The sequence below is a fragment of the Delphinapterus leucas genome, chromosome 5, assembly GCF_059928025.1.
Source record: "Delphinapterus leucas isolate spDelLeu-1000000601 "Yukka" chromosome 5, BTC_Dleu_Yukka2, whole genome shotgun sequence".
NCBI lineage: Eukaryota > Metazoa > Chordata > Mammalia > Artiodactyla > Monodontidae > Delphinapterus > Delphinapterus leucas.
Window position 1 is genome coordinate 136,773,898 of NC_143133.1, and position 60,948 is coordinate 136,834,845.

General features: G+C 42.4%; 1 protein-coding gene across 2 annotated transcripts; it reads right to left on the reverse strand.

Moving 5' to 3' along the window:
• Nucleotides 1–12,106: 12,106 nt before the first annotated feature.
• GUCY1B1 (guanylate cyclase 1 soluble subunit beta 1) lies at nt 12,107–60,263 on the reverse strand. Of its 2 annotated transcripts, XM_022582200.2 has the most exons (14): nt 60,143–60,263; nt 59,444–59,517; nt 46,251–46,351; nt 44,588–44,706; nt 30,988–31,185; nt 27,773–28,003; nt 26,411–26,527; nt 25,315–25,448; nt 20,758–20,955; nt 17,507–17,744; nt 16,395–16,535; nt 14,841–14,995; nt 14,416–14,542; nt 12,107–13,300 (listed from the first exon to the last, which is right to left on the reverse strand). In XM_022582200.2, the coding sequence occupies exons 1-14, from the start codon at nt 60,143–60,145 to the stop codon at nt 13,277–13,279; spliced, it is 1,860 nt and encodes a 619-aa protein (XP_022437908.1). In that variant the 5' UTR covers nt 60,146–60,263; the 3' UTR covers nt 12,107–13,276. The 2 variants fall into 2 exon arrangements, with proteins under 2 accessions (XP_022437908.1, XP_022437910.1); XM_022582202.1 differs by lacking the exons at nt 44,588–44,706; nt 60,143–60,263 and having other exon boundaries at nt 59,444–59,515.
• Between the last annotated feature and the right edge of the window lie 685 nt (nt 60,264–60,948).

Below are 60,948 nucleotides of genomic sequence, written 5' to 3' on the forward strand. Positions count from 1 at the left end.
TATAAACCTAAATGTAAATGAAACTTGAGTCAACTATAATCTCAGGATAAAGGTATGTTTTCAGGGGCTAACCTAAAACTCCCCAGTGGCGTCATAACTCATGAGATTGATTGGCCAGAGGAAAAAGTAAATTTAAGTTTGGAAAAGTAACATATGGAGTTGAAGTCCTCCATCAAACTCTACTAAAAGGTGCGAAAAAGAATGGATTAAGGAGGGAATTGAGTCATCCCAGTGGTTAAGGACTATCAGAAAACCTGTGAGACTTGTCATCGTCAGCATGTTTCGGAGAGGAAATTCCCGCCCTTCACTGGAAGCTACAAGTCCTGATTGCCGTCGGTGTTTCGGTGGGTCTGTCTCTACGGGTCAAATATTGTAGAAATTGCTGCAGTGAGAATTAGAGGCGGTACCTGGGGAGACGGGGCTGAGGATGAACTCTTGCTTCTGTGGCCTCTCCTCCAGCCGCAAGGAGGAATTACCTTGAAACTCAGGGAGTTTATGGAAGTAAACCTGGCTCAGATCCAAGATAACTGAGCATTCGGCCAAGGACTGTGGGTCATGGGAAGCACCTGCGGCTGCATTTGGGGTTCATTGAGCTGTGCGGGACCCAAGCGCTGCCACACACCCTGAGAAACCCTCACGACCGGTGACGAGTAGAAGCTGGAGGAGCCGCAGGGCTGAGGGCGCAGCGCCGGCTTGCACGACGGTGCACGTCCCGAGTGCACAGTGTCTGGGGCACACTGCAAACTCTTCCTGCCGTCACGAGACCTCTTCAATGCTGTGAGCATGAACTCGGTTAAAATTCAATACACCAGGGCTTCCCTGGTGGTGCAGTGGTTGAGAGTCCGCCTGCCGATGCAGGGGACACGGGTTCGTGCCCCGGTCTGGGAAGATCCCACATGCTGCGGAGTGGCTGGGCCCGTGAGCCATGGCCGCTGAGCCTGTGCGTCCGGAGCCTGTGCTCCGCAACGGGAGAGGCCACAACAGTGAGAGGCCTGCGCACCGCGATGAAGAGTGGCCCCCGCTCACCGCAACTAGAGAAAGCCCGCGCACAGAAACGAAGACCCAACACAGCCAAAAAGGAAAGAAAGAAAGAAACCTCTAAGTTTAAAAAAAAAGAAAAAAAATTCAATACATCTTGAGCCTCCCTCCCACCCTCCCTATCCCACCCCTCCAGGAGGTCACAAAGCACCGAGCTGATCTCCCTGTGCTATGTGGCTGCTTCCCACTAGCTGTTTTACATTTAGTGGTGCATATATGAGGAGATATGGGGATATATGTATATGTAGAGCTGATTCACTTTCTTATACAGCAGAAACTAACACACCATTGTAAAGCAATTATACTCCAATAAAGATGTTTAAAAAAAAAAATCAATACAAAATGGAAACCAAGCTTGAGGATTCCCAGAGCAGACAAAACCACTGAAGCCACTGAGAAGCTCCCGGTTCTCGAGCTGTTTTGTGCCCACTAAACTTTTACTAAGTACTGTTTATTGAGTTGGTGGTTTTAATTTCGCTATTTCTGGATTGTTGACAATGCTCGGTTCCTGCAGAGCGTGTGTTCCACCTCTAATCACAAAATCCTGTCCTTTCTCCTTGGACACGTTCTCTCCTTTCTCATTTTCTCTCATGCTCCACGCCTTAAGGCAGGCTTTCATTCCTGGAACTGGACAATAAATAGTCTCCCAGAATTCAATACCTCCTGTCAACAATATAGTACATGAGAACATGTCTTAGGTATTATGTTTCTCTTATCGTGGCATTCTCTCATCCCAAATGATTTTACAGTTTCCAATTTCCCATCGCCCCTTGCAAGCTGTCCATCTTACGTAGTCAGCATCGTTTTTGACTTCCTTCTGGTCACACTAATCCAGGGCAGCTCTTTCTCTGTCCCACAAAGTCACCAGGATGATTTGTTCCTCAGTAACTCTCCTCATCTTCTCCTCTTTTTCAGCAATATCCTTCCTTTTCATGGAAGTTCTGAAATCTTCCGCACTCTTCAAGGTTTTGCCTTCTCTGTTTACGTTCTCCCAGATTCTTCAATCTCTACTTAGTTCCTTTTTGTCTAAATACTGTATGACATTTAATCAGCACTCATTTTAAATTACTTAAAGGTTATAATAAATCGGTAGTTAAATAAGATAATTGAACACTTTATATAGAAATTAACATAGAAAATGAGATATATGCAATTGACACTTTTATGATTATTAAATATAATGAAAAATTTAAGAAAATAATAAAATAAACAGCCACATGCCTACCCTTCATATTTAACTAACATTATAGTTTGCCCTATGTCCCTCAGATTTTACATGGATTGAGTCAGTGCTATATATGTCAGTCTAAAACCTAGTTTTTTTATTTTACATGTTTACTGTGTATTCATGTTAACACATGAAGATCTAGTTTATTTGTTGCACAAAATCACATCAATAAATATACCATGATTTATTTACTGACTTTTCCCCAACTAATTCATATTTACATAATTTCAGTATTTTACTATAGCAAAGATCTTGCAATGGAGCTGTACATTTCCTTTTGGTTATGTTATTAGAAGCGAAATTGCTGGGATTTTCTGGAACGTGCTTTTCCACCTTGACTGTCTACTGCCATGTCAGTCTCTGACTTTGCTGTCTTAATTCACACAGACTGTGTTTCCCATCAGATTATAATGTGAGCCTTTGAAGTGTCTTTTTTGTCCAATCTGATGTGTATGCATCTTATTTTTGCTGTAAATATTCAGTAGACATTAAGAGGCAGGATGGAAGTTGAGATTCTCTAGAGAACAAGAAATTACCGAAAAGTAAGGAGCTACTGCAGCAGAACCATGACCAGGATACCTATGGAATAGGTTACCTCCAGGTACCTATTAATTAATTTGATTTCATTTTAGATCTGTTACTCAGACTCTCCAGATTTTTCCCTTTTATCCCCAAGTAGCTGATTCATTTGTAATTATCTCTATTGGAATTACTCCATAAGGAAGAGTTGTCCTATCTCTCTCTTTTATTTATTTTTTTTCAGTCACTTATTTAAATCAGCACGGATTCAGAAAGTTTTTTTTTAAATACTTTGGTTACAATCCAATATTATCATTAGTCATTTTATTGCTCAAATAAGATTGATAATAAGAAACATTGAAGAAGTCAGGTCCCTCCTTTTCTTGGAAACTGATATAACACCAGAAAAATGAATAAAGATTTTATATTTCACTGTCACAGAGATATCTGTTTTTAGTCATCAACATTAGAACAAATAGAAGAATGGAAATGGATTACATCCAGGTACAACAGAAGATGGGAAATAAAGGAAATGTCTTGTATATTTCTGAGAGACCTTGTTTGAAGCCTTAGAAAGGAAAGTCAAAAACGTTCCCTTGGTCACAGCAGCCCTCACAGATAAATAGAAAATGCTAGTGATGGGGCAGGTGCAGGACAGTGAGGTTGCCACCCTCTGGAGGACTTCCTCTACATCCAAGGAGCCAGCAGTCTGCACTCTGAGCAGGTGCCTTCATGGAAGGACTCAGCCAATGATGTTCTTTTTCTACTCCCCCTCCAGCCCAGCAGAGCCCCCTCTTGAATTAGTCGGTCTCACAGCCTGAAAACTCTAAGGCCAATCTGGTCTTCAGGCACAATGGGGCCAGTTACTAACAGGACATCTCTCCTAGTGCACACCATATGGGTTCTCTTGTTGTATCCTGTGACTGCTGCCTTGTGTCCCTCTCTAGACCTGCATTGGTCCCTTGCCTGTGCCTCAGGCCTCCAGATCCTGTTCTTAGTGTTAGTCATCAGATGCGGGACCAAAACCACCTGTCATACCTCCTTCACGCTCTTTGTCCACCTGTCCAACTAGAACTTTATTGCCTGACCGACAATCTTCTGATGTTTAGACACACACTGGAAGTTCATCACTTGCCACTGCTCTGCTCAGCTGTACCCTGAGAGACCTCAGAGGACACTGGTTGGAAGCACGGGCTCTGGATCTGGTTACCGTGTATAATTACTGGTTCTTCGCTCACTCTTGTCTGACCTTAGGTGAGGAACCCAAACTTTCTGTGCCCCAGTTTCCTTCTAAGTAAAATGGAGGTGATAATAAGGATATTTACTCAATGGCTTGCTACAAGGATTCACCACACACAAAATGTTCCAAACAATGTTGGGGACAAGGGCATTCTGTAGTGACTGTAGTGTTGCCCCCTGATTGCCACCTGGTGATGTAGGCTTTGTCCTAAGCTTCAGGGACAGCAGGGGATCTGATCACCCCTTAGCTTGTTGTCTTCAAAGTTCAATTAGTAGTTTCAATACAGACAACACTTAAAGAAATGCACATTTTAAAAAGGAGTTTGTAACTTTTATTATAGTGTTAACACTAATTTTACAAGAACTCTTTTTAAAAGGGATTTGCCTGTTAAGGAATGCAAAGAGCTGCATTTAAAGAGTTATGAATCTCAAAGATACATACATCAGGAGCAACTTTTTGGTAAAATCACATAGAAGAGCTTGTGGTCAGTGTGGTAGGGACATTTGCTCCCACTAAAGTCTGAAGAGTCCCTAAAGTTCTGGGACATTTTGTTGAGCACAAGCAAAGTAAAAACTGTTCATGTATATACATGCGCAAAACTTCTAGCAGCTGCCTTTTGCATGATTAATTTTTAGTTAATACCTGGGTAATATTCCTGTCAAATGCAAAAATAGCAGGTTGGGTCGACAAGGAAAGAACAATCTTTAACAGGAATACAAATGAACAAGAGAATGGAGTGTGGGTGGTACCTGAGTGATGAACTAAATCTTTATAAAGAGTCTTAGCTTTGTGAAAAGATAATAGTGCTTCATAATTGCTTCTTATGCAAAAACATTGCAAAAGAATCGTCACGTGAAAATGGAAGGTCCTTTATCATCTGAAAACGCTAAGTTGCTAAATGTCAGCAACTTATAAAAAGGTCCAATTTCTTTTTCCTTAAATATTTTTCTAAAAATCTCTCCGATAGAACTCATTTTTCTTTATTACACTTCTTATCACCGTTTCTACTGTGTCATAGTATATAGAGTGTTTACGTTCAAAAGAAATGCTCTATTCAAAACTGCATATTATAAATGAAAAAGTATGAGCATGCAAATACTTTTTTCTTTACTTAATGACCACTTTCAACTATTCATCTACTTTTCTTGTTTTGTTTTTATAAATAACAAGGTATGACTCAGTGTACTGACAAGGAGCAAACAATCAAGTATCTAAAAGGACTATTTGCTTTTCATAGAAGATCTGAGCACATGCATCAACATCCTGTGGATCTGAGCTGAGCTGTTCAGTGATGACCACCAGCTTCACATGATCTGTGAGCACTTGAATAGTGGCTGGGTTAAATTAATTAACAGGAGGCTGTTAGACAGATGTGGCTCTAATGCCCTGGCGGCGGACATAAACAATCCAAAACCCGAGCCTGTAAGTGTAACAAGGTTATAAAATTGAAACCTAAGAGCAACTAGTCAGTCAGTCAACAAAGCTTTAAACTATAGCAAATCAGGAATTCCATTACTCTGCTCCTGCCTTTTCTCCATGAAAGTGAAACCAAGAAGGACCCTGTGAGGCCCTCCCAGGTATAGGCCCTTTCCATATTCCCTGTTTCCTGTTTGTTGGAAATAGGGTTTCTAAGCCTCCTGGACCTTCCCTGAGTACCAAACAGTTGCTAATCAGGGAAGTGAGGGAATGCAGAAACAAGGGAGGAGCAGTTAAGAAACAATGGTGCATTCATAGCAGCACTATTTACAATGGCCAAGACATGGAAACAACCTAACTGTCCATTGACAGATGAATGGGTAAAGAAGATGTGGTACATATATACAATGGAATACTACTCAGCCATAAAAAAGAATGAAATAATGCCATTTGCAGCAACACAGATGGACCTAGAGATTATCATACTAAGTGAAGTAAGTCAGACAGAGAAAGACAAATGCTGTATGATATCATTTATATGTGGAATCTAAAAAAATGTTACAAATGAACCTATCTATGAAGCAAAATCAAGGACATAGAGAATAGACTGGTGGTTGCCAAGGGGGAGGAAGATGGGGGAGGGAAGGACTGGGAGTTTGGGATTAGCAGATGCAGACTAGTATGTATATAGGATGGATAAACAACAAGGCCCTCCTACATAGCACAGGGAACTATATTCAATATCCTGTGATAAACCATCATGGACAGAAATTTGAAAAAGAATGTGTATATATATATATATATATATATATATATAATGTATAACTGAGTCACTTTGCTGTACAGCAGAGATTAACACAACATGCTAATTTAACTATACTTCAATAAAAAATAAATTTAAAAAAAGAAACAATGGTGCAGCCTTGGGGCAGGGTCCTGGTTCCTCCTGAAGAGATACACATAACAGTAACTTTGAGCTCTTCTGCAAGAACTGAGGCCCCCACCCAGGTGGAGGGTGGTGATTTCAGGCTGAGCACAGATTCCTGGAGCCCCGCCCTGTTACCTGACTACCAACCACTCAGAAGAAATTCACACACCCTGCAGCCCTCACCCCAGAAGTTGCCTTTAAAAATTCTTCCCTGAAAACCATCAGGGAGTTTGGGTGTTTTGAGCATGAGCCACCTGTTCTCCTTGCTGGGTCCTGCAATAAACCTTTCTCTGCTCCAAACTCCAACATTTCGGTTTGTTTGGCCTCACCGTGCATCAGGCACACGAACGTGCATTCAGTAACAAGTCTCTCCCAGCATCTCTAGTGGAGCTCTCCTAGCCAATTCCACTATAGTGCTGCCTGACTGGAATGGGGTTTTGCTCAAATAAACCTTAACATTTCCAATATGCCTTGGTTTATCTTTCAACACTGGTCTGCACTGAGATGTGCTGTGCATGTAAAATTCACCCAGGGTTACAAAGTCTTAGGAGGAAACAAGGAATGTAAAATGTTTCAGTAATAATTTCTGGTATGGACTACATGCTGAAATGATAATATTTTGGATATATTGGGTTAAATAAAACATATTATTAAGATCAATTTCACCTGTTTCTATTTTTTAAAGTGTGGCTACTAGACATTTCTAAATTTAAAACTTCACATCGTATGTGACTCGCATTATGACTGACATTATATTCCTATCCGACCCTGCTGAGAGAGAGCGCCCTTGTAGTTTCCTAATCTGACGTAAAAAATATTGTGCTTTGGAGGAAAAACATAGCTATATTAATACACAAGGAACAACCACCCCATTATTTAAATCTTCTTCTACACTTCAAATTGAGGATATAAAATCATTTAAACAGATGTGTTCCAAAAACATCATTGCACAGGAACTGGGCACCTGCAAAGGCCTCAGGCTCAGACACCTTTCACTCCCAGATCTGTCCTGCCTCTAACCCTCCAAGCTGCTGGCTTCTTCAAACAGGCTGCTAGACTTTCTTGGCAGATCCTAAATTTGAGTTCTGCATACTTCAGGACAGTGATGTTTTCCTCAGGCCCTGCCTCCACCGTGTCTCTGATTCCAGGATACAAACCCCTCACTCCTACGGGCCAGCCTGCCCACCCCCATCAGAGTGCCAATTGCCCAGGAGCAGGGGACTCAGCTGGCTCAGCCTGTGGCTTCACCATGATGATTTTTACACAAAAATAACTGAAATCCCTTTGGGGATGTTATTTGTACTAATACATTAAAAGCCATGTGTAATCACTAAGTCAGGTTTCGGTGCTGTGGTTGCCCAGAGCTTTACGATTTTATTGTAATCATGGGTATATAAAAATTATGCGGAAGTGTATTCATGTCATGCAGAAAACCACAAAATGGAAAGTATTTATGGATTTTTATTTATTTATTTTTTGCAGTACGCGGGACTCTCACTGGTGTGGCCTCTCTCGTTGCGGAGCACAGGCTCCGGACGCGCAGGCCCAGCGGCCATGGCTCACGGGCCCAGCCGCTCCGCGGCATGTGGGATCTTCCCGGACCGGGGCACGAACCCGCGTCCCCTGCATCGGCAGGCGGACTCTCAACCACTGCACCACCAGGGAAGCCCCTAAATTTATTTTTTAAGTTGGTAAAACCATTTTTTCTCAGCTTTACTGAGGTATCAATGACATAAAAACTGCATATGTTTAAGGTGTACCTTGTGATGTTTTGATATTTGTATACATTGTGAAATGATCACCACGATCAAGCTAATTAACATATACATAGTCACCGTGTGTGTGTGTGTGTGTGTGTGTGTGTGTGTGGAGAACACTTCAGATCTACCGTCTTAGCAAATTTCTCGTGTACAAATGATAGGAATCAAATAGGAGAATTACACAGGGAGTTTTAGAAATCCCACCAGGGGATTATAGAGAGGGAAATTTGGGAGACCACTGTGAGTCCATGACCACTCAAGAAAGCTATCAGAACATTGTGGAAGGAAGCAGGTTTGCTTAACTATAAATTCATAAATAAAAGCACAAGATATGCCCCAGGCCATTGAGCGAAAAAATGAGGCCTGCATCCTGCTGGTCAAGTCCAGCAAGATAATGATCCTTAGGACCAAGGATAGGAATATAAGGGAAAGGTGACATTCCGAAGTAGGAGACCCTCATTATACGAAACCTGAGATGACTTGACATGTTTTAGTCTCTGTCACCACCCTTCTGCTGGTTTGAATGAGCACTATGTCTGTCCTAGTTTGACCTCATAGGGTCAACCAGTCTCCCGCCCAATACGAAGGAGGATCTAGTGATGGCAACTCCAGGAACAAGAAAGAAGACGGTCTTTTCCCCTCCCCACTTCCCTTTGGTTATAAGAATGTAGCCCGCTTGATTCTCAGGGCAGAGCCCCCTCGCCTGCCCGCTTGTATCCCTCACAAGCATCCTAGATTAATAAATCAACCTCTTGCCTATCTCTTTGCCTCTCGCTGAATTCCTCCTGCACTGAGACACAAAGAACACGAGGCTCAGGAAGTCCTGACACCAGGAGAGTGATTCTAATTAAAAGCCCGTGGGTTCGAGTCCCAACCTGGGGCGCACGGTGTCACAATGCATCATGAGCCAGAGGCACCCTGCTGTCTACTAGGTCTCCAGAACTTAGTCATCTCGAAACTGAAAGTTTGTGCACATGGACCAACAATCCCCACTTCTTCCAACTCCCATCCCCTGGTAACCACCCTTCTAGTCTGCTTCTATGAGTTCGCCCTTCTTAGATTCCACACATAAGCGAGATCATGCAGTATTTCTCTTTCTGTGTCTGGCTTGATCTCACTTAACATAATGTCCTCAAGGTTCATCCATGTTGTTGCAAACGGCAGGATTTCCTTCTTTTTAAAAACTGGACAATATTCTACTGTATATATGGACCACATTTTCTTTATCCATGTACCCACTGATGGATATTTAAGTGGTTTCCATCTCTGGGCTACAGATTTCTTTTTTCAACAGGAAATATTTTGCAAGTTAATACAAAATGGGCAATACATTTTATTGGTAATAATTTTTTTAAAAAACTATATGTACCACTCACGGACACTTCCTGTCTTTAATTTTTAAGAGGTTATCTTCTACTCAAAAAGATTACTGCTTGAAATAGAGGTACATTTTCTCCCCTTATTTTTAGAGAATCAAAAGCCCAGCTCTTTACTAAAGAATTTGAACTTAACATAATTAGGGAAATATTATAGGGCCAGTTTTTAATGCTTTATTTAATACTTGTATACACTAATATGACCTAGTCATTCTGATTTTAGCTTGGAGTCAAAAGTCTTCAGCAGGTGTTTGCCGGAGAGTTGTTTATTTCTTAGAAATTAGCTTTAAAATCACCCAGTTGATCTGCTCATCATTACTTGACTTAAAAAGAGTTAAGACTGGATTGTCTTTCTAAGAATTCCCCAGAGGGCCAGGCCAAAGTCACAGCATCCCTGCCCTGAAATTTTCACCACAGAAATGTTGGAATTTTGGAGCAAGAATTAACTGTAGACACCATCTTGTCCAGCTCCTTTCACAGATTAGGAATCTAAGATGCCAAGACCACAGGGTTGGCCTTGCCAGAACTGGACTCAGGTTCTTGACTCTCCGGACTGTGGTTTTTGCTTTTGTTTGGTTTTTTACATCTACCCTATACTATTTCCTCTCTCCAATATGGTAGAAGCAAGAGAGAATCATTTAAATGCATTTTTTAACGCAAAATAAGGGGTTTTCCAATTTTCTCCTTGTCAATAAACAAAACTTTTATTTGTATTTGATAGATTTTAACACGAGCTACATGCAACTTAGCTTGCCTATAATGATTCTGGACGAAATTATAGCTTCTAGTACAAATGGCCTGTTTGACACGTTTACACACCTTCCTACAGAATCAGCAGGAAAAATGTGGGTGAAATTTCTGAACATGATGCATGGGAGTAGATTTCCTGCTACACAAACGGTCAATAATGGCGTAAAATTAATTATTTTCATGACGTTCCTTTGACCGTAGAGGACAGTGGGAGGGATGAACTCCAGATTGCACGCAGGGAGCGGCCTTCGGTCCGGAGCCGAGACACGCCAGCGGCGCTTCCCACGAGAGCCCCGCCTTCGATTCTGCACTGCCCCTCTGCTGCCCCCTAGCGGTCCTAAGAGCCGGCAGCGAGGCTGCAAAGAGAAACCTACCTAATGGTGAGCAGAGACGTGACTCTTTTCTTCCCCTGTAAGAATCTGCACCCATTTACAGTGTGGGGTGTTTTCCCCACCACAGAGCAACTCTCAGGACTCCGGCCGGGTGTCCTACAATGCAGCTCAGTTCTGACACCATCTACGCCAAGATCGCCTCTGATTCCTCAAGTTCAGGGCTCAGCCCTACAATACGCACCCACTTGGAGACCAAAGCAAGGCCAGGTTGTCACCCGCGCTTGCGACCAACCGGCTGCAGACCCAAGGTTCCCTGCTAGAAACACAAACCGAGGGACCCATTTTACTTACTAGCTGCCTTGTAATTACAAGAGGATGTGACTCAGAACAGCCAGATGGGAGACACGCAGAGCTTCAGGCCCACCCCTGCCTCGCCCCGTGTCCACCAACCCGGAAGCTCTCCGACCTTCGGGCTTTTCTGGAGGCGTCATCACACAGGCCCACTTGATGAGATCACTGGCTGCTGGCAAGCATTTAACCTCCAGGCCCTCTCCCCTCCCAGGAGACGCGGGTCAGGGTGGGACTAAAAGTTCCCACCCTCTGAACTCCAGGTCGGTTCACCTGGCAACAAGCTCCCCCCAACCCAGTGCAGGCCCCGAGTCACGTCACTAACATGATGAAAGGCACCTTTGTCATTTTCATCACTTAGGAAATTCCTGGAGTTGTAGGAGCTCCGAGCCAGAAGGGGACGGGGGCTAAGACCAAACGTATACACCTCTTATCACAAACCACAACGTCACACCTTCCGTGACGAAGAGACAGAACATGTCATCTGGTGAATCAATCAAGGTTTAAGTAAAATGAGATAACGAACTGGTTCTGAAATATATTTGTGCGTGGGTATAAACTGCTATTCTTCTGTAGAAGTTTAAAAACATGTACATATTACCCTCAAATCAAGCTGAGAAACTCTTACCTTTCCATAACATTTGGTTCTATTGGTGCTACCCAGAAGGGCTGAACAGATGGGGCCCAGAGGCACTGAGAGTAGGCCTCTCCAAGGGGCGCATTAATTTACCTTCAGACAAAACCATCACAAAACCCAGCTGGTCTCCCGCCGCCTTCTTCCCACCCCACTTCCGTCCTCTTGTTTCTCACGCTCTGAGTATTCTTTCTGTGTCTTGAACATGTTTCATCACTACGAATATCAGACGGTTTGGCTATTTGTACGTGTCTTTCACCCCTAAAATGCCGGGAGCTCGTCAGTGTCACTTCACACGTATCTGTGCGTATATCCCCCCGACCCCTGCCAAGGCTGGTCTTGCCGCTGTCATTGGAGAAAAATACCATCTGGGAATAGGCCTGATGAAGAGGGACCATTCAGCTTTATCCTAACAGCAGGGAATCAAAATGAAAGCCTGTAACAGGCAAAGTGACAAGATGTATTCCAAAAATGGCACTAATCAATCAAATGACCGACAAGACTATTCATTTCATTTTAATTGAATTAAAAACTGTCTAGGGACAAGTGGAAAAAATAATTTATTGCAGGATCTCTTACACATGAACACAGAACATTTTACACAAATATCAATGTGCTGATAGGAAACGCTAAATTTAAAGACAAACATTTTTACACAAAACTAATTGTACTATATTTTATAAAGATAGATGGTAATAAATTATCAGAGATATTGAAGGATGACAGGCTAACGAGTCCAACAGGAATGCGTTCTATGTTGGAATTAAAGTAGGTTTTCTGAACACGATGCCCTGGATATAGTCACATTCTTGTAAGCTAAGAAAAAGGAGCTAATTTCTGGGAATAAAGGGCCAACAGGAACACCCCAGCCATGCTTCCAGCTTTTTCCTTGGATGTGGTCAGAGCCCCTAATGTTTACCCCAAACTAACGCAATAGCTCATTGTGAAACAGTGCCGCTTTAACAGCTGCATGGGAGTAGTGAGGCTTATAATTACACAAGGGGCACAATGCAAACGACAGCATTTTAGAGGAATTGTAATTGCCACGTGATCTGAATGAATAACCCAATAGTTTAATAACAGAAATGTGCATTCTCTATTTCTGAAGGAAAGTTAGCATAATTCAAAATAGTGAGTACTTTCTTAGCATGATATATTAATTCTTATTTGGGGAGTCTGAAAATAAATTGCATTTTTTCCCTAAAATTCTGAATTCACTCCTTTAGAAAATGATTTCTATAATGATATACACCAACATGACAAAACTTTTTTATATGTTATAGTCATTAAAATATACATATGCATATATAGAGAGAGAGCACTGAACAGATTTGGAAAACCATGGGGTGTGTGTATATATACAGACACATGGCCAGATACTGTTCTGTTTCATTTAATTAAATTCAACAAATATTTATTGGGTGTCTACTACTTGCAAGTCACCATGTTAGGTGATGCTTGTAGTAGATTTTAAGACATGTGAAGCTCACATCACCCACACGAAGCCAAACTTCAGATAATATACTAAACCTTGAAAATACTCACAAGCAGAGCTAAAGCTGAATAATGAATAAGGAAAGAGATAACCAGGAGAAAGGCTTGGGGAAATGGAAAAGGACCAAGGGAATGACTGCTCCCAGGCTTGGCAGGAGTTAGGGGAAGACTGGACCTCACCCCGTCCGTCCTCTTCACCTCAAGGTCCAAGATTCAGTTGTCATCCTGCTTTGTTTCCTTTACAAAGTGGAAAAAATAGGGTATTACTTTTCAGTGATAATAAAGCTTGTAGGACTCCCAAAAGATTTTCCTTCTCTTTTTAAATAAAATTTGATCTGCATTCATATCTACAGTTTTTCTCAGTCATTCCCAGCATCACGCTGGATGAGACAGAAGCACCCAAGTCAAATGAGCAATGCTGGCGGGAAGCTAATTTATCAGAACATCGGGAAGCAAGCTAGCACCAGAGGTGAAAACAGTGAAGAGAAGATGAAGATAAGTATTTTAGAACGTGGCATTCCATTCCTTTTAGAACTTCTACTCTAAACGTATTTATAACGAATGTGTACATCCAGGAAAAGACATATAGTCAAGGAGTCTCCCCCCCTCTAAAGAACCAGCGCATCAGCGGGGAACAAAGCATCAGACTTGTTTCTGATGCAACCCACTGGGAGGGGGCGAAGCTGGCAGGACCTCGGTGTCACGAGCCACCCTGGGTCACAGGACCACCGAGCGAACCCCAGAGTTCTGAGGCCCCCCAGCACCTGGGTTCAGGCTGGAGTACACCCAGGGCACGAGCATGCACCTATAGCCTCCCTGCGGAATCATTTAGATTCTGGAAAAGTATAAATCACTCTTCTCTCCAGGAAAGACACACGAGGGACCAGGATGTCCAAAAATGCCCAAACATCCCCCGAGGTGACAGCGTGGCCCTTACAAGGAGCTGGAGCGTCATGGTTAGAAAACCTCCCGTGAAGGTGGCCCTGTCTTGGCCCTGGTGGTGCCCTCACAACAGCTGAGGGCGCTGGGGAGGGCCCGGGGGCGCCCCTCACCGCCCACTCCCCAGCTGGGTCTGAGCCAGATTGTGGAGGAACAACCAAAACCAGGTCTCCTCCGTCTACTGCTTCAGTTTTAATCTCATTAGAGGACAAAATCAGCAACCATAAAGTCTCCGTTAAGAAGTCTGTATTGTTCTAACCGGCTCACTAATGGTTCAGTATTTCTGCTGCTCTACTGAAGAGTTCGTGTAAGCAAGAATTCTTTGCAAATGAAACGTGTTTTCAGTGATTATGATTTAGCTCCCATGTTTATAGTCTGTCTTAAAAAAGGAATTACACTCTGATGAGTCATACCTCTGTTCCCGTAATTTTTCTGGATAGAAACCAAACTTGCATTGGCTCTTTTTTGCCCTTCATGGACACTGGGCCTCTGTGCTCCAAATGGAATTGTGGGTCTGAATTTTCTGGTGTCATGAGACATCTAAAGGGGACAGGGAACAGGGAGAGAAGCGTGGAGTATGGCTGCACAGAGAAAATGACACACACCAAAGCTATTTAAAGGTACCTTGAGGTTTTAGTAACAATGATCATAGGAGAAACTCCTAAGATGGTGAAGAATCACTTAAATTGGAAATAATGACACCATCTTCTCAAATAAATAATAAATAATCTTAAGAGCAGAGGTGATAAATGTTAAAGGTAATAAAAGCACCCAGGGAATTAAAACACATGCAAAGAGACATTTTTCAAATCAGTAAATACCTAGATGTGTCTCTTACCTGTATGTATATTCAGACACATTTATTTTTCCTTTTTGTCCAGTGGTTTCTGTTCGGCTTGTGAGGTTGACAGTATTTCCAAAAAGACAATAGCGAGGCATCCTCTGTCCTATGACACCGGTGACTACCTCCCCTGTGTGAACCCCTATTGTTATCTGCAGAAATCAAAGCTCTGCCTTAATAAATTCAATACTATGAATGATTGCTTACTCTATATTAAAGAATAATGCAGAGTCATCACATAAAAATCTTAAGAATTCTCTAGAACTCCAAGCATATTACAGACAAAAACCCTCACAGAAATCTTTCAAGAGAAACATTCTTTTTGTCAAGTGTGAAGCTTTCAAAGATGTGAATCTGGCAACTTACATGAGACACAGGAAAAAGATTTTAAAAAATAAACCAGAAGGGACAGGGGTTTTTATCTCATCCTCATGACTTTCAGTACATGGAATAAAGAAGATTTCAAACAGGTGGACAGGTTTCCCATTTCTATGGAAGAATGTAATACAATGGGTTCAATACAATATGAGTCTTTGTTTATACAGATGGCCAAAAGGCACAAGAAAAGATGCTCAACATCGCTAATTACTAGAGAAATGCAACTCAAGATTGCAACGAGGTATCACCTCACACCAGTCAGAACAGCCATCATTAAAAAGTCTACAAATAACAAATGCTGGAGAGGGTGTGAAGAAAAGGGAACCCTCCTACACTGGTGGTGGGAATGTAAACGGGTGCAGCCACCATGGAGAACAGTATGGAGGTTCCTTAAAAAAACTAAAAGTAGAGCTGTCATATGATCCGGCAACCCCACTCCTGGGCATATACCTGGAGAAAACTATAATCTGAAAAGATACATGCACCCCAATGTTCACTGCAGCGCTATTCGCAATAGCGAAGACATGGAAGCAACCTAAGTGTCCACTGAAGGATGGATAAAGAAGATACGGTGCATATATGCAATGGAATATTACTCAGCCATAAAAAAGAATGAAATAATGCTATCTGCAGCAACATGGATGAACCCAGACATTATCATACTCAGTGAAGGAAGTCAGACAAAGACAGATATCATGTGATATCACCTATATGTGGAATCTAAAATACGACACAGATGAACATATCTACGAAACACAAACAGATTCACAGACACAGAGAACAGATATATGGTTACCAAAGGGAAAAGGGAGAGGGAGGATAAATCAGGAGGAGTTTGGGATTAACATACACACACAACTCTATATAAAATAAATAACCAACAAGGATCTATAGTATAGCACAGGGAACTATATTCAATATCCTGTATTAAACCATAATGGAAAAGAACATGAAAAAGAATACACGTTATATACGTGTAACTGAACCACTTTTCTGTACAGCAGAAACACAACATTGTAAATTATACTTCAATTAAAAAAACATTAAAAATCTTAGTCTTTGTTGTCAAGATGTTATTCCTTGTACATAATTAATGATTAGCTGGTCAAGAGTATAAATCGGTTGTCCAAAAGGTCTATTACTACCATTATAATATCTGTTTTATCTACTAACCTGAACAGATTCACCATCTACCTGGACCTGGCCGGCAATTTCCATCATGTCCAAAGCCAGGTGGCAAATGGAACGTGCATGGTGGATGCAGGGCTCTGGTAAGCCACTCACCGTCATGTACTTATCACCGACCGTTTCCACCTAGCAGGGCACAGATTGGTCAGTACAAACGTGACTGTTTCACTTGCTACCCTTACACAAAACATGTTCTTCCAATTGCTGTCAATAACTTTCAACTTTCCTCCCCTGAATCTCTTAAAATTCTGATACCTTCAACTCCAACGAGAAGAAACGTCATTATTTGAAATGTACACATCTGGCACTTGGAGTCTTGGCATTATTTTTCCTCTAGTTAAGTCCCGGTTTCTCAGCTCAGATATGCTTACTACCCAGTAGAACAATTTACTACCCTGTTTCCCCTTAAAACACTGATGGTTGGATGGGCCAAAGCTCCACTGCCCCCAGTTCAGTGATTTACCCTGGTCATTAACCACTGATTTTTATGATGTGCTCACCAAGTGTTACACTGTTCCTCGGAAAAAGACTAAAAAATAAATAGTCCTCGGGGCGCTTCTATGGCTCCAGATGCCTGGGGGTGGTTTAGTTCACATTCTTGCCTTTACGAAGCAATATTCCACTGACTTCGTTTCTCCAATATTATATTTGTTACTAACTGAAACCAAGGGCAGAAATGCCTTATAAACGTTTCCCTTCAAGCTGATGTTATCTAGAAGCAGGTCTGAGTCCCCTTCCTATGCTCCATGGCTTCTTTACTGTGCAAATCACTTTTACCTTTCAGTAAAAATGTCGCGTGCAGACCAATGACACGAATGCCATGTTTATATTACGTGTGATAAACCACCTGCACGGATTTAACATTTTATTTTAACTAGGGAATCGTCTGTTCCAGTCATTTGGGTTACAAGGAAGAGAATGTTTTAGAACGAGAGGTAATTATTTAAGAAAATGGTAAATAATGAAGGCATGAGAGCTGCCCGTACCAAGCCTGCAGGGCTACAGTCAGGGAATGGTGACTGCAGTGCCTCCGGAAGCCACGGCTTGAAAATTCAGAATCATGAATGGCACTGCATTAGGACAGGACCTGGACTTGCCTTATAAACAAATGGATTTTTCCGGGAATCTGTCAGAGTGTCGAATCTGGTATACAGGTCGTTGAGGAGGTTGACAATCTTCATGGCCCCTTCCCCAGACGCATGCTTGCTGCAGAAGGCGTTGAAGCCCACGATGCCGCTGAAGAGGATGGTCACGTTGTCGTACCTCTTCGCGGGCACCGGACGCTTGTGCCTCAGCTCGTTGGCCACGGACGGAGGAAGGACAGAGTACAGCAACCTGTCCAGAGGGGTGAGGACAAAGCCACAGTGAGAGATGCTGAGGGCAGCTTCAGTGCCTCTCCGGCCCACTTCGTAGACTTCAATGCCATGTGCACTGTGCCGGCTTGGGTTCTGACAGGACGCCCGCTATTAGCCATCTTTGTAAGTCAAGTCGAGAAAATGTAAATAATTGGTTTGTTTTAATCCCATAGAACATCCCCAAATCCAAACCAATTCAAAGCAAATCAAAATAAGCCAAACAAAACAGACAGACAAAACAGAGGACTGACACCGGGAAGTCGAAGTTGTCTTGCGTGGTCTTGTGTGTCGACGCTCCTGCTGGGATATTCACAGGATGAAAGAAGCCATTCAAGCACTTAGCACTGTTTGGATCCCACAAAACCAGGGATACGTTCACCTCTCAGGGATAAGCCATCTGCCTCAACGTTTGTCATCTGACGTGAAAAGCAGATTTCCCCAGCAAGGACCTACTGTACAGCTCAGGGAACTCTACTCAGTGTCCTGTAAAAACCTATAACAAAAAAGAATCTGAAAAAGAACATGTATACATGTATATACAGCTGATTCACTTTGCTGTGCACCTGAAACTAACACAACATTGTAAATCAACTATACTCCAATGAAGGAAAGAAAGGAAGGAAGGAAGAAAGGGCAGGTTCTTCTGTTTCAGTCCTGCCTCACTCCTTCATGGAAGAAACGGATAAAGCAGGTAGAAATTGGTCTAGACAAGAAAAGATCCTATTTCCGTTGACAATCCTGAGACCACGCTGACGGGACCAGGGCCTGGGGAGCCGGGAGAGCGGTGAGCACGGGAGGGGTGAGCGCTGAGCAGACAAGCGGAAGCAGGCAGGCCTGCGGTTCCTTGACATGACGGCGCACAGGAGTAGCCACCACCTCCGAGCCTCTTCCTCCCCTAAGCCAGACGGCACCGGTGCCAAGGTTAAGGTGCAGAATGGTGCTGAGGTCTCATTTTTTCCCTACCTTTAGTGGAATTTATTCAGTGTTTCACTTTTCACTTTCAAACAGAGAACATTTTATACAACATTTTAAAGCTGTATTTGAATATTAAATGTGACCAGTACAACTACTTCATTTCAACAAAAATTCATAGTAAATGTTTATAATTAAATCACCTTGAAAACCAAACACCAACGAAGATGGAAACCTTGGTGGTTTTCTAATATAACAGCCAGAGCAGGGTCCGAGTAACTCAGACTTACAAATGCAGGTGACTGTGAGCCTTGGTGCTAAGTGCTATCTCCCAAGCTCCATAAAATGTGTTACTTTTCATGGTGGAAGCTGTACCACAGACTGATAAATATACATTTTGAGTTGTTTCTCGAGCAGTAGGAGGAATCTGACTGGCACACCTCATCCCACATACTTTTGGAAATTTGCCAAATACCTGGGACGCTTAAGGGGTTCCCTTCAGGGCCGTGAGGAAAGTAAAGTGGTGTCGAAGAAACTAGTTTTCAGCTTCATTATACAAAGTAGGAGAAGGGCAGGAAGAAGCTAGGGATGACGACAGACATTTACGTGGATTCTCTATCCACCTAAGCTGCCAATAAACAGTTAACTGATGTGTTTACCTGTGGGCACAGCATCCAACCATAGGCAACACACACACATCAATGCAAGAAAAGGACAGGAAGTGGTGCTGTTACCAACCCTATGGTGTCAAGTAGAGTGACACAGTTCTTACATGAAGGAAGATGAGGTCAATTCTCCAAGACAGCTTCCTATTATACAAACGTTAAAAATGAACACGCAAGACCACCGGAAAAATTCTCTTACGAAAGTCAGTGATTTCATGCTTTTAACTGATTTTAATTAATATACTCAAGCAAGGCCAAGCAGTATGCACGATGTGTACTTGTTTAAATGAATTACTTGAAAACGAAATATTATCTTAAATGTTACTTGCCCAGTAGTTCATAATTTAATCCACCATTCGTAGAAAAATAACAGTTTTGTGTTTTGATACCTTTGTTCATGTATCAAATTACAGATGCAATTGCTGTCATCACAGATGACACTACAGTCTGTCAGACTCACACCTGCCGAACTCAAAAATAATTTGGAGTCCAAGAACAGAACGCTTTTAAAATATAATGGCCAAATCTAAGTTCAGTGTTCTGTGTCCCCCAGCACCTGGGCAGCCCTGGCACCTAGAGGATGCTCGGTACACCTCTTGTGTGAAGAAGTGGATGAACGGGTAGCTGGACTTGAAATATGCACTTGAATTATTCTTCTAATGATTTCCAGAGACATGCTTTAGCGTATATGCTTCCAGCTTGGTTTGTAAAATTACTATTAGGACTGACTGATTTCTGTGTGCATAACTTCTATTGAAGTGATGTGTTAGAGTTTTACCTAGGACTCCAAACCTACGGCAGGTCCCACGCCTCGGAGTCTTGTTATAGGGAAGAACCTCTGTGTTCTATTACAAGCTAATCACTAACGGGGTGTTGCTTATCAGATTAAATTGTACACGATGGCCCATCTCTGGGAACCCTGCTCCCCAGGTCATGAGCCTTAAGCTAAATACCTTTGTTTAGCTCCCAGGAAACAGCCTAACCAGGTTCACCAGGGAGCGGCCTCAGGAAGGAAGGCATTCACACCTCCCAGCCCCAGACGCTGCCAGGAACCAGGAAGTGCTTAGCTTTAGCCCCGCCCCTTTGGCGGGTCCCACCCACCTTTGGCTTTAGCCCCGCCCCTTTGGCTGGTCCCACCCCCTTCGGCTGGTCCTGCCCCTTTTAGTACACAAGGAGCCCGAATTCTAACTCAGGCCAGATGGTCGTTTGGGACACGAGCCCGCCATCTTCTGGGTCTGCCGTCTTTCCGACTACGATCGCTGTTCCTTGCCCCAGCAACTTGTGTCTGGATTTACGGGCCTGCTGCGCAGCGAGCAGCCTGACGGTCAGTCTTAACTACGGCAGGGCCACCGGCTACCACGCAGGCCAGCCCTGCCAGCCCTGCCCGCCCTCTTTAAGCACAGGGCACGTGCTTACGTGTCTGTCTTCTTCTTTTCATCTTCCAGGGCACGCAGTGTGAGCTGCAGCCTGTCCGTGAGGATTTCCAGCTCCTGGGTCAGCTTGTACTCCTCTCGGAACTGCTCCCCCAGCAGCACGAGGTCCCGCGTGGCATCGTGCAGGGGGATGTCGCTCAGGTACAGCCCTCGCCGGGTCAGGTCGTCCAGGTTCATGACACTGTCACAGGGAGAAGGAGGCACTGTCAGTCCCCAGGGTCCCCACGGTAACACTGCCCTGGCTCCTGTCCAGGAGTCTAATCCCGCCGCCTGCCATTCAGCAGGTCAGGCGGAAGAAAATTTGGAGAAAAGCGAGAGGAATGTGCTTCATTCTTCTCAATATTTAAACATCTGTCAAAAGAGCAGTGAACTTGACATGCAGTTTTGCCAAATGGCACTTTCTAACGCCATCAGCCTAAATTAAAAGATAATGTGAAAAACTGCCCTACGAAACCCACTCGGGTTTTTAACACAAGTCTGTTATTATTGCCACAGTTTTCCCTCATTATGAAGAGATGAAGAAAAAGTTATCTTTCCTCTCTTTAACAAGGATAACAGTGTTTCTTCTGAGAAGCTAGTTCATTGTTGCCTTAGGGGTTGGTTCTATGACGTAACTAGGTATCTTCTCTTTCACAGACAATGATGAAAGGTTTACAACCTGATTTATGACCCATCTTCAACATGACTTTTCTGTACTCATGACTTTCTAACATGCACTTTCTATTCTACTCTTATTTCTGGCTCTAATTTCTTCTACTACTCTTATTTTCTTTGACAAATTTTCTCATTTATTTGAAACAGTATTTGCTCTTGCTGAATTTGATGCATCTTCGTAACTTAAGTCATTCTTAGGACAACGTGATATTTATTGATTCGGTGAAGATCTACCAGTAAAAAGTTGACTTTTAAAAAAATTTAGTATTTGGTTAAAATGTCTGAAGGTTACATTCTTGGTTTGAATTCTTTAAATGCAAAGTAATTATTTCTAGTTGTGCATAATAATTTCTCTAAAATGACATAACTGTGTTGAGACTTTACTAAAGAAATTGGGATTAATAAAATGTTTCCCTGCAATATATTCTCAGCAGAAATGTCCATAAATCAAAGCAAAAGTTAGCATGCTAATAAAGAAAAATAAAATGATCAGTTTACTATTGACACACACCCTTCAGGAAAGAGGCCAGATCATCCACCAAATGGTTTACAAGACCTGCCAGTGAGCAGAGGAAAAATGACTGTAACTGTAAAATGAAAATGAAGGGTTAAAATGCTCATACTGAGTGAGAAAACTTAATCAAATTATGTCTCATTGTTCTCAAAACATATTTATTATTATTTTAATGAGCTATTATTTTTTTTTCCTGTTTTTTTCTTAACATCTTTATGGGAATATAATTGTTTTACAATGGTGTGTTAGTTTCTGCTGTATAACAAAGTGAATCAGTTATATGTATACTTATATCCCCATATCCCCTCCCTCTTACATCTCCCTCCCACCCTCTCTACCCCACCCCTCTAGGTGGTCACAAAGCACCGAGCTGATCTCCCTGTGCTATGTGGCTGCTTCCCACTAGCTATCTATTTTACATTTGGTAGTGTATATATGTCCATGCCACTCTCTCACTTCGTCCCAGCTTACCTTCCCCCTCCCTGTGTCCTCAAGTCCATTCTCTACATCTGCGTCTTTATTCCTGTCCTGCCCCTAGGTTCTTCAGAACCATTTGGGTTTTTTTGTTTCTTTTTAGATTCCATATATATGTGTTTTCGTACGGTATTTGTTTTTCTCTTTCTGACTTACTTCACTCTGTATGACAGACTCTAGGTTCATCCACCTCACTACAAATAACTCAATTTCATTTCTTTTTATGGCTGAGTAATATTCCATTGTATATACGTGCCACATCTTCTTTATCCATTTGTTTGTTGATGGACATTTAAGTTGCTTCCATGTCCTGGCTATTGTAAATAGAGCTGCAATGAACATTGTTGTACATGACTCTTGGAATTATGGTTTTCTCAGGGTATAGGCCCAGCAGTGGAATTGCTGGGTCATATGGTAGTTCTATTTTTAGTTTCTTAAGGAACCTCAATACTGTTCTCCATACCGGCTGTATCAATTTACACTCCCACTAACAGTGCAGGAGGGTTCCCTTTTCTCCACACCCTCTCCAGCATTTGTTTGTAGATTTTTTGATGATGGCCATTCTGACTGGTGTGAGGTTATATACCTCATTGTAGTTTTGATTTGCATTTCTCTAATGATTAGTGATGTTGAGCATCCTTTCATGTGTTTGTTGGCGATCTGCATCTTCTTTGGAGAAATGTCTATTTAGGTCTCTGCCCATTTTTGGATTGGGTTGTTTGTTTTTTTGATATTGAGCTGCATGAGCTGCTTGTAAATTTTGGAGGTTAATCCCTTGTCAGTTGCTTCGTTTGCAAATATTTTCTCCCATTCTGAGGGGTTGTCTTTTAGTCTTGTTTATGGTTTCCTTTGCTGTGCAAATGCTTTTAAGTTTCATTAGGTCCCATTTGTTTATTTTTGTCTCCATTTCCATTTCTCTAGGATCAAAAAGGATCTTGCTGTGATTTATGTCATAGAGTGTTCTGCATATGTTTTCCTCTCAGAGTTTTATACTGTCTGGTCCTACATTTAGGTCTCTAATCCATTTGGAGTTTACTTTTGTGTATGGTGTTAGGGAGTGTTCTAATTTCATTCTTTTACATGGAGCTGTCCAGGTTTCCCAGCACCACTTATTGAAGAGGCTGTCTTTTCTCCACTGTATACTCCTGCCTCCTTTATCAATGATAAGGTGACCATATGTGCGTGGGTTTATCTCTGGGCTTTCTATCTTGTTCCATTGATCTATATTTCTGTTTTTGTGCCAGTAACTGTTTTCCTCTTGGGGTTATTTATTTTGTAAGTAAAACTGCTTTCAGTTGATCTCATTTCGTGTGAGTACTGGTTTCTCTATACACATGAGCAGGTCCCATATGACAACGGGTGAGTGTGTCACTATGTAGCCAATTTCTACATATGGTGATTAGCAAGTAGACTCTAAATTTCCTGCTTCTGTTTCCAAAGAAACCTTTCTCTCCATGAGTAGAAACTATCCCTATTGAGAAGCTGTCATTCTACTGATGCTCAACTTGGAAAGAGGCAGAAGGAAGAACACTTATTTATAGCAGTTGAAGATATATAGTTAGATCAATGGAGTTTATTAATAAAAAATATAAAGAGTTTATATTCCCTAATTTTGTCTCTTTTATTTTCGTAATATATATTCTCAGGGGAAAAACCCATCATTAGTCTTATAGAGTCTTTAATACCATATTAATAATTTCCAAGGAAGGTGTTACAAAATTCATTTGATTTTTCAGAAATTTTAAGACAATATCTTTAAATGAAAAGTGATCAATTGGACTTTAAACTCAATTTTTAATCAACAGCCCACCAAAACATACTTTCTTGGGTGTTACTAAATAATGTGCATACATTTTGCCTGCACAAAGTTATAAATACACAAAATATCACCTAATAAGTTCTACAGTTAGTTATCTATGTCTACTGCTCTCAAGTAAATTTATATATGTGTTCCTTATTCTAAATTCCCATGCATCTTTTAGTAGAATGCTTGTCGCGTTGGGAAAACACCAACCTACAGTTTTACTTCCCTCTAATGTTCATTATATCTATTTTTTTAATTAATTAATTAATTAATTTGTTTTTGGCTGAGTTGGGTCTTTGTTGCTGTGCGTGGGCTTTCTCTAGTTGTGGCGAGCAGGGGCTGCTCTTCGTTGCAGTGCGCGGGCTTCTCATTGTGGTGGCTTCTCTTGTTGTGGAGCATGGGCTCTAGGCGCGCAGACTTCAGTAGTTGTGGCACGTGGGCTCAGTAGCTGTGGCTCACAGGCTCTAGAGCACAGGCTCAGCAGTAGTGGCTCACGCGCTTAGCTGCTCTGCGGCATGTGGGATCTTCCCGGACCAGGGCTCGAACCCATGTCCCCTGCATTGGCAGGCAGATTCTTAACCACTGCGCCACCAGGGAAGTCCTGATGTTTATTATAAATAACGTTATTTACATAAATGTCAACTTAAAACTATATTTTGAATAGTATATCTCAGTTAAAGTAATGAAATAGTTTTAATATAAAATAGCTTATATCCAGAAATCATTAGAAAAGTAATTTCTTGGTGCCAAATATAACCATGTATTTCTGCCATCGCATTACATGCTTTATAGGTTTGCTTATGGACATATGATGTGTCTTTGGAAGGTACAAAGCTACAGAGTTAGCTACCTTCAGATTAGGTATCCCCTGATCTAATGGCATAAACACTCAGCAAATTGACTAAGATATGGCAAACAAAACAGAAGACATGACTTCTTCCGAGTTTACTGCAGATGTTCAATGAAGTTATCCTTGTTATAGAGAGGCGTATAAGAAGAGTTGTGAAGTCTAAGCATACTTTGTAGAAACAATTGAATAAAAAGATATTGGACTCCTTCATTCGCGTCAGATGGGTTCACCTCGAAGTGATTACCTTGGTGAGCACAGGAAAAGTATGCTGTCCGCTTCAGGTAAGTAGATCATCTGGCCCTTGAGCCGTAAGCAGCTGGTCTCAGTGCCCGTCAGTTCATGCTCACACTCCGATTTCTCTACGTCCAGCAACCCTTCCTGGAAAAGGCAAGACACAACCGTCCACTCACGCCTTTGTCTCTACCTAACGACTCAGCCGAGGACACGGAGACCTCATTCCCACCAAACCGTAAGGGAGAACATCGGCCCAGGTAGAACAGGAGAGGCGTTTCACCAGAGTCCGCCAGGTAACAAGCAGACAGCCTTACATCACTGCAGAAGAGCCAACTGACTGTTTCCTTTGAACCCAGAAAGACAGTAGCTGTGCTACTTTCACATCTTTATGGAAAGCTGCAGTGAGTCTTATTTCTGATTTTCCACCATGGCCACAGCACGTAATCCCAGGCTCTAGCAAAGACCAGACCCAGTGTCCCCGTGCCCACCCCTACATGCACAGAGCAGCTGGAAGCAGCTGGTTCCAAATACAGGATGTAGGTGCGGGGAAGACCTTTGTAGGTGGAGGGTGGAAGGGAGGATGAGCTTTGTCCTCTGGAACACTCTGGCTACACCAGCCCCAAGAACAGAAACTACGAGATCTGGGTACCACTCACTATCAACTGAATGAAAATGTTATCACTTGTATTTCCCCACAAAAGTGCCCTGAAGAATAACAGACAATTTAGGGAACAACAAACCAGCGGCTTTGGGTGAAGTTTAAAAAATCTTTATTAGTTCCCCAGATTTCTAAAACAGGAGTCTGTAGCTGTATATTGAGTAAAAGGTGCTGGTTTCATGGTGTGCACCCGGGCAGCCTGGGCGAGGCCTTCTCCAAACACTCACGCGTTTATTCTAACCAGAGGAGAGGGTCCCACTTCCCTACAGGCAACCCCCAAATCAGCACCGTTGCCTTTGAAATGGGACTCCCTTTGGGCTCTGGTGTTTCTCTCTCTACACCTTCTGCATCTCACAGAATGTTTTTGCAGCTAATTATCCCTGTGGAACACTTCTAATCTGTAACAGACCTTACTTCCTCACGTTTACTGAAATAGTATCTCAATTACCTTGCTTCTCAATACGAAGACCGTATTGATGTGTGAGAGGATCCCATGGAAACTGATGTCAATATGAGGACGGACCAGGGAGAAGACAGACAGGAGGCTGCAGGTCCCAGGCTGGAGCTAAAATGCAGATGAAAAGAAAAGGATACTTAGTCAATAATTCTTACGATCTGATAGTAGTTATTAGATCGGACCAGCTCAACAGCACTTAAACATAGAAAATCGTAATTATTTTGTAGGAAAGTGACCTCAACTGTGGACTCACACCATCATCTAAGCAGCTTGGCAACTAAAGGAACATCCAGTAGTTGCCTGAACGTGAAACCTAATATGCAATCAGGGGACTAATATTCAAATATAAGCTAATCTAAACAAGAGGAGAATTTTTGAAGAAAAAAGAATGGAACTTAGCTTTTAAATTGTAGCATGAGGTGTTAGATGTCCGCAGCCTAAAATGAAATTTAAATAGCAAAACCACCCACGACACTCATAGTTTATCGGGAGACGGCTAATTACCAATAAAAGGGAAAGTGGGTGACTGCCTACACTAAGTGTAGCCTCACAGTACAACAAGGGGAAAGCAGGCCAAGTGGGACGTGACACGGTCAAGGTCATCAAGGGAGGAGAGGCAGAGGCAGCATAACAGCCCGGTCCACACATGGTTCTGCCTCCAGATTTACGGGTTCATGCCAGATCCCATGGGAGTTCATCCTGAATTAAGAGTCCTTAATTACAAGCAAAAAGTATCTCTAGACACATGTCATGTGCAATTCAAAAGTCAGAAACGGAGAGAAAAGAAAAAGTAGGAAGAGAGGACTTGACAGCGGGTCTGAATACGAAGATAATATAACAATAATAATACAAGTCAAACGTACATTCCTGGCATCACCCAACTGCTGTCCTTTGATGCTTTTTCTACTAAACCCCACGGTAACCTCTATCGCTTTCCTCTTTGGTGTATTTTAAATTCCTTCCTTTTCCCTGCAAATGTCAGTGGTTGATTTTGAAAGTTATTTTCAGACAGTAGATATTCAGTGACTGTTTGCTCCATGTTGAATAAATTAAGTGAAAACTGATTGTTACTGGAAAGTTACTCACTTCCTCATTAAAACAAGTACACTATTCCCACAGAATTCTCCCACTGCCCTTGTGATTAAAACAGAAAAAAATAAGTAGCAGTCCTAGGCAAAGCTGCAGTACGCTGAAACATACTTAGTGTGTAGTTACGGAACTCCTGTGACGTACAGTGTGCTCCACGTTACCTGATACATAAGCAAAGGGTTAAAGGTATGAATGGTCACCTGTAACAATAGTGTCTTTGTGGCCTTTTGTCTCAGGCCCCAAGGGAGTGTGATGTACTCTTACCTGGGGAAGGACTCTGTAGATGGCATTGCCACACTGAGTGACCACGAGATCCCGGTTGAATATGATGTGAAAGGGAAAAGCTTTGCAGAAGGTATATGGGCTGATGCGTGATTCCTGGGTACCATTTTCTTCAAATCTGTCAAGATCTTCATAAAAATCCTCTTCTTTTGACTCTTTTTCTTCAATCAAAAATTGAGTATGATCACATTCTTCGTTTCTTTGCTGAATAACCTGGATGCCAAAAGGGGAAATGGTGTTAATTGTCTGCATTTAGTTACAATACCTAAATACCTAAGAAACTGGTGATGAGAACTTCACCTAGCAGGTTAATTTTAAAAATTCAATATATGCAAACACTATACACGCCTAACATAGAAAACTACTGCTGGACATTCATTTATGAAATCTGAAGACTGACTAAGTAAATTCACAGAAAGATAGCAAATCTGGTACGAGTACCCTAGTGGTCCATGCAGCCTCTTTGGTAGAATTTGGGGGAAAGCACCCCCTTGTCCTGGTGGGCTCAGCACCCCTCAGCCAGGCACACGTACAGTAGACGCCCTACACATCATACAGAGTGGTATGTTTAATATGATCAAAAATGACACGCACAAACAGGGAAATGAAACGACAGAGATACGTATTTAATATGCCATGTCATTTTTTTATCCATCAATCGGCAAGTATATAAAAATTACAGTACCAAATGAGGTAGGATACAGAAGAAGAGTCATTTCACATGCCACTAATGGGGGTATTTTGACTAATCTTTCTGAAGAACAGATCGACAAAATGCTTAAAAATCCCCCCTCCCCAAATTACCTTTTTTGATTTAATTCCAAATCTAGGACTTTGTTCTATGGGAGTAATCCTGATCATGAGTGAAGCTCTCTAAAGAATAACTGCATTTCTAAATATTATTCACGGGCAAACAAATGATTAAGCTTTAAAAAAGATTTTTCCTTTCGAGTTTAAGAAACTTCAACCAACACATCCTCTTATAAAGGGAAAAAACCATATCTCAAATTGCGGCCAGATCAAAATGGGAAATAGCTGAATGAATATTTCTTCAGTTGCAGCTAAATGAAGGCAAAACATTGCTCTTTTTCACTTTTTTCCTTAGTTCACTGCAGCCAACTCTGACACTTAAGAACAAATCTCAATTAATGTGGACGTTATTGTATATGTTTTCCCAAATGCAGTTTCACGGTGAAATCAGGATATTACTACTGAAACTGTCACACTAACCTACTACACTGCCGAAAGATTAGTGTTCTCATTTATGAGTGGAAAATTCTGCCCCATGAAGATTAATTTCCCTAAAGTCTCATAAAGAAAACAAAACAATCTTAAAATTTTGATGTTCTGCTGTGTTTCCATTTCAGCTAGAAGAACTGAATTATATGCAACCTAAATTTACTAATGAATTCCTCAATTATACCCTTTTGCCTTGGTTAAATCAGCGAAATGAACAGCTTTTCTGATCATGTTTTTAACCTCTCCTTCGTATATCACCTTCACGACATGGTCTAATATTCCTGAAGTAGTTAAATTGTCTGGTAGCTCTGGACCTATTAAACTTAGGGATTCAACGTAAGAATGCCTCAGGAAATTAAAACAGTGCCTTTGAAAAACATTAAATATACCAAATATAATTACCAAATGCAAATATTTCAGACAACTATATTGGAATACTTGAATAAATGAAGGTCACAAGACAATCCACACTGTATAAGTGGGATGTATAAAGTGAACCCCATAATTATACAGAGCGCTACTGCTGTCAACCTCCCATACCAAAGGCTCTAATAACCATGGCAACTGCAGTTTCCAAGGGTGCCCAGTTTATGCTGCTTTCCTGAAGTTTCTATGCCCTTACTTCTTGCTCAGCTTGGCTACGTCATGAACAAACCAAGAGCAGACCCAGTGTTTACAACCCCCATGATACAGGCTCATGTACTGTAAGTGAAGTGTTAGTTCGGTGTCAGGATCCAGAGCTGGAAATGAAAGGCGTATACAATTTTAATTGAATTCCAGTGAGATTCCTAATCACGGGTGAATTTCAGTCCTTGACACAAGTTTTTAAATGTCTCTGGATTTGATAATGTTACGTTATCCATACTCCCACTTTCTAGTTGTAGAGAAACTAAGGATGCACCTGGGGATCACGTAAAAAATGACACCAACTCTTGAAAGTAAAAACACCCGTGAAATCTCATGTGACATTACTAGATTAAATATACGGCATACTTTTCTAAATTAATCAATTTAAATGTTACAATTTCTATTTGTGTAATACTGTACTTAAAGTGTGGGCTTCCCACACATGTTAGAATGTAACTATAGATCTAAGAAAGCACTGCCTATTAGATTTTCCATAAAGAAAGCAAACCGAAATAGGGTACCCTCGGCCCACTTTTCTCAAACCTAGGGCCACTGAAGAATGTCTCTTGGGGCTGAGCACACAAAACACAGCTCCCTGGGAGCAACTCTCTGGATTAGACATAAGGAAAAATGATGGCTCCCTGGGAGCGACTCTCTGGATTAGACATAAGGAAAAAATGATGGCTCCCTGGGAGCGACTCTGGATTAGAAATAAGGAAAAATGATGGCTCCCTTTATTGCACAGCTATTGTATCAATACCTTGAAATTATCACTCAAAACTGACAGTGTGAATTATCAACAGCAACACATTTTTTAAAGTCTGAGACCAGTTTCTTTTACCAAGTGATCTAATTTAAAAAAAAAAAAAAAAAGCAAAGGTTTTAGCCCACAAAAATGAAATATTCAAACCACATTTCAGGGACAGACCAAAAAATCCACACACACACACAAACCCAGTAAAATATGACTTCATCTCATATTATTTTAGAATGTGTCCATGTTACAGGGTTTTTTTTTGTATTCTGAAGGCCACAGCTCAGCCAGACAAAGGTCCTCCTGCTTCCCAGCTAGTGTGAGCTCACAGGAAATGCAAATTAAATTTCCCGTTGCCTTGAGCAATATATATAATTAGAAAGAAAAATCTGTTCCCACAAGGAAAAACTACCCTGTGTATGCATTCCAAGCCAAATATAGAAGACTGCCAGTGTTACGGCTGGTACTACCTCTGCTGAGCGCCAGTAGCAGCGCTGACCAGGGGCACGTTCGGAGCACCTTTCTAACACCCCGCATGTCACGTGTGCCCAGAAGAGCCCCAGGTACTGACCATTACCTTCATGTCTATTTCAGTGTCGTGGATCTGCTGAGCTACCGTCTTAATGATCCCGATGACAATGTCCTGCAGGCCTTCTCTCTCTGAGTAGTAGTGCAGGATAAGCCCTTTGCCCTTCTCTGCATCGGTGCACCTAAAGGAAGGTGCCCGCATACCCGGGTAGATGGTAGCAAGGTGGTCGTGCAGGGCATCGAGGTTCTGCAAGGAAGAGGACAGAGTGATGAGTAAGTCCTGCTCCCATGTGGCAGCTGCCCTCGGGAGAGAAGGCTGAGGAAGCAGACTCAGGTCTGAGCTCAGGCGCCCACGGGCCATGCGAACTTGCACAGGGCACAGCCTTCCCTGCTGCATCCAGATGTCAGTAAGGCAAGAACCACGGAGAACTTGAAACTAAGGTGATGAAATTAAGAACATCTGTGTGAATGGATAAAGAAGATGTGGTGTACACACACACACACACACACACACACATGTCACGTATATATATATATATATATATATATATATAATGGAATACTACTCAGACATAAAAAAGCATGAAATAATGCCATTTGCAGCAACATGGATGGACCTAGAGATGATCATACAAAATGAAGTACATCAAAGACAAATACCATATGACATCACTTATATGTGGAATTTAAAATATGACACAAAAGAACATATCTACGAAAGAGAAACAGGCTTACAGACATAAAGAACAGACTTGTGGCTGCCAAGGCGGGGCGGGGGGGAATGCACTGGGAGTTCGGGGTCAGCAGATGCAAACTACTGTGTATAGGACAGATAAACAACAAGGTCCTCCTGTAGAGCACAGGGAACTGTATTCAATATCCTGTAATAAACCATATGGAAAAGAAGATGAGGACTTCCCTGGTGGCGCAGTGGTTAAGAATCCGCCTGCCACTGCAGGGGACACGGGTTGGAGCCCTGGTCCAGGAAGATCCCACATGCCACAGAGCAACTAGGCCCGTGTGCCACAACTACTGAAGCCTGCGTGCCTAGAGCCCGTGCTCTGCAACAAGAGAAGCCACCGCAATGAGAAGCCCGTGCACCGCAACGAAGAGCAGCCCCCGCTCGCTGCAACTAGAGAAAGCCCGCATGCAGCAACGAAGACCCAACGCAGCCAAAAATAAATAAAATTTAAATAAATAAATAATAAACCTTTGCGTTAAAAAAAGAATATGAAAAAGAATGTGTATACATATGATAACTGAATCACTTTGCTGTACAGCAGAAATTAAGACGGCACTGTAAATCAACTATATTTCCATAAATGAAAAAAAAAGAAAAACATCTGTGACTGCTAACAGTGGAAATATTTTAAAGAAGGTAAACAAACAAGGGGGTGTAAAACGGATACCTGAAGCAGAAAAAAGAAACACAGTTATGAGCTAAGACAAAGGTATGCATATTTACAAGAGTTTGGGGCAGTTGTATATTTGTTATGATAAGCAGCGTGGAATGCCCAAAGTGATCACATATTACACTTTGTCTCCACTACAATCCTAAAACTTGACTATTAATTCAAAAACTACATCAGAGTTATAAGCATATGAAAATATAAGCATACTCTTTGTGAAATAATATTTTAGTAATTAAAATTATTTTAGAAATTATATCAGTATAATTTCTCCATGTTCATTTATAGTCTCCAAGCAAGGTACAGCCTCATAGCTAACCTGTGAAATTGAACCTTTTGGAACTGAAGTCTTGGAAAACTAATAAATTTGCGAATAAATATTTTCTGTTCTGATAGCCTTGTGATTAATTTTTTTTGATTCATTTAGAATGTACCAAATTCCCCACTTTCTTGTATTACTCTCTAATATTAAAAAAAAAAAGTTTGTTTAAAGATCACCAGAAGAAATGGTACAAACTATACTCCTGACTGGGTGCAACATGGCTTTCCAACACTTAATTCATAATGCGTGTTGTGTGTGTGTGTGTGTTGCACAAATATAGTAGCGCACACACATAGCAGAGCATGGTACAGGAGTTAAGAGCAAGGTGGCTTTAGAAGGAATAAAGACAGAGACGTAGAGAACGGACTTGAAGACACGGCGGGTATGGGGAAGCTTGGACCAAGTGAGAGAGTGGCATGGACATATATACGCTACCAAATGTAAACTAGAAGCTAGTGGGAAGCAGCCTTACAGCACAGGGAGATCAGCTCGGTGCTTTGTGACCACCTAGAGGGGTGGGATTGGGAGGGTGGGAGGGAGGGAGACGCAAGAGGGAGGGGATATTGGGATATATGTATACGTATAGCTGATTCACTTTGTTATACAGCAGAAACTAACACACCATTGTAAAGCAGTTATACCCCAATAAAGATGTTTTAAAAAAACCCAAATATAAAATTAATCACTTATTATAAAAAAAAAATCAAGCTGACTTTGGGAATTTGCTGGTGGTCCAGTGGTTAGTGGTTAGGACTCTGTGCTTTCACTGCTGAGGGCCCAGGTTAGATCCCTGGTTGGGGAACTAAGATCCCGCAAGCTGAATGGTGTGGCCAAAAAAAAAGAAAACTATTTAAAAAATAACTAAATAATAATAATAAAAATAATCAAGCAGACTTGGATTTAAATCATGACACTGTCATTTCATGATAATGTAGCCAACCTACCCAACCTTTCTAAGGCTTGATTTCTTCTGATAAAATGGAAATAACTAAAGTGATGTATACAAAGCATGAGCCCGCCCCAGATGTAGTAGGCAAAATAATGGTGTCCCCAAGATCCCAGACCTCGTCCCTTTGAACACGTTACCTCACGTGGCAAGAGAGATTTTGCAAATGGCACTAAGGTTATGGACCTTGCTTGGGAAGATTATGGTTGGGCCCCAGCCTAACCCCATGAGCGACTGAGTCCTTAGGTGCCAAGAACCTTTCCTGGTTGCAGGGAGGGATGTGGGAACTGAGGAGGAAACAGGGTCTGAGGAACAGGACACCGCACGCAGGGCCCGGGGAGAGCCTGGGGCCTTACAAGCCCCCCCCACCGCCCCCCTATGGCCGGTAAGGAAACTGGTCCACAGCCCTACGTCTGGCCCCGGGGGCTGAATTCTGCCTACACCCGAACGAGCGAGGAAATCTTCCCCATCCCCCATCCCCGTCCGCAGCCCTGCTGGCCCCTGACCATGGTCCAGGGAGACCCCCATGGCCTCCCAACCTACGCAAATGCAGGAAAATAATGTGTGCTGTTTTAAGCACTTATGGTTGTGGGCATTTGTCATGGTAGCAGCAAAACAGCTAATTCACCAAATACCTGTCAATAACTGGTGATTATTACTAAAGAGAATGGGAAAAGCAAAACGATCTCAGGATGCCCTGAGCCTCAAGGAGCACATCTGAAATGGAGGTGTGGAAAGGGGCCAAAACGGAAGGACGGTTCTCGTTCCAGATGTCTCAGAGAGGCCAGTTTAGGGAAACAAGGATCCAGTAAGACGTCAGTTAGGACGCGGCACGAGTACGGCAGGACGTGGCTCCCTGAGGGCACGTGCGGCCCTGCGTCGCCAAACACTCATCCGTGCGCTGTCTGTGCAGCGTATAAAGCATGTGCACTGCGCGTGAGTCACGCAGGTTGTGCGCTGCAGCCGGGGGCAGGGGGCAGGGCCGGCCCAGATCTGCACCACACGGACCCGGACTGTAAGCGGTTCATGGTTTAGATCACAAACCAATGTGCAGAGTGGCTTTGGGTGCCTACAAGGGTTAGGGTTAGACTAAAGGGCGGGGTCCAAAGACGCAGAGTGCAGGTAAGAGCTGAGGTCACGAAGGCTGACATTCTGATTGGGATACATGGCTCAAGTCCCCTCAACTGGTGAAGCTGGCTTCTTTTTGAAATGCCTTCAGGCCTAGGGCTAAAATTTGGTTTTCTGCCCCCCAGTTCCACCTGTTATAATCAAGTCAGGCCAGTTCTTAACTCAAATACCAATTGGTCCTGACTGCTCCGCAGGCTGCCGTTGCCAGGTAAAAGGAACCCAACACGGCAGATGCTAAGGGCGGACAGTTTACAGAAACCTCGAGCAGCTGAAGGCCTGAAATGACTTCACGTGCTAAGTAACACGGAGGGTTTTCCTATGACGAGGTCTTCCCACGGGAACCCTTTCCTGGGAAGGGAGACACGAAAACTGCCCCTCATAACCCTGCCAGACCCCTTACACGTCTGCTGATGCTGCAAAAACGCTGTCATAGAAAAGCTGGTGAGAAAAAAGATCATCAAGAGAGTTTTGTATGTGTTTCCCGCAAAGTCAAAATTCAGCCTGTTGCTGCTAAATTAAATTTCTGTCCTTGCTCCTAAAATAATTTCCTAACGTAGTCAGGTCCGGGTACTGTGTTGCGGCTCATTTTCATGAAAAAATTTAAAAATGAGTCAAACAGTAACTTGAAATATGTAGTTTATTTTTTTTTCAATTTATTTTCTATAAAATGTTCACATACAGTACATCTTAAGTCAATATGCCTAGATTACTTTCACACTCACCTGTTTTCATCTTGTGTCATATTATATGAGCACATTTCTACACGCAGGTAAGCAGATGGCAGGAGGCGGTACCGATGGTACCATTCACCACCTCTGCATCACTGATGCTAAAGAAAGCGAGAGATGGGCCAGGAGTCACACAGGGACATGCACTGCTCCCTAAATGTGGGGACATTTTAATTTAAATAATTCAATTAAATAATGCCATTTTAATTTAATATTTGCCTTAAAGGTATTGTTAATACTAAAGTATTAATAATAAAATGTTGCTTAAATTTATCAATTCAAAGCAAGTGGGAAATCAAGACACATGAGGTCATGTCAATCTTTTAATAGTCTCTGTGGTAACCAACTCTCCAGGGATTGACTGTTTTGTCGAGTTTGCTATTAATTAGACAACTAAAGTGCTTTCCTGGAGCATAAAAGATTTAACACCACTTAATGTAATATTGATTTTCTTTAGGTAGTATCTAACCATAAAAAGTACTCCTGGGATTTCTTTAGTTACAGCTTCCCTTACTGGGTCTTACTCTCTCAAAACTGAAGTGATTACCACTGCCTGTCTATTATGAGAAATGGAATTCATGATTATATATTAAATTATTTTCAACTGAGTACATCTGTACTGCTAAAAATGTACTTTCTTCACAGACTATAATTGTTTGCAGGAACCTCAAAGGCCACAACAAAGATACTCAAAATAGCCAAGAGAAAAACCTTGTCTGTCTACATTTTATAACACCATCTATACAAAGCTAATTATTCGTCCACATGGTTGTAGCAATATATTTTGGAAAACGAGTTTCAATTAAAACTGGTTTTGTTTTATTTCTAAATATACCCGTGGAGGTGGCTACACAAAGAAAAGAGCTGAATGGCTAGTTACAAAGAAGTACACAAATAAGAGAAAGAAAAAAATATAAATGCATGTATTTCAGCACAAGTAGATTCCCAGGAAACAGTAAAGCAAACCTCAGATACGCTTTCATGTCATTCTCCTTAGCTTTATGACACTAGGAAACAGGAAAGGAACAGAGAGCAGGTTCATTCATCTATTTTGCCTCAAGATGCCAAAAGGTTGGTCTGAGGTTTCCATTTCATTTCTCTGAATGTCCTGGTATCATTTTACTGCTTTTTCTACAAGCAAGATGAACGTACTGTTTCTCAGGAATTCTGCTACTTCTAAGTCCTCCAGCCTTTATCATTTACAGAAGAAAAAACTAGTGCTGGCGTCCTGGGATTTAGTACACCCCACAGATTTAGGACCAAGAGAATTTATTAATCCTTTGAGAAATATTACTTTGAAGTTCCATTTTTTTAAAGATCTTGGAATGCTTCAAATTAAATGCAAAATTTCTCTTTGTAATATGCATGGCACAAATAAGCTTACACATACTTACAGAGGCAAAGTTTTCCGGGAATTAACTACCTCATTCCCCTGTTTCCAGGGCATCTAATTAAAAATTCCTAAATGATGCACATAAATGGGTGTAGACCCTGCCTTGAAAGTGTTGAGAGAGAGAGAGAGAGAGAGAGAGATTTTTCAGCATTCAAGAATCCTTATTCTAGGGAGGTCCCTGGCGGCCTGGTAGTTAGGATTCCGGGCTTTCACTGCCGTGGCCTGGGTTCAATCCGTGGTCGGGGAGTTGAGACCCCGCAAACACAGAGCCAGAGTAGCATGGCCAAAAAAATCAATTAACTAATTAAAAGAAAAAAAGAATCCTTATTCTAGGGGATGGGGAGAAGGGAGCTGTCTGTGTTACTTGAGAGCATTACTGCAGTCTAGAGCTGGAAAGAATCTTAAAACTCAGTCACTGCAAACCTCCCTGTTTTTAAGGAAAGAGGATGAGGGACAGCATTTCCTTTTTTTCTATTCCTCACACTTCTGAAAAGCAAGACCAATATTTACTTGTGAGAGTCGTGCAATTTGAAAAGCATTTTAAGTTTCAGAAGAAAGATGTTATGTTAGAATCTGAATGTGAAAAACGGAAACGAGCAAGACGCAGATGAAGTGGAAAAGTCACCCCTACATACCGGGAAGCAGCAGGTCTGGGCGCGAGTAGCAGAAAAGTCACCCCTACATACCGGGAAGCAGCAGGTCCGGAAGTGGAAAAGTCACCCCTACATACCGGGAAGCGGCAGGTCCGGGCGTGAGTAGCAGAAAAGTCACCCCTACATACCGGGAAGCGGTAGGTCCGGAAGTGGAAAAGTCACCCCTACATACCGGGAAGCGGCAGGTCCGGGCGTGAGTAGCGGAAAAGTCACCCCTACATACCGGGAAGCAGCAGGTCCGGGCGTGAGTAGCGGAAAAGTCACCCCTACATACCGGGAAGCAGCAGGTCCGGGCGTGAGTAGCACGAGCTCACAGCAAGTAAGGGGCAACGTTTAATGATACTTTTGTGCCTTTTCTACTTAAAGCTGCTCCTTGAGAAACAGCCTTCCAACCGAAAAGCTACGGGGAATCTTTTTTAAAAGAAATAATGTAAGGCCTTATTTAAAAAGAAATTGTACCAGAGTCACTAAAAATATTTAAATGGTGATATTTTTAAAACTACTTATAGTTATCATTACCATCCTCTCAAGAGAAAATTTAATTTAAAAAAAAAGGCAAAGTCATAGAATTACGTGTGTAAGCTATTTCACTTATTATAATACTGCCTTTAAATTCATGTTTAAAAACATCTCGTTCATATACAACTTCTGACAATCAATATCTTGTAAAATTGTGAAAATATATACGAGTTATTCAAAGAAAAAGTTCTTAGAATTCTAAAATATTATCTTCCTTCAAGAGTTCTAGCATGTCAACCTTAAAATTGCAGATGCCAACTAAGGGATGTCACTCCTCGCCTGGTTCTACAAGAATTTAGTCGTTGAGCCCCTGCAGTTGCTGACCTTCAATACACCCAGGAAAGAATTCAGAGTGAAGATCAGGGATGAAAAAAATGTTAGAACAAGCTCTCAGGTAGTTAGGAAATTCTGATGAGCCTGGATTCTTGCATCTTCCGCCACTCAGAAAAGCACTAAAGCCATTAACTAAGATCCCTGCTCCTGGTGGCCAGCAGACGCCTGGTACCGAGACGTGCGCCTGACTACACATACCCCTTCACCAACACCACATACACACTGACCTGCCCCTTCCATCTGTGCCACGGTTTCTCAGAGTCACCCGAGAGGCTGTGTCCCTGGCTACAGTCCTCAGCAAGACACCAAATCAACTCAACTCATGGCTCTCACATTGTGCGTTTTTTTTTTTTTCAGGTAGACACAGGTTATAGAAATTGGTGTTTGGGACTTTGAGAAAAGCTCTTCTTGAAATTCAAAAGTTAAAAATAAAATGAATGGTGCATTTTTTTCTAAGAAACATTATAAATAATTTAGGGAAATATTAGAATTTCACAGCTGTTCAGGAAAAATCCCATTTCCCGAAATAACAGTTTGCACAAACATTTAAGACTTTCAGATCAGCCATCAACCCCAGATTGCTCCTGGCGGGCTGGCCAAATTACAGTGTAGTCTTTTAGAAGCCAAACCCTGGAGCCGACACAGATTGAAGAAGATCCCGTGGCAGGCTGAACAAAGGCCCTGGCAGAAGACTCTTAGGTCTATGAACCGGGAAAGTAAGTGAAAACGCCACCAAACCCAAAGTAGTGGAAGAAGCCAGTGTTTCCAGTGAACGATGACAGAATATTTGTTTGCTTATTCCACTGAGATTCCTATGCATATTTAAGCAGGCTCATAATTTAAATCCTGACTGGTCTCTAAGATTGCAAATTGCTCCTTTATTTTTCAATAGTCAGCTTCCCACGCTCATTTAGGTTTCATTTTACCTCTGTAAAATTATTGGGGAAGTAAAAAATATATAACATAATAAATAACAAGACACCACTGGAAATGAATCAGTAGCCCTGCTGTGGACTGACTTGGGTTCCAGACCCAGAGGTCGTATACCATCTCATCTCTTCAAACATGGACAACTCAAAGCTCTACTCATCCATCCGTAAATACAGGTACACATGTACACACACACACACTAACACAGACACAAAACATAAAAGGAAAAACAACACACAGAGTGCTGTCCCAATTATCCACCGCTGCATATCAAAGCACCCCAAACTTATTGGCTTAACACGCTAATATTATTTCTCATGGTTTTGTGGGCTGTCTGGACTCAGGTGGGAAGTCCTCGGGTTGGAGTGAGACAGAGGCTGGGACGGACTCATCGTAACAGCTGAGAGCGCAGCCAGCAGCGCTGTCCGAGGGCCTGCACAGGCCCCTCCTGTGGCTTGGGCGTCTCGTGTCACGGGCTGGGTTCCTACAGGGAACCTCCCAAGAGCAAATGCTCCCAGATACTCAGATGGGAGCTTCAAGAGTTCTTATGAACTAGCCTAGGAAGTATCAGAATGTTACTTCTGCCATATTCTACTGGCCAAATAATCACTAAAGCCAACCCAGATCCATGGGAAGGGGACTCCACCCTCTCATGGGGGAGAGGCACAACCACACTGCAGCAGAGCATGTGAGATGGGACACAGTAGTGTGGCTAGTTGGGGAAAAGACAATCTGCAGCAACGCAACAGGGCATCAGAAAGTAAAGGGGAGCGTGGCTTAGGCTGGGAATGCCATCAGACTGGACATTCCTTACCAGCTGTATGTCTTATGGAGCTTTCAAATCCCATCTGTTCTCTGCATTCTTTTAATCAATACACTAGAAGCTTCCGGTGGAAATTTACTACAGCAGCAGCATGAAACCACACTTTATTCCTAAGTTAAGAATAAGGAAGTGGCAGAATAGAGAAAAAGTTCTTGCTGAAATGTAGTCTTACCTTTAAGACAATAAATCCAGATAAAATGTGTAAAATCCAAAAATCTAAATCAAAATGTCTTCCTATTCTTGTTTATCTCTTTTTTTTCTTCTCTACTTATTATTTTATTTTATTTTATTGGCCACACCACATGTGGGATCTTAGTTCCCTGACCAGGGATCGAACCCCCTGTACCCCCGGCATTGGGAGCACAGAGTCTTAACCACTGGACCGCCAGGGAAGTCCCTTGTTTAACTGTTTTTGATAAATCATGTTTTCGGTTGCTAAATCAGCAAAAGGATAATAATTAATTGCAAGGACTATCTACTTTTATCAATAGTCCACAAACTGATGGTTTCATAGGACGTTTAACAAAAATCAATTCCAAATTGTGTGATGTCTTTGGAAGAATAATGTTTCTAAAAAGTTTCCTCTAAAACCTATATTTTATTACATTATCCATTTAAGATGTGTAGCTCTTTCTGTGAAAGTCTTGAGGTAGACTAAAAATAGGCATGATGTAAAAATTCTTAAAATGACTTTGAAAATGCAAGGGAGAGTGTGTAAGCAGAGCCGGGAATTTGCTATTGGCAGCAAAGCCTTTCAAAGGAGAACTGTCCATTATTCAAGCTGGTAAATTGTTAAATTGTTTAAGTTCACTAATCAAAGGAAATGACAAAATCCATGAAAGAAACAAACATTCTTCCGGAACTAAACTACAGATACTATCTATACAGCATCTCCTTGAGTATAAAATGTGCATAAAGGAACAGAGGTATTATCTGGACAATACAGCCTGGGCCAAATAAAAAGTATACACAAAGAACTCAGAATTAACTAATTCTACCATTTGAAGACTCTTTATTGATTGCCCGTTATATGCTGTGCCTGGCACTCAGAAAACTTAAAAATTATTTCAAGAAAAGCAAAAATATGTATATTTAATAGGGAGTTGCTGTTAATAATGTATCCCACTGAGAGGCCGGGAGAGACACCCCCCAAGGAAGCCCTCCTCAGAAGGATGGGAGTGGATGAAGGAACCCAGCCTGATGCATGGCCAGTGGTCTACCGTGGTACAATCTCAGTAGCTATTTTCTTGTTGCCTGAGAGCCTCAGATGGAAATATTAGGACAAACATTTTAAAAGTTTCAATAGATACAAGTAATGTCACTTGTATGTTAATGAATAAACAGTAATATGCCACGCCCGCATGAAGAAGAAATTGGTCTAGAGTGTGTCTATTCGTCTATATTTCAATCTATAATCAATCTCTAAACAAAGTTATATAGCCTCACTCAAAATGGATTTTTATTATTCTTAATAAAAAATTAATCTTGAGCTATTGGGGTATTTGCTTCCTATTTTTGTATAAACATCAAATATTCATTTTAAAAAATATTCTTTCATTCCCACATAAAGTCTGTGATGATACCATCATTAAGATACTACACATGACCTCTGGCCTCATGGCATTTACATTCCAGCCCCAAACAGGAAATGATCTACGGTGCGAGACCTCCTATGGGTGAGGAAATAGATGTACTGTGAAAACATGAGAATTGTCAGTTCCCTGATTCAAACAGGGTAGAGCCAGGAGAGAGGAGGGGAGCCTTCCTGGAAGAAGTAATTTGACCAGCAGGATGAAGAGGACAGGTCCAGCTGAAAAGGAGCAGGAACAGTGTTGCAGACAAAGGGAAGAGCAGGTGCAAAAGCGCAGAGGACAGAGAGAGCAAGTTTAAAAAAAAAAAACAAAAAAACAAAAAACGTTCTGGAAGAAGTCCTGTTTGGCTGGGCTGGGGGAGCGTAAGAGGAGAGATAGACGGGGATGTGAGTAGTTTCAATTATTTTAATTGCTTTTTACATTTCCAGTGAGCAATTGGGAATCACTGAAGGGTTTAAGCAAGTAACTGATGGGAGGAGGTTTATGTGCATTTCTGAAGAGTCACTAGTTATAGAATGGAGAGGAGATGGAGGGGTCATGCAGAGAGATGGGGAAACCGATCCGTCACTGTATATAATGGTAGACTGTCCCACGGAAGGGTAGGGAAATGAAGAAAAGTGGTAGGATTCTGAAAATTCAGTACTTACGACGTAGAGTCTAAGGATTTAGTGACTGTGTAAAGTCAGGTGGTGAAGGACAAAAATAATCTTTTAACTATCCTTAGAATGAGGCCCAGTTTATCTAACTCTTTAAAGTCTACCATGAAGAACGCTTTATTATTTTATGTAATGAAGAACGTCAATTTTTAAATGCAAGCTAGGATATTAAAACAATTTAAGAAAATCAGTTGCTTTATTTCACAGTCAGTTTTACAGAAAAATGGTCCATTTAATTTGTTTGTAATTAGCCTACTCGTAACACAAATATCTACTTTTAAGGAAAGCAGTATGTTAATGTAGCCAATTTGCCATTAAGATATTGATTTCAAAACCAAGGAAAAAAACAATTCAATCAAAAATAGACAATACTGATGAAAACTTTACAGTATTCTAACTTTCCAGTTTCCTCATTGTTCACACTGGCACCGAAAGAAAAAAATAAAATAAAATCGTGTGTAATTTAAAGGTATATTAACTAAAATGCCTATTGACTTTGAGGAAAACAGACTCAGGACTATTTAAAATAATGCTGCCCAGGGAAAATAAAAGGCATTAACAGCCATTAAGGCAAGTCACAAATATTAGTCTTCAGGTCATGTTAAATTTTCTCATGGCCATGTTTAAAAAAGGAAAAAGAGCTGCGTGAAATAAACGTCAATGATACATTTTTATATAACTCAGCATTTCCAATATTTTACCATTTCACCATGTAATCAACATAAACTAGGTACGAGCTATTTGCATTCTTTTCGAAGCCTGGTGTGTGTTTTACCCAGAGCACGTTTCACAGGCTGAGCGCTCACGTGGAGACCATCCTGCCGGGCAGGGCAGCTCTAGAACAGGAGAAACCTCCGGAGCTGCCCATCCTCTGCTGTCCCACTACACACCTAGCAGTCGGTCACAATGAGTAAAGGGTAAAAAAAAAAAAAAGTAAACCGTTTGTTGACACAGATGTGGCCACTGACAATGTTAAAATTAAGGGAGAGGAACTGCAACTGAAACTTAGCGGAGGTTGACAGCAGTCAACAGAAGTATTAAACATGGAAATGTATTCAAAACGCCCAAATCCCAAAATACTTGTACATCTCAAACTTTAATCCCTGTAAAGTAATCCATTTAGGTACAACCTGTTAAAGGTTAATTTAAGTATCTCCTGGCAGCTACTTCCTTTGGAAGTGGCAGCTTTTTCGGACACCAGTAGTTTCGTAAATCCATGGCAGGGACCACAAACCAGTTTCCATCTTGATTTAAGGCTGTTTTTAGTTTATAAGAAAAATGTCACTATGTAAACCACCAACATTTTGATTAAACACTACAGTTCTTATTTTGGCTGTTAAATCAATAATGCAGCTGGACTGCAAGTGGTTTACATTCCCCCCAAACTGGGCTCCGGTTCAGCTAGTATTGCACTGACATCATTTTCCAGCAAGACCTGGCTGCTTTCAGCGGCCAGTTTAGAAATACCCTTTACAAACAACCACATAACATTCAATGTTAACACATTTCAAGAAGAGGGTCTCACAAATGCCTGTGCTTAAAATAGGACAGTCAATCCCAAAATAGTCTCCCACCTAAGGTGTCATTTGCTAGTATAATAATAAAAAAAAAATAAGGTAATTTTAACAAGAAGACAAAGGCCTTTGACGTCACTATTTACCTTTGACTTCACCTGAGACTGACTTTGGAAGATTTCCTATTTTCCTCTCCAGAGTAGGTTAACTAATATGTAACCGGCAGCAATGATTCTCAAATTTGTTTTGGTGGCAGGTGCTTTCTCCGAAACAACGAGCTTCACGTAGAACATCACAGATACTGATACACTCTTTAATTACGCTATGCAAACTCGGAGTGACTTGCAAGTAGAAAGTAAGCCCACGTTATATACATAAAACCACAGCTACTAGCACAAAGAACTATTTTTAAAAAGGCAGCTGCAAAGATCATAACATGTTGAGCCTTTCAGAGACCACTACTTTACAACTTGAGTATTCAGCATCAGTACCAAAAATTAAAGAAAAAATATGAAGGAAAAATGCTAAAATGTATTCAAGACCATCCAATAATTATTATTTTACGTGAATTAGGAAAAATGTCACTATGATTCCATTTCAGCAGTTAGACACTCATCCAGCTGGCTGAATAAAAGGATTCTAGAGACTACATTGGAAAATCAAAACCTCAGAACTTTTAGCTCCAGGACCTCAAACTGCTCACCTGCAGAAATTCTCTGACATTAGATCCCAGCACACGCAGGATTGTGTCATAACCAGATTCTTGACAAAAGACGAAAAACATCTTCCCAAACATTTGGAGGATTTCTCCAGCATTGAGATCTAGTTTATAGATTTGAGAGGCAACAGAAAGAAAATATATTAGAGATGGAAAATTGTTAGTGGGAGGAATGAAGACAAGTGCATAATAAAAAATGTTAAATATCCTCAATTTCTGTGCAGAGTGAACAGATCACAGGAAAAACATCTGGCCAGGAAAATACAATGAAATCTGAGAAGACAGCGTATTGACGTGTTAACAGGGTAAGTTTGTACTTAAAGCAAAGCAGTTTCTCAGCTTGCATGACAAAATTTTGAGCTTTTTTAAACTTATACTTAAGGTATAACCTACTTTTTCCAAAAAATACAGAAGGATCTTGAAAATCATCAAGAATGCACATGATAATTTGTGGTGCAAAATTATTTTTCTTTATATAAATATCCATATTTAATAACTCGGTTGCATACAGTATGTACCCTAAGACCCTGTGTTTTTCTTAATATTCAATTATTAATATTTCCTAAAGTTTAAAATTTTTTCTTAATATCAATTTTAGTCACTATTTTATCCAACACAGATATGCAACAATTTATTTTACCAATGCCTGCTCATTCAAAATGTAGGCTTTTCCAATTTTTGATAATGTAAGTAACTCTGAAATGAAAACACCCATAAATGTTAATGTTAATAAATCTAATCATTTCTTTAAGAAAAATTTCTAAAGGATTTGAACATTTTTTAAAAGATTTTGACTGATGATGCAAAATTATTCTCGGAAAAAACTCTTATCTTACCAGCAGATTTTAAATGTGCACCATTTCCTCTTTAACTCTACCCTTGACTACACTAGATATTTTTTTTAATTGCCAAATTTGTATAAAAATTATTTCACATTTGTGTCAGTTTTGATTACCAATAAGGCAAGATATTTTTCTTCTTATTATTAACAATTTACCATGCTTTTTTTTTTGGTAATTCTTGTATCCTGCAAAAGGTAGCACTTGCTCTTCTAGCTGTATTTGACAAAGCCAAAAACCATCCATCTAGTCTATCCAACCTGTAGCCTAGCTGTAAATTAAGTGCCATGAGGATGCGAGATACTACTCTGAGAACAACATTTTTCCCATGAAGTTTTTTTTTTTCGGACTTTGCCTTCCTTGCATGAGTTTTGCCTGATGCAGACCTCAGTTTCTTGTTTCTTTTACCAATACCTAACAAAACCTGTGATTACAAAAGAGATCTGGAGATAATATTTTCTTTATTCTACACTTTTGAAATTACTGTGCTGTTGACATGGCAACATTAAATTATTTTCATGTTATTAACTTACATTAATTATTAATTACATTAAGTATCAATACTTTTTTTCCTTCCTCAACACATGACTTTTTGTGGGGAGGGGCAGAGAGCTCCTCTCTTCTCTAAAGAGTCTGTAAAAAGAGCAGTGGGACTCAGTGTGGCCTGAGGCTAACATTACACGTGACTGTGCCCCAGCGGGGCTGGGCAGCACGCGTCCTGCACAGCTCACACCGCGACCTTGGGCCACGCATGCCTTTGGACGTCTACGGTGGCTTTAGCCAAAGAAGGAGAGTCACATTTAACTTACTGAGGACTTTGCTTGCGGCAGCAACCAGATCATATGTTTTAGAATCTTCGTATATTATTCGGACAAGAAACTGCCCTTCTTCATCTAACTGTGCCTCTCTTCTAGAAAACAAAAAGAAGACAGACAAATAAAAGAACAGCTACAATGATCATATAAGAAATGGCTGCATATCTGGAACAGAATTTACTTTTGGCAAATTTGGTTAAATCAGTGACAGGTACCTAAAAGTCTAGTGATTGCAAAGATCTTACTTCACATCCCCCTCCCCAAATTAAAAATGATATATTTAAGTATGTTTTAACAAGGTTAACATTTGTATAGTACTCTAATGCCCAATACCATACCTGATATTAAATATGATCACGAAATAACTTTTGGTGAAATTAATAGGCAGCAAATATGTGTTGAGTCCCTCTATGTGCCAGGCACAGTTAGAGGCACTAGGGATACAGCCTTTAGTAGGAGAGAGTACCAACCTCTTGAAACAAATGTATTCTAGGAGGGGAGACAGAAGGGCATAAAACTAAGATAGAACTAAGATATACATACACACACACACACACACACACACACACTCACACACACATATAATAATGGCAAGTAGTTTGGAGAAAAGTAAAGCTGGGCAAGGGGGTAAGGGACTCAAGTACGACAGCCAGAAGCATCACTGAGAAGCTGGCAATGGAGTCAAGTGTGAAGCATCTCTGCAGGGAGCCCTGAGCAGCCTGGGAGCCCCGGACGGGGGAAGAGTAGGTGAGAGCGCTGGCGGGGGCAGCCCAGGGCCTTGGAGGAGGAGCAGAAGCTTCAGTGACGGGACGGATCCTGGGGCTGCACTGAGCATGGATGGAAGGCATATAGGATGGAGCAAGGTCACAGCAAGGTGACAGCAAGGTCAGAGCAAGGACAAAAAGAGGACACAGCAAGGTCACAGCAATGACAGAGCAACGTCAGAGCAAGGACAAAGACAGAAAGGTCATAGCAAGGTCACAGCAAGGAGAGAGCAACATCAGAGCAAGGACAAGGAGAGGACACAGCAAAGGCATAGCAAGGACAGAGCAAGGTCACAGCAAGGTCATAGCAATGCCACAGCAAGGACAGAGCAATGTCACAGCAAGGACAAAGCAAGGTCACAGCAAGGACAAAGAGAGGACACAGCAAGGACAGAGCAATGTCACAGCAAGGTCAGAGCAAAGACAGAGCAAGGGCACAGCAAAGCAAGGCCACAGCAAGGAGACAAGGTTAGAGGCCACCGGGACATTCAGGCGAGAAAGGCCCGTGACCTGAGTCGGGGTGAAAGCAGTGGAGGGAGGGAAGTGGCCCAGATCCCGGTGTACAAGAAGGTTCCACGTGGCTCGCTGATGAAACGGACGCAGGACGTGAGAGAAGGGAAGGACACAAGGATGACACTGAAGTTTTGGCCGGAGCAGCCGGAAGGATGCTGCCACCAGAGGCTCAACTGGGACAGACGGCTGGCCGTGGACCAAGGGGTAAGGCCCGGAGCTCTGTATTAAACACGTGAAGTTTGAGGCGCCCGGTGGACAGGTAGCATCGTCCACCACATCCTCAGCGTGTTAAGTGCAGTAACTCAAAATGCCCGCAGGATTAGTGACAGGAGATCACAGTTGTCAGTTAAATAGTGGTCATGGTTATATATTCATTTTGATGGGATTTAGCTTGTTTTTCTCAAACTAGTGTCTAAACGGGAGGAGAAATCCATCGTTCAAAACACCGCCTGCCCTGGAAGAGCGCAGTCGAGGTCCCAGACACCCCGTCCACATGAGATGCACAAAAACGGGCGGCTCGGGGAGAACGTAACTGGGTGACATTTCACCACATCGCGGGGGGGGGGGGTCCTCCGCACCGCCTGGCAGCCTCCTGCCTTCTGCCCCTCGAAAGTGGGGCTGCCACAGCGGCCGCCCGTGGCTGTGACACCAGTGTCTGCTCCAAATGGTAGCACAGCTTGGGTCCAGGGACGATGGACATTTCTTCAAACACCCCGCGTTCTTCAGAGCAGTCCAATTATTTGCCTGCGGTTACGCGCAACAGTGCACGTGGGGGGGAAAGCATGATTTTGGTGGGCACGAAGACGTGAATTTCAGAGCCCAGGATTTCCCAGTCGAATGAACCTGGACAAATCACATAAAGCATGTGAGCATTAAAACCCCTCTCTCTTGGCGGAAAGAAGGATTGAGAGTTTGGGGTTAGCAGATGTAAACTATTATATAGAGAATGAATAAACAACAAGGTCCTGCTGTAGAGCACAGGGAACTATGTTCAATATCGTGTGATCAACCGTAATGGAAAATAATAGGAAAAAGAATGTATATATGTGTATAACTGAATCTCTTTGCTGTACAGCAGAAATTAACATCGTAAATCAACTATCTATACTTCAATAATTTTTTTTTCTAAAACCCTCTCTTCTACAATGGGAGCAATAATATAACCCACCTTCCACAGCTGTAGTGAGATGAAGAGTGCAAAAGTGTGTTCTAAGCCACTGAAGCATTTTATGTCTATAACTGATATACGTAACGGATGACCGCAGTGCTCGCCATGTCTAAAATCAAAGAGCTACATACAAGCTGTGAAACTCTCCCTTTGGCTGAACATACGCTGCTGTTAAGTGAAAGGAACACATCTTCAAAACTGCAAGTCTTTTTAATACCAAAAGTCAGTGAAACATCCCCAAATTATGAAAATAGAATGTAAAAACACTTATCTTTTGATAAACGCTATTGTGTAACTTACACATTCTAGTTTCTAACTGTATAAAAATATAAAGTATATGAAATGAAAAACTTAGGACAATCCTCCACTATCCTGAGGCAACCACCGCTGGTATTATATTCAGGTTGCTTACGCTTGAAAATAACTGCATACATAACACACACCAGATCATAACGCTTTAAAACCTCCTTTAGTGACTTAACTGTCTGATGGACATCTTCTCATGTCAATAAATATACCTTTCTATACCTTGACTACATAAAATTGCATTGGTTAGGCACACTGAAGTTTTAGTAGATATTAAATTCCTTTCATTTTTTCACAAGTCCAAACAAAATGTTGTGATATCTTTGTAGCATTATTTATACTTGTATGTAAAAATTCTAGATTTAGAATTAAATTAAATTCTAATTTATTCTAGAATAAATTCCTAGAAAAGAAATTACTGATTTGCAGGATATGGAGAGTCTAATTTTTCTCATTTTGTCACTAACATTTTATTATGAAACAGCATTGGTCTACAGATTGGAATTCTGAAGCCTCTGATTTAGGGCATTCTAATAAAATATAAATAAATTTTAATTAAATATATAATAAAGGACAAATTAACTCATGCTCTCACCATGCCCTATTCTTTTTCTTCCAACTGAGATAAATCAAATGACATAAGTTTTTGTAATGAACTCAGTTTCTCAGAAACAGTCACCAATTCATAACCGTTAAACAGAATACAAAGTTCTTCTGCACAAAATAGAGAAATGGCCATTTCCCTAGAAATCCCCTAACCATGAGTCAATGCATTCCCTCTTTTCTTTCTCTTGCTTTAATAAAACAAGCGCCCGTATCTTTTAAGCTTTACTTCCTGGAATAATCAGCCCAACATGCTCCCAGGAGGGAGGCTGAGATATAAATTAAACAGCAGTACATGAAAGGAAATAATCGTCTTCTCAAAAATCTCACACTGAATTCCAATAAATTATTCAAAATGATTAGAATTCCTTATTTACATTTGTCTTAGAAATCTTTGGGAACAGTGGGTCGCCCTTTGGGTCCTTTTCCCCCGGGGGACGAGTCTTGCCACAAATAACTGAACACCTATTATGCTCCAAGCCCTTTCTGAGCACTTTTAATATATGAATGAACGAAACAGGAAGATTCCTGCCTTCAAAGAGCTTTACATTTCAGCAGATGGAAACAAACAACAAGCATGTATCATTATATTCATGTATTATCATATTTATATATTATGTTTACATAATATATATGCACATTTTATAATTTATTACGAGGTGATAAATGCTACAAAAGAAAGGAGATCAGGATAAACGGGTGAGGGGAGGGCAGCGGAGGAGGGGCAGTATGCAAGGTTAAGCAGTGACCAAAGAGGCTTCCTGAAGCTACCTCTCAGCAAAGGGTCCAGAAGCAACACTTTTACCTCTGAGACCTCGTCTCTCTGGACCCAACGCACGTCTTTCTGCAGCCCATTCTTCAGATTCTTCCCTTTTCGGGGTAAAAGCTAATTGGAGATACTGCAAACACTTACCGACAACTGGTCTGCTCCATTACACTGAACAGGAGAATTTACAGAGCCAAAGCAGCCATACCCCAAAAATTAATTTCTGGCAATATGGCCATTGAAGCCAGTAGACATTCTGAGTGAGTGTCTCTCAATTCTCAACACTGCTTTTCTTCTAACTTTGAGGTAAACTTAGGTTCGTTCAGACTCTCTGTTGTCAAATGTTTCGGCCTCCAGAGAGCACAGTCGTGATAACAATAATCTCTCAGTTGTACCTGTTCTTTGAGGGAAGAAAATGTTTTTTCACCAGTTACCTGAAATCACAGAGGGTGACCAACAAATGAAAGAAAGGTTGGGAAGTAAGCTACTATTCAGATTACATAAACACCGTACATAATTCAGGTAACATCACCTTATACTTCTCTATCCCTCATTTTGTCATCCCATAACTTTCAAGGTTTTTTTTCCTCCTTAAAAGCAAAGTAAAGGATGACTCAAATATACACATACAACATTTCTAACAATATGTGATTTATTTTCTTGATATGTAGAATTCCTTTTGTGCTTAAATTATCCAAATTCAGCCATGCACACTGACCAAATTTTCTAGACTCATTCATTATTCAGAGTATATTTTTGGGGTAGCAATTTTGTTTAGAATGTTGCATTACACAAGACAATTATATAATTCCCCGTTCTTTAAATTATATGCGGTTTACATGTGAGGAAAACACAGGCTTCTCTGAGAAACATGATTGAAAATTTTCCCCAAAATGAAACACTTTGGACATGTTTTTTTTTTTCCCCAATAATTTTTAGCTGACAAAAAAGACCATAAGCCAGCCACAGGCAAACTGGATTAAAATGTATTCAACGCTGTTCATCTACCAAATGGCAACCGACGAAGCACTATCATCAGATATGTTGCTGTGTGTGTGGAAACACTCTGCTGTTTCCCATTACGCCTGTGACAGTCCCCCGGATAAACCCAGACGACTACAGTCTCCCACTGTTTCCAAATAGTGTGACTGACCGTAGTTTGTGTTATCTTTCCCTGGACACTTAATAACTGTGCTTGGTGGTTAAGCATTAGATCTTTCTACTTGGCGCATCACCCCCTGAAAGAGGTCAGCAGACAATAATAAATATTTAGAGAAGGTTTAGTTTTAAGTTTGCCTAGGTGAGGTGGGGTGAGGTAAAAAGGCGCTTTCTTTGACCACCAAGTAAACCCAGATGGAAAGAAGCTCAAGTGCTTCCAACCCAGGTCACAGTCTCGCCTTGCACACGCCGGAGAGGAAGGACCCCACACGCATCGCCCCGAGGATGGGCGCGCTCGCCTCTCACAGGCAGAACCGTGCCACCTGGGGCCGTGCTGGCGGCAGAAGAATCTAGGGAGAAGGCCTCCCACATTCAATGTCCCAAACATCTAACTGACAGTAGTCAGTAGCTGAAGACGACAAAGGCGGGAGGACAAGGAAATGGCGAGTGGAAGAAGCGGGGACAGCGCGGGGAGAGGTTTCCACTCAGCATCCAAGCAGTTAAGCTAAAGTTGCACTTAGTGTGCCGCTTAGCTGACAGGATTTATTACCTGAGATAGTCAAACCCAAACAGGTGCCACCTCTCCCAAGAGCTTTAAAAACAAAGTTCTAACCTGCACCTGGAAACAAAACAAGAAATAACTCTATTCTATATATGTGTAGCCATACGAAGTATTTCAAAATTGAGTCTGTATACGTGAAAAAAATGTTCCCACTAGCAGTTCATTTCCTACTTACTTTTAGAGGTGGCTATTCGCTGGAATTTGAACTGATCATTTATTTACACAAATTACCTTTCCCCAAAAGGGTCGCAGCTATTTTTATCATGGTGGGGGTTTTATGGTTTTGTTTTTTTAATCACTGGTGCCTAACCCAGATACCTGGATTAGAGCACGCACTCTGTGAATGTGTGCATGTTTGTAAAGAAGTGAATGAATGAATTCACTGAATGAATTTAATTCAATGAATTAAATTGAATCAATGAATGAATTAAATACATTTCCCTCCAAACTCCCTACCAAACTCCCTACCAAAAATCAAACAATCACACATTACCGGCAGAAGTTCAGAGTTTGTTTTCAAACTTGGGAATTTTTTTATTATTTAAAGTTGTCAGAAATATCCAGGCAGCATTTCTCACAACTCCATACCTAAGGAGATATTCCTTATCTTCAAAATGTGAATGTAGAAAACTGAATTCATATTCTGACACTGAGCTCCTGCTATTATACACCTTTCCAGGAAGTTTAGGATACTACAGAGACTGCTGGCTAGAAGGTAAAGAAGCTTCCCAGCGAGGTATGAAAACGGGAATTCTTAGATGGGACAGGCTGAACACAGGAGTCTCAAAATAAGGTCTGGTCTCAGGCAGAAAAGATCAACACACGTCAAACGATCAACCTGACCAACGACAGCTCCCAGGGGTGCAGATCCTGTAAAAACCATTATCCCAGCACATGCTGTATTAAAGACAGTACGCAGATATCGTCGTGACGATAAATCCTAGGACGGTCCATTTTAGTGAGAGGTAAGAACGTTCAAGGCTGGGTTGTGTCCATCTGGTATTAAAATTAAAACCTCCCACCACAGAACAAGGCAATTACGATGTATGACACCTGAAAATTAAAATACTTCTCCATTTTCAACAGCACGGTCCGCCAATTCCCAAAGTCTGCATCCCCAGAGGAGAGACTAGTTTAGGGGGTTTGGAGGAGAGAGGCCTCCTGCTTGGACCCCCTTCCAGTGGTGAAGGTCAGTCCTCTCAAGCCAGTGTCTTCACTCATCCAAGCCCTATAAACGGTGACAGTCACGTTCTCACAAGTGACACGGATTTAGACAAAGTACCACTCTGGATACATGATGGTATTTTTTTTCTGACTGTGTCCAGCTTGCATGAGACAGCCTCATAAGTAAACTGCCCCAGTTCTGGAAACACAAACATTTCAAAGGAGCTCTCGGCAGCAGCTTCATCAAACAAATGAGTCCCTCAGCCCTGTGTGTCCTTTACCCTGAGCACAGCTGCCCAGAGCGCTTCCAAAACTACATAAACTGCTCAGAATTTCTGAGGCTCTGATTTTCTTTAGTAGAGGTCCTGTTCCTGAATAAAACCGCCTGTAAAAACATAACAGCCACAAGCACCTGGCAAGCACGTGAAAACAAAAACAAAGATGGTAGTAGTAACACACATATATGTTGCCCATTTCCATGCTAAATTGTCTTTGGAAAATCGGAAAGGAGAAGCTCGTTAAGTCCTTGTTTGGGGAAAAGCACATAATATGATCATTACAAGCCTATCTGGGTCCAAATCTCTGCTCTGATGATTAACAAATGAGTGGCTTGAGGCAGGCGTTTAAAGTCTTGAAGACTCAGTTCCCTTATTTATGAAATAAGAATAATGAACAAATCTATCTTCTATGGTGGATGTGAGGATTAGGTGAGTTAACAAGTACAAAGCTTTTAGGACCACTACTGCGGAACATATGGTAAGTGTCCAACATGTATGAGCTGTTACATTCAACACTGAAGGTCCTGGTAAGCATTCTCTTCTGGTTTTTAAATTTAATTTCAGCATCACAAACGTCTACTTACAGTCTATGACACTGACTTTAAACAGCACCTTTGAGACACTTGCTAAAGGATTCAATCTTGCCCTGAATCCAACCCAATAGTGTCTTGGGGTTTATGAAATTGGTAATCCAACAGCAGTGCTCTTAATCCTTTTATTATATCCATGTGTGAACGCTGACCCTCCCAAAAAGAGAGGTTATAGTTTACTGCTACATCTTCTGCCTTTGTTAGTATCAGAAATGCCCATCTCAACGGAGCTTATATTTTATTAAGTGGTAGTTGACGATGTCACCATTCTGACATAATAAATCCTGGTTACAGAAAAAAAATATTAACTGTGATGAATATACACGTGCTCTATTCTCTGGAAATTAAAAAATGAAAGATAATTCATATATATATTACAGATAGATAGATACAGAGAGAAAGAAGGCTTCTGCTAGTTATAGATGCTAGACTTTAGTGAGATAAGACAGCTGTTCATCAAATAATACTACAAATAAGTAATTATAAACTTGTGCATGTTCTATGAAGGAAAAGTACAGCTGTGGAGGTGAAAGAAGTCTTCCCTTAAGAAGTAAGATTTGTCTTGCCATCTCAAAGCTGGGAAGTATTTCCATTTGCAGGACAGAGTGGGGCATGCGGAGAGAGACCCTACTGAGCACAGGTGTCCTCCCTCCTGGACGGGAAAGGCCAGCCTGGCTGAGGAACTGACCCCCGGCCCACGAGGGTGCTGAGAGTAAGCGGGCCGTGTGGACTGAAAGGTCCCACGTTTGGGTGATCTGAAGACTGACCACAAAGACTTTCAATAGAGGAACAAATCATTCTGCAATTTACAAGTACATCTAATCCATACATCATACACCTTAAACTTACACAATGTTATGGGCCAATTACATCTCAATAAAGCTGGAAAAAAAACTGAGGTAGAAAGGCCTTTCTTATTTCAAATGGGTACTGTGGCACTCATGTGAAATTAAAGAGGAAAGGACTTCGGAAATTTTAAACAGCTTTTATAATAAAAAGTACTGTTAATATTTTAAGACTTACTCGAGCAAGAATATAGGAAGGTATAGAAATTGAATTATATCGCCTCAGGAATAGGAAAATCTGATTAAAACATGGCGAAATGTGGTCCACTATTTGGTTTTAATTTGTTTTGACAAAATGATTAAGAGCATATGGAAGCAACCTAAGTGTCCATTAACAGAGGAATGGATAAAGAAGATACAGTAGATATACACAATGGAATATTACTCAGCCATGAAAAAGGACGGAATAATGCCATTTGCAACAACATGGATGGACCTGGCGGGTATTACGCTTAGTGAAATAATTCACTACGGAAAATGAAAGACAAATACTGTATGTTACCACTTATATATGGGATCTAAAAAATGAAACAAACTAATTACTGATTTTTTAAAAGAGCATATGCTGCATCTTCAAATAACAGCACACTTAGAGGGATGTGGCATGTGGATTCAATGGATTACTCTTATGTAGGCGGAGCTGGGGAAGGGACGAGCTGAAAAACTCTGGATCTAGAGTGAAAATCGTTAACAGCTACCATTTATTAAACAGTTATTTATCAAGAACTGTGTTGAGCACTTTACAGGCATCATTCAACATATGACAACCCTATGAAGTAGTTATTATCTGTTTCCTTACAGAGTTGAGTCTTGGAAAGTTTAGGCAACTGGGAAAGTCGCATAACCAGCTTACAGCCACGCATTTGCTTATATGAACTATAATGATTAATTTGTGATTAGCAAATTCAAGTAGATGTATTAATTTCAAAACTGGAAGATCAGAATATGCTATCCAACAGCCAAATGCTTCCACGTTTGACTTACAGGCAGAAAAATCAAGATATAATAAGATTAGAACTATCCTGATATCTCTAGACTCGATTTGAAAGCAAGGATTATGTCAAACGTTGTTCCATCCTCACTGCCTGAACACTAGACTGTGCTCCTTAAAACTAAGCTTAACTCGAGAACGAAAGCAGCTCTGAATCACTGAATGAAAAAGTACGCTGCCCCGCTACAGATAAATCTCACAACACATACCAAACACGTCTGCGTCCTTCACACAGGGAAGCAATCATCTTCCTGGCGGCCTTCTAAAGGAACACACTCCAATATTTATCAGCTAACAGTGTCATTACTCCGCTTCCAAATCACATACCAAGATGTTGGACCCAGTAATTTGATGCAACGTGAGCGCAGCCAGGGCCGACGGCAGGGTGACAGAGATGGTCATTAAATCAAGTATTTAGGTGCTTTTCTAACACGTATGTCCTGACTTGATGTTTTTCCTGAAATGGTGATTGATATTTCTCATCCCTTAGGACCCATGGCTCCCAGAAAGGGCCACCTCAAAACTGAAAGGACGCCAACAAAACAAGATCTGAGGTAGATTCAGAGGTCTCTTTGACTTTTTTTACACATATTTATGGTCTAGATCAGAGGCGCAAACTACAGTCTCTGGGTCAAATCTCAACCAACACTGGTTTCTGCTCTTTGGGGATCTAAGAGTGGCTTTTACATTTTTTAAGTGGTTACACTTCAATGGTTACACAGGTACGCATGATATCATCAATATTGACTCGTGGCCTGCAGCACCTAAAACATTTACTATTCTGCCCTTTAAGGGAAAGTTTGCTGACCCTCAGTCTTGACAATTTTTCATTTTCTTACAAAGAGGAATTTAAAACTGTTGTGAAATGGTTATATTGTTGGTAACAGTGTAAGTGGATACGGAGTTTACAATGAAGCATTTCTGGCTTAACCCACTTAGAATTTTCTGTCTGGAATCTGTTACTTAGGATTTCACTTGTCCTTAAATGTTTGGCATACTTTCTGAAGAAGGATGGATGGCCACTTCCTCCTAAACCAAAACAGTATTCTATGAAATTTTATAAACGTCAATTTAGACAGTTTCTCACAGAGCAAAACGGAAGCTCGAGGAGACTGGAATTTACTGAGACAAAAACGTTTTCTTTCATATATTCAGTTTCCATAAAAAGGTAAACCTGAAAGTATCTTGGACCAGTGACTGCAGCAACCCTCCCTGGAGCAGAGGGTGAGGTCAGAGGAGGACTCAGCATCTCCAGGAAGCCTTTTAAACTTAAACCCTGCCAACCTCTCCTGTCCTGCCCCCAGGCAGTGAGAATCTCTAAATACTCCTCCAGGGAGCACACGGTGATCCCTCAGGGGTCCTGACAGTGAGCTGTTCTGAGGTCCTCCATGCAGAGAGCTCAGCAAGGTTCTCTGGTCCAGATACTAAAGCATATCCAAGACGAGATGGGCTCCCCCAAGAGGGATGCTGAGACAAAAGAGGATCCAACTTAACACCTGGATTGCCAACACTAGTATAACTAATGGCATTTCTCTTGCAGGGGCACACGATCCTTGAGGTCATTTTGTAGGAAAAAGATCCATGATTTGCTTCACTTTACCAGAAAACAAAAAATGTTTTGTATGATTTAAATTATTAGCACTTAAACAGATGAAGGATACTGCTTGATGCTACTTAAAACTAAATTCATGAGTTAGACGATATTGATGTTTTAATTCAAAATTAATACATTTTTTAAAGGAAAATGAAACAACATTCTTAGCGTGATTTGGTGGCGTTAAGTTCTCACATCGAGGGGATTTGTAAATTTTTAGATAGTTTTTGACCTTCTCTGTGGAAAATACGGCCTACATAAACAAATCACTCGTTACTTAAATTTTTAAATTTCCGACACATTTCCCTATGAGGTCTTATTTTCCATTTCTGTATGTGACAGTGATTGAAACTGATAATGGGTAAGACACACGTTCTAAATCCAATAAACATACATAAGACTGTTTCACCACAATAGCCATCCTGTGCTCTCAAAATTCTAAACATATTCATTGCCGTCACACATCCACCGGGAAATTTGGGGACTTCTAGCTTACGGATGAGACATTACCACGTGGGAGATATATATGGTGCTTTCATACCTTCACAGAGAAAGCGGCTTAAAAACAATCCTACACTGAGGTTACATCTGTTTAACGTCTTCTCTTGATGCCTGCTTTCTCTATAACTCTGTCTACGAAGAAACATAAAAATTATGAAGGTATTAATAAGGTGGATAGAAAGTTCAAATCCCAAAGTAAGCTTTAGATGCCTGCTTTCTCTAAAACTCTGTCTACGAAGAAACATAAAAATTATGAAGGTATTAATAAGGTGGATAGAAAGTTCAAATCCCAAAGTAAGCTTTAGTGCCTAGATTCTCATTTGATTGAACCACATAACTCTCAAATCCCCACTTCTCTTTATAATAAGTAGATGTGCTCCGTGGGCAACATAAGTGGCTTATGGAACCTGAAACAATGCTCAAGGGTACAGACCCGAGGGGAGGAAAAGTTGCATTCTACTGCTTAATATTTAATCCTGGGCATTTCCTCGGAAACAGATCTGTAGAAGAAATCACTGTCGCGGAACTGCATGATAGAGCCTGTTGGCATTCACTGCCACTAACTGTAATATTAGGAGCAAACAGCATAAAGCATCACCTACTTGACGTAACAGAAGGAAATCTGTGAGCACAGGCAATGAGAGTAACAGTAACGTGTTCTCTGCCCACAGGGGAAACACCCTCTCTCCCTCTGGTTGCCTGTGGCAGTCGCACTGCTGTCCCAGGATGCAAATCCAGATAGTACTGAGTGTCGGTGTGGCGACTTGGCTGCGGTCATCCATACACGTTACACGCAAATTTCACCAGAGTGAGAGGGAGAAAAGGAGAGAGCGCTGCTGGACTGCAACGCTCAGGGGTCCACAGGGACGATGCCCCGGTCGCTGCAGCAGGTCTAAACTCCCAGTGGCTGCGGTATTTCCGCGCACGTGCAGAGCACTGGGCTCACAGCTCTGGACAGAAACTAGGGTGCCCTCCTACCGCTGACAGCCTTCCCACAGCAGAAACCAGACGTAAAAGACGGGGGGGGGGGGGGACGGGAGGGGCGGGGGGCGGGAGAGGTGTCCCTTCGTTTCAGGGGGAAAAACGCGCTCGGCTCACAGCTGCTCAGAAGGGAGTGTCCGCAGCCCGGAAAAGCGTCCCTGCCACGCGTGCCTGCGAGGTGTGCAAAGGGCCCGCGAGCCGGTCTCGGTCCGCTTGCGAGGCCCCGCCATCCCCGGGGCCCCTCCACTTGGGAGCCGCCGGGGCGCGGGCAGCGCGTTCCCACGCCCGCCGGGGCGGAGGCCGCGCGACCCCGGGCTCCTTCCCGCCCGCCCCTCCCGGCCGGCTCCGAGCGTGGGAGCGCGGCGGCCCCGGGCAGGAAGCGGGGCGGCGGGCGCGCACTTACTTGATGTCCTCCCACACCTCCGGGCCGTAGTTGCGGATCACCAGCAGCTCCAAAGCGTGATTCACGAACCCGTACTGCGGGGCCAAGGAGAGCCGAGCGTCAGGGACCGGCTGCGGGGCAAGGCGCCTGGGGGCCCGACGGCCGCCGCCGCCGCGCCCGCGCCCGCTACCCCGCCCCCAGCTTCTGCCTCCCCCGCGGACGTTCGGCCGGGGGCCGCGGGAGCGGGGGAGGGGCGGCCCCGGCGCCGGCCGCGCGCAGAGCCCTTCGGTCACCGTGCTCCCCACCCCCAGGCCGCCGAGAAGTGCTGGGCCTCCGGAGGGGGCGCGAGCCAGCCCCCTCCCCGGCCGCCGGCCGCCTGAGACGGGCGCCCCCCCGCCTCGGCCGCGCGTCCCCTGCCCGAGCTCGGGAGGCCGCGCGCACCCTGCCCGAGCTCGGGAGGCCGCGCGCACCCTGCCCGACCTCGGGAGGCCGCGCGCACCCTGCCCGACCTCGGGAGGCCGCGCGCGGTGCAGACTCCGGGAAGCCGGGCACCGGTCGCCCCCGCCGCGACCCCGGCCGTTCCGGTCTGCCGGCTCCGGACGCCGGCGAGCCGCCAGGCTGCTCCGGGCCCCCGCGCGTCCGCGGCGCTCGGCCGGTCCCCTCGGCGGCCAGGCCCCACCGGCCGGCGGGACGCGCGGCCCGGGCGCCGAGAGCACTCACCATGGTGTCCGCGCCCGCTCGGCCGAGCGACCCAAGCGGCGGCGCCCGGCCCGGCGCGCCCCGACGCCCCCCCTCCCGCAGCGCCCGCGCGCCGAGACCCCGGCTGCCACCGCCCCCCGCCTCCCGACCAATCCGCGGCCGCGCAGCGCAGGGAATTCGGTGGCTGCGGTGCCGCCCCTCCCGCTGACGAGCTTTCGTTTGAGGCCGCGGCAGGGACGGCGGAGCAGCCGCAGCGGCTCCGCGCACCAATTCTGGGGCGGGGAGATGCAGCTGCTGGCGTCCTCCCACCAAACGTGTTCTTATGCAGAGGTCTGCCCCGGGGGGGAGCACCTACTAATAAGGAGGGGTGTGTGTGTGTGTGCGTGTGCGTGTGTGTGCGCAGACTGAGGGTGGGCGTGTGCGTGTGCAGACTAAGGGTGTGCGTGTGTGTGTGTGTCTATCTTGCAACGCACACGCCTTGAAAGGAATACGCCCTCGTGGCCAGCATCCTCCTGTTTAGTGTAGTGCTGCAGATAAACGTTTCCTCTGTGGCTTGTGCCCTCAACATCGTTTACAGCAAACTGAAAGCTAGTAAGACTGCGCTCATCACGTTTCACTTTTCGTCAATGAGACTAGTTGAGAGAGCTAAAATTTTCAGTGACATAGTTTGGATGAGCATCGTGTCAAACAGATCTGCCCGTTACTCAACTGCCCTGCCAGGTCCAGGGGGCGCTGGACTCCATCCGGGTGGGACACCTGACCCCGCACCACAGCCAGGAGCCACGACTCCAGGGAGTCCGCAGCTGGCCACAATTTGGCCTCTGTTG

Bases quoted from the DNA above. Each gene is read 5' to 3' on its own strand.
- GUCY1B1 (XM_022582200.2), bottom strand. The intron at 44,707-46,250 runs GTAAGTTAAATG...TCTATAAACTAG, and splicing joins TGCCGCAAGCAAAGTCCTCA to ATCTCAATGCTGGAGAAATC. The intron at 20,956-25,314 runs GTAATCACTTCG...TCCCTGTGACAG, and splicing joins CTTTTCCTGTGCTCACCAAG to TGTCATGAACCTGGACGACC.